Below are 72,089 nucleotides of genomic sequence, written 5' to 3'. Positions count from 1 at the left end.
CTCATGAATGAACTTCTTCATCCATACGGCTTCTTTGGCAGCTTCACTTGCGGCAATGTACTCGGCCTCAGTCGGGGAGTCTGCAGTGGACCCCTATTTGCTGCATTTCCAGCAAACAGCACACAATCCTATCGTGAAAACATATCCAGATGTAGACTTTCTATCATCTGGGTCTGACTGGAAATCGGCATATGTATACCCTTGGATTTGTAGTGAGCTACCGTCGAATACTAGACAAAACTCTTTTGTCCTTCGAAGGTACTTAAGTATGTTTTTCACAGCAGTCCAATGCTCCTACCCTGGGTTGGCCTGAAATCTGCTTACTACACTCACTGCCTGAGCTATGTCAGGACGAGTGCACAGCATGGCATACATGATCCTCCTTACGGCAGAGGCATAGGGATCGTCTTTCATGCCATCAATCTCCTCAGAAGTCTTGGGAGACATCTTCTTGGAGAGAGTGACTCCGTGCCTGAAAGGAACATTTCCTTTCTTGGAGTTTTCCATCCTATATCTTTTGACTATTTTGTCAATGTAGGCAAATTGGGATAATCCAATTATCCATTTTGATCTATCTCTATAGAGTCGAAGACCCAGTATATAGGAGGCTTCTCCAAGATCTTTCATGGAGAATTGCTGTGATAACCATACTTTCACCGTAGTTAACATACCTACATCATTTCCAATGAGTAGAATGTCATCTACATACAGAACCAAGAAGGTAACCTTATCTCCACTGTACTTCCTGTAGACACAGGGTTCATCCGGATTCTGCTCGAAGTCAAACGATTTGACAACAGAGTCAAAACGGATGTTCCAACTTCTGGAAGCTTGCTTAAGTCCATAAATGGATCTATTAAGTTTACATATAATGTTTTCCTGACCTACAGCAATGAAGCCTTGCGGCTGCTGCATATAGATATCTTTAGTAAGATCTCAATTCAGGAATGCAGTTTTGACATCCATTTGCCAAATCTCATAATCATGGTATGCTGCTACAGCTAGCAGGATCCTAATGGATTTAAGCATGGCCACAGCCGAAAAGGTTTCCTCATAATCGTTGCCCTCTTTCTGAGTGTACCCTTTCGCCACCAGACGAGCCTTGAAGGTCTCAACCTTACCATCGGGGCCCTTCTTCCTCTTATAAATTCATTTGCAACCGATTGCTTTTACCCCGGAGGGCGGATCTACTAGAGTCCAGACTCCATTGGTCTCCATTGAGTCCATCTGTGCTCTCATGGCCTCCACCCACTTCTGGGAATCTATGTCCAACATAGCTTCCGTGTAAGTCACGGGATCCTCCTCACTAGTCAAGGTTTCCACCAGGTAACTATCCTGGTCATAACCATAACGGAGTGGTGGCCTGGATACCCGAGTGGATTTTCTAGGTTGGTCACTACCTGGAACTTGTGGGACATCTCCCACTGCTCTTGAGCTCTCCTCATCAAGAACAACTTCCTGACGATGGGTGTCCAGGATATAGTCAGTTTTCAAGAATTGCGCATTACGACTGCAGAACACTTTCTGCTCACTTGGGTCATAGAATAGGTAACCTACAGAGCCTTTTGGGTAGCCTACAAATAGGCAACAGCTGGTCTTGGATTCCAACTTGTCTGCACTCGTTCTCTTAACGTGTGCTGGACAAACCCAAATCTTCAAGTGTCTGACACTTAGTTTCTTTCCGGTCCAAAGTTCATATGGAGTAGTCGGAACCGATTTGGTTGTAACCCGATTCAGCACATAAATTGCAGTCTCTAATGCGTAACCCCAAAAGGATGTGGGTAACTCTGAGTGTATGAGAAGCGACCGGACCATATCCAATAAGGTCCTATTCCTCCTCTCCGAAACACCGTTAAGTTGTGGTGTAGCAGGAGGAGCTAATTGTGATACTATCCCATTGTCCTTTAAGTAGTCCCTGAATTCGTCAGAGAGATACTCGCCACCTCGATCTGATCGAAGGGCCTTAATTTCTCTCCCTAACTATTTCTCGACCTCTTGTCTAAACTCTTTGAATTTTTCAAAGGATTCAGACTTGTATCTCATTAGGTACACGTAACCGTATCGTGAAAAATCATCTGTGAAGGTGATGAAATACACGTGTTGATTTCGTGTCCTAACACTCAGGGGACCACATACATCAGTATGTATTAGGTCAAGTGTGCCCGTACATCTTTCAGGCTTACCGTTAAATGGCCGTTTTGTCATCTTGCCTTGTAGGCAAGGTTCAGAAGTGGGAAGATCTTCTACAGTTAGAAAATCCAAAGGACCATCCTTTACCAACCTTGTGATTCGGTCAACACCGATGTGGCCAAGTCGATAATGCCACAGACACGTGGGATTAACTGTATCACGAGCTCTCTTCTTAGGGATTTCAGCCGACGTAGTTTCGGTTATGTTAGTTTCTAGAGAAGGATGTAGAACATAGAGACCATTCTCCAGTTCCCCGTATGCGATGAATCTGTTGTTTCTTTTAACAGTAATCGTATTACTAAAAAAGACAAAATAACCATCTGCACACAGTTTTGAGACAGAAATCAAATTTCTCCTTCAATTTTGTACATAAAGGCAGTCTTTCAGTACAATTATTCATTCTCTAAAAATTAATTCCACGGTTCCTATGGCCGCGACTGCAACAGTTGCAGTAGTCCCCAAGAAGAGTGTGACTTCACCTTCACTCAACCTTCTACTTACCTTGAACCCCTGTAGTGAGTTACAAGCATGAGTCGAAGCCCCGGAGTCAATACACCAGGAAGCAGAAGCTACCAACAAATTGGTTTCTATAACACAAGTTTCGAAGTTACCTTTCTTGGATTCCAGGTAGGCAGGACAATTCCTTTTCCAGTGGCCGGTCTTCTTGCAGAAGTGACAGGCATCCGATGCTTTGTCTTTCTTATGCTTCTTGCTCTTAGTGGCTTTCTTCTGAGGCTTCTTTGCCTTCCTCTTTCTCTTGCCTGTCTTGCCAGCTTCAACAAGCATGGCTACAGGCTCATCCTTTCTAATCAGTTCTTTAGCTCTTTGCAACATATTGCTGAGCTCTTGTAAGCTGACATTCAGCTTGTTCATGTTATAGTTCATGATGAACGGATTAAAGGAAGGAGGCAAAGATTTAAGGATAGCATCTATCTGGGTAGCAAGGTCCAGCCCGAATCCAAGAGCCTCCAGTTCGTTGATGTATCCCATCATCCGAAGACAATGGTCGTGAACTTGTTGACCCTTGGACATTAGTGCGGTCATGAATTGTTTCAAGACCTTTTGTCGAGTAGAACGATTCTGCTCTTCATACATTGTCCTAAGACTGTCGAATATGTCTTTGGCAAGTTCGATCTGATCGAACTGCCTCCGTATCAGGTTGTCTAAGGAGGCAATGATGTAACACCGGGGAAGGGAGTTTTTCTCCTCCCATTCTTGATAGTCTCTCCTTCGGGCCTCAGAAGCCCTATCACTCGGACGCTCCGGGGCAGGATTCTTTGCCACTTTGTCTAGCTTTTCAAAAGCTAGGACCAGCATAAGGTTCCTATACCAATCAGCATAGTTTGGGCCCTTCAACTTGTTGTCATCAAGTAGTTTTGCAAAAGATCCGTTTGCCATTTTCTGATAAAAGAGCAAACATCAGTCCACAACCTAATTTGATTCATGTTCATTTCATAGATATGGATTTTAATCTATGATCCATTTCCATTTATTCATCTCTGAGATTTCCCTCCTCTCTCAGTGACGGAGACTACGGGTTGTCTCTGGAAATGTGGGAAATCACATAGGGTGCATGGAGCCAACTGTTTCAGCTGCATAACCCCACCACCTTTCTGTGAAGGATCACATCCACTCATCATATGAGTTTTCCCTTTGGCCTCTGTCAGACAATGTTCAGAGTCGTTTTCAAGTAAACCTTTCTGTCCAGTGAGTGCTTACCCATCATATTCGTGAACGCCAAGGTACCGTGAGAGAGTTCCCATTTTCTGGTGAAGCCCCTCCCACATCGGTCTATGACGCCCCTATCATCTTATGAAACACTCAGACAAGCCCAACAGCAAATGGATAGCCCATTTTCTGGTGCGTTTCCTCATTACTGAAGGACCCATCCTCATGCTAATGATGAAAGGCCTTTAGAGAGTTCATCATATGAATCTCCCTATCACACGCACTCATATTAGCTGGAGGGAACAAAATTACGCCCTAGTTTGATTTAGGTCAAACCAAAGTGGCTCCCACTGACTTTCATAAAGCCAGATTTTGGTGGGCCTTAAATCGGCTAGGGTTCCACATGCAACCTCTTGATGAGGTGTGGGGCCCACCACTGAGGGAATTCATCCAATGACCAAAAGGGACACCATGGCAATGATGTGCATTCAGCCATGGTGTGCGCAAGAGCCACTGTCGAATGAGCATGGGCCAAGTACTTATGGCCCATGTACGCAACACATCACACATCCATACATCACATGCAGGGATAAATTGATCCAATCAATTAATTATCTGTAAGGCCCATTGGAAGCCCGTTAAAATTCCATAATATTAACCATTAATTTATCTAGGTGTATGGGCTGAATTTGGGTTACCCAGTTCGGCCCATATAGCTTTATCCTTTGAAATGGGCTTTTGCAGTTTTAACTATTTAAAACTGGGCCCTTATAGGCTGGGCCGAATTAATCATTTAATTAAATATCAATCCTTAGGCCCATTAGTTGGAAATTAAGGCTGACATTCAGCCTTGATTAAACCCTAGAATTGGTCCAAACAGTTTTGAACCAATCTTGGTTTGAATGGGTCTAGTGTTTGATTTTTAATTAAATCCTTAATTCACGAAAATAATCTAAAATTAAATACTGATAAAAGGAAAAACAAGAATCAGTCAAACAGGGCTGTTCACACAATCCTTCCTGCAAAACAGAGGTTAGATCACAGAATGCAGTTTCACAAACTGCAAATCGCAGATATTATTTCTCTTATCTACGAAATCTCCTTCTCTGCGCCGCCATCTTCGATCCAAAATAAAATAAATAGAAATCCTATTTCTATTAATAATTACATCAGATCGAATACCTATACATTGAGTCTAGAAAATAAAAAAAATTATTTACAGACCCAAAATAAGTTAAGAACTGCAAAATCGCAGATTCCCTGCGCAAACCAAGAATTCGATCTCCTCTTGTACGAACAGCCCATAAATCAAGAAAATTATAAAGAATAATTCTAAATAATAATCAGATTTATTTAAAATTAATTTCAGATTATTTTCCCAACTATTTTGGGAACAAATTTCCCAAAACCAAATCTGTGCAAATTGGGTAGAACGCCTTCTCCCTAATTGCGCAGGTTCAGATCTGAAGCAGAATGGTTCAAGATTTGAACCTGTGGCTCTGATACCATTGTAGGGTTGAGAGATCCATCACATGGACGCCCAAAGATTGTGAAATAAGGGGCGAATTTCAAAAAAATTTTCTCTCCCTTCAACTGGGAATCACATTCCCTATTTAGAAAATCATATTTTCCAGGATAAATCTTGAACCTTAAACTGAACCAGATCTGAACCAAAAGGAATGGGAGAGAATGATACTTGATACGGAGAAGCAATATCTCCCAACGAAGGTGTTCACGCCCAAGGAAGGATCCAAAGACTGCTCCCACTGAAGATGGCGCAGTGCAGGATGGAGCAGAATCAGTAGTGTTCTTCCCCAAGAACTCTGTCCTTCGCAAGAAATAGCAGGATGGAACGTGAGCACAGCTCCCTTTTCAATCATTTCTCAAAGAATTGATGTCAAGATCCAATCTTGACTTCTCCCACAGCTGGAGATCAAACTGGCAAACAGGGCGGCAAGGGCAGGGAGGTGGCAAGAGAGTATTCGCAGGGTGCAGAATTCTCTCTTCTTGATTTCAGCACTAAAGAGGATCTGATGTGTTTCTTGGTCGCTCTCAAGGCTGCCGCCCCCTCCTTCCTTTTGTTAACTTGAAAAGATCAGCTCCTAATCCCATTAGGAGGTGCTTATCCAAATCATATTTGGATCAGCCTTCTCTTCTAATGATAAGGATAAACCCTTATCTTATCTGTAGATTAGATTAGCTTTATCCTAATCTTATTAGGAGGTTTCTAGATCTGAATCACATTCAAATCTGGACTCTCTGAGTTGATAGGATTAAGACCCTATCCTAACTGTTAATCCATCTCAAAATTGGCCACTTTAATTAACTAAATTAATAGCCCAGTTCAAAATGGGCTTTATGCCCATTAAGCTTATGTGCTCACTTAACCTTCCTAACTGCTGCCCAGTTGGGCTTCCTTGTATGGTGTGGGACCCAAGCATTGATCTACACATCAGCCACATGGGTTTGGCCCAGCCTTTGTTACAAGGCCTGGTCGAATACACTGTTAAAGACAGTGCACCCCTTGAAACCCATCAAATGGGCTCTATGGGCCCAACACTTACCCTAAGTGGTCCCTGTGCCAAGCCACCTTGTAACACCCAGGGACTGTGGGCAGATGCAAGATTAGCCCATCAGGAATTATCCTCAATGGTCTTACACTTAACCTCTCAGCACATAATGATCATACACTGCCCGACAATATATATACTTTTAAAACCCTTTTAGAAACCATAATATATATACTTTTATATCTCATATAAAATATATTTTGCAAAACAAATTTCAACGGTTGAAATTGGCTGCCAGCAGTCTTGGTTTCTGATGAACTTACAATTTATCTATAATTTTTTAGGACTTTAGCATGGATTTTTATGCCAGTTTTATTAATTTTTGCCTTAATTTAGCTTAATGCTAAGAATAAGTTCAGGGATAATCAATCCAAGAAAAGGAAGGAAAAAGGCAAGAAAAGAATGTTCAAAAAGACCAATTTCAGTCCAGCCCGGTCGTGGAAGCAAGAGACAGCACTTCGGCCCAAAAAGAGCAAGTGAATTCCTTGAGAAAACCCAAGAAAATAAAGCCTAGCTATGTGTAGAATTCGGCCCAGCAAGGAAGGCCCATTTTTAGCCCAAATAACAGCCTACAGTGTATCCCACATGAGCTCAAAAGCAAGTTAAGATGTAGCCCAAATAGCAGCCCAAAGGGAGCTAGGGGCGGCAACTCCTAGATGTTTCTTGAAGAGAAGGAGGGAGCACTCTAGAAGGTTCATGAGGGGTGTAATACACCCCATTCTAGAGGCTTCAAGAAGGGGCAAGAGCCCCCTTGAAAAACTATATAAGGAGGCCTCTAGGAGGGGAGAAAGTTGTTCAATTGCTTGAGAGGAAGGCTCTCCCACTCTTAGAGGTTCGGCCACCTTGAGAGAAGAGAAGAGAAGAAGGCTAGGCGCAAGGAAGAAGAAGAAGAAGGGCTGAAGGAAGTTCAAGACAAGCAAGCTAGAAGAAGAAGGTGAGTTCGAATTGAGGGATTGTGATTCATAGATTTTTTGTAATAAATCATTTGTAGTTTCATTCTCTTTTGATTTGAATTCAGTTTCTTAGTTATATGTTCTTTCTTCTTTCTCCTTGTTTCCATTCTTCCTTGATGTATTTCAGCTTGTAAAATTTCAGTTCAGCAATCTAATTCTTTTTGATTCATTCAAATGGTCATGCATTGTACTTGAAGTTTCTTGAATAAGGGTGTGATTGCAAATCAATTCGGCCAACTAACCTTCAAAACTCAGATCTGAATTCTCAGATCTGAGATTGCAAGATCTGAATTACTTGAAAGAGAATTCAGATCTGCAAATTTCAGATTGGGCGAATTAATCTACAGCTTGGAATTCCTAGAGTGCTTGAGAGAGACTCTAAGAATTCAGATCTACTATTCAAGGACTGAATTGAGTGCAAGGTTAGAGATAATTTGCACAATTCAGTTGGTGATCAATTCAGATTTGAATTGATGCCTTAGAAGTGTTTGTAGAAATGCATGCATGGGGATTAGATTCTTGCTAGAGATAGAAGAACCGTCACTCATGCATAGGATGAACATGCGCTTGAGAGAGGCTGTTCATGACCTTGGGGTTTCACCAAACCAAGGCTCAATCATGATTCATTCGAATGATCCAAATTGATAGATTGCTGAATTCTGAGATTGACATTTACTGCTTACTCTTCTAACCTGAATTGAAGGCAATTGGACCAATGATTTAGATAGATTTTAATTTAGGATTTCTTAGCTTTCATTAGAGTTTTGATTTATTTGTTGATCAGATAAGAGGTGCTCAATTTAGTATTGGTAATTGTTTCCTAAATCCTCGTGGGAACGATACTTCACTCACTACTTTATTACTTGAACGGCTAGTGCACTTGCTAGTGTCACAATGAGCCACACATCAAGTTTTTGGCGCCGTTGCCGGGGAATTAGAGAAACAATATTAGGAAACATTGAGCATTCTTAATCTGGTATCATTCAGCATTGCATTCATAGTTGGTTTAATTTGCTTAACTTTACATTTTAGTTTTGAATGCAACTACTGTACTACTGTAGTTATGTTTCTTCTTTCTTAAGTAGGTTACTTTCTTTTTCTGGTTTCAGTTTCATTTTAATAAAGGCATATTTGATTTCTATTCAATCTTGGTGTTGTTCCCTTCAAAAAGAAAAAAAAAAAAGAAAAAAATTCACATAAACATGAGTGTTGCAGATCTGAGTTGCATTCGGCACTCAGATCAGCAGATTTCAGATCTGCAGCACTCAGCCGAAAAGAGTTGCTTGTGTTTCAGATTTTATTATTCTTTTCTTTCATTACAAAAAGAAAAAAAAAACAAATGAAAAAAAAAGGGGGAGATCTTTTGAACAACCAGAGGAGCAATTGAGAATTCGGATAAGAACTCAGATCTGAGTTCAGATCTGAATTCTGCTATTGCAGATCTGCAATAGTTCAGATCTGAGTTCCTCTGAACTCAGACCTGAACTGATGAAATTTTGAGGGGAATTGGGTGTCATCACCACCCCAATTCACCCTAGGGCACTTCTGCTATTCCCCAAAAACAATTTGGTAGCAATAACTGAAAGTAAGGCAATTGAGAATTCAGATCCAAACTCAGACTTGAGTTCAGATCTGAATTCTGCTGTTACAGATCTGCTCAGTTCAGATCTGAATTCCTCTGAACTCAGATCTGAACCGATGCAAGTTTGAGGTGAATTGGGTGCCATCACTACCCCAATCCACCCTATGATACATCCAACCTGCCTCAAGGGTGAATGGATAGCAAAGAATGAGAGAAATTCAAATCTGAAATGTAGTTGATATGATGTGAGGACTGAACTGATACAGAGCATACTATGAATTCTGGGTGGACTGAATTCTTGGCTTTACCCACTTGTACCCAATCTAAATTTGCTGAGGATGTGTGTTTGGATTGAATAATTGTGATGCCTCACATATTCAATAAAAGCAGCAGTGCATTCCACTAGCATTCAGAGCTGTAGCAGGGCTGCTACAGTACAACAATTAGCATGAAACTCCACTGCTGATCTAGTTAGCTCTCTTTCTCATTGATGATCTACTTCATATTTGATTGCTGATTTAGTGTAGCTGGTAGATGTAGTTCTTCAGATGTAGTTCTTCAGCATTGCATTCATAGTTGGTTTAATTTGCTTAATTTTTCATTTTTGCTTTGAATGCAACTACTGTATTACTGTAGTTATGCTTCTTTTCTCTTTAGTAGATTACTTTATTTTCCTTATTTCAGTTTAATTTTAATAAAAGGAGACCTGTTTTGCTTTCTATCTTGAAGTTATTACCCTCTAAAAGAAAAAAATCACAAAATCATGAGTGTTGCAGATCTGAGTTGCATTCGGCACTCAGATCTGCTATAGTAGAACTGCAGCACTCAACCGAAAAAAAAAAAAATTTTAAAATGAGTTCAGATCTGAATTGCATTCATCAATCAGGCCTGCACTCATCCAAAAAGATTTTGGTTGCATTGCTGTATTTTGTTTTAGATTTATAAAAAAAAAAAGAAAAAAATAGATAAAGAAAATAAAAAGAAAACAATGAAAAAATAGCATGTGAGTTTTCAAATCTGAAACTCAGATTTGAAGTTCAAATCTGAGTTCAACCGGTTGCAGGACTGCATTCTGCTAGGTTCAGATTTGAGTTCATCTGAACTCAGACCTGAACCCACTCTATTTTGATGTGAATTCGGGTAGTGACAGCACCCAATTCATAATTTAATGCATCAAACTTGCCTCATTGATGAAAATTTAAGCCATGAATGGTAAAATCGGATCTGAAGTGCATGAGAATTTGAGGCAGTATAAGTACATGATCTGAAATTTTTGTGAACTTGATGTTTTGTTATCTTTTAAATCACTTGCACCCGATCTGAATTGGCTGTGGATTGATGTTTGGATTGGATTAAGACTGATGTTTGTGAGGCCTGAAAAGTCCAAAAAGAGCTTCATATTTTTGATGTAATGGGACTTGAAAGAGAAGTCTTAAGCTCTTGGGATCAAACTTATTTCAGACCTAACTGCAACAGATTTTAGACCTACTTATTGATATTAGGTTTGGAGTTTTTGTAAGTGACTGTTCTCAAAAGTCAAGTTCTAACCAAAAAAAAAAAAAAAAAATCAAATAACTTTGGTAGTGTGCTGATTTCAAGAACTCTTAGACTTCTAGGCTAGTTTCAATTTTGTAAATCACTTGTTTATCACTTGCATATCAGATTCCAAGAGATATTTATATTGGCTTTTGATCTTGTTTTTTTTTAAATTTATTTATTTATTTATTTTGTTAGATAGAATTCAAACTTCTTGGCCTTGTAAGTTTCTGTTGTGTATTACAGACTGGTTAAATTATTTACATTGTTTGGAATTTTGTATAGTAGTCTTTTTATTATTTGGTTTAAATTATTTTTAGTTAGAACAAAGCTCTTGATCTCTCTTGCAAGTAAATTCTAGCAGAAGAGGCTCCCACCAAAAGAACTCTTGCATATCTGGAAATTAATCTTCAGGAAGTCCTCTATACACCCTTCTCTTTACTTGGAATTTCTCTTGTTGGTTTTATTGTCACTCCCTAACACTAGGAACATTGAGGACAATGTTCATCTTAAGTGTGGGGGAGTGAGCCTGAGACTAGGGTATGGGGGCTGAAACCATGCACCTCATTCACCCCAACACACATATGCAGGCAATGACATCACCAAAAAAAAAAAAAGACTGGAACCCCTCAAGTTCATTACTATTTATTTGATGATTTTTAAGAAGGAATTCAATGAGTTGAGGGAGACTGATGTACTTGTTAAGTTTTTATTCTTGTGAATGACCCAATTTGATATATGCATGAGAAAAGGGGAGCTGAATATGCTTTTCAGCATGACTAGCCCTAACTATCTTCATGTGTATGGAAGCCCTTGATTTTATGGTTAATGGTCAAGAGAGCTAGTGCACATCTGAAGTGCTAATTCTTGAGGTTCAATAATTGCAAAGAAGGACAAAATCCCAAATTGACTCCGCTATTTTGAGTTGAATAGTAAAACTAGCAGCTCAGAACATGAGTCCTACCTCAAGTAAGTGACCAGTGTGAGATGGAGCATAAGATGCACTCACACCAAAAAAAAAATAAATAAATAAATAAATAAATAAATAAAAGAAGAAAAGAAAAGAGAGAGACAAGTGCGTGAGATGGAGCATAAAATGCACTCACACCGAAAAAAAAAAAAAAAAAAAAAAGGGTGAGATGGAGCATAAGATGCACTCACCCTTAGAAATAAGTAATTGTGGTGACAACCGAGGTTCAAAGGGGCACTCTAAAGTTGAACTCTCATTGAGATTTAGTTACAGATGTGAAACTTAGTGAAATTTGATTATTAACCTTGACAATTAAGGAGCTGATTTATATATGAATTAAGAGTGAAGGCTAGACTATGATGAAATTCATATTCTCCTTTCCTCGGATCTGATACATATCTTAAATGGTAATTTACAAGAATAAGAGTTGAGCACTTACAAAAGTTCCCCGACTACTCAATGCATTTCTATCTTAAAAAGTTCACCAGGTAAAAATGGTGAGAACAGAAGGGGAGAATGTTAAGTTTATGGCTGATGTCTTTGCTTGAGGACAAGCAAAAGCTTAAGTGTGGGGGTATTTGATGAACTTACAATTTATCTATAATTTTTGAGGACTTTAGCATGGATTTTTATGCCGGTTTTATTAATTTTTGCCTTGATTTAGCTTAATGCTAAGAATAAGTTCAGGGATAATCAATCCAAGAAAAGGAAGGAAAAAGGCAAGAAAAGAATGTTCAAAAAGACCAATTTCAGTCCAGCCCGGTCGTGGAAGCAAGAGACAGCACTTCGGCCCAAAAAGAGCAAGTGAATTCCTTGAGAAAACCCAAGAAAATAAAGCCTAGCTATGAGTAGAATTCGGCGCAGCAAGGAAGGCCCATTTTTAGCCCAAATAACAGCCTAGAGTGTAGCCCACATGAGCTCAAAAGCAAGTTAAGATGTAGCCCAAATAGCAGCCCAAAGGGAGCTAGGGGCGGCAACTCCTAGATGTTTCTTGAAGAGAAGGAGGGAGCACTCTAGAAGGTTCATGAGGGGTGTAATACACCCCATTCTAGAGGCTTCAAGAAGGGGCAAGAGCCCCCTTGAAAAACTATATAAGGAGGCCTCTAGGAGGGGAGAAAGTTGTTCAATTGCTTGAGAGGAAGGCTCTCCCACTCTTAGAGGTTCGGCCACCTTGAGAGAAGAGAAGAGAAGAAGGCTAGGCGCAAGGAAGAAGAAGAAGAAGGGCTGAAGGAAGTTCAAGACAAGCAAGCTAGAAGAAGAAGGTGAGTTCGAATTGAGGGATTGTGATTCAAAGATTTTTTGTAATAAATCATTTGTAGTTTCATTCTCTTTTGATTTGAATTCAGTTTCTTAATTATATGTTCTTTCTTCTTTCTCCTTGTTTCCATTCTTCCTTGATGTATTTCAGCTTGTAAAATTTCAGTTCAGCAATCTAATTCTTTTTGATTCATTCAAATGGTCATGCATTGTACTTGAAGTTTCTTGAATAAGGGTGTGATTGCAGATCAATTTGGCCAACTAACCTTCAAAACTCAGATCTGAATTCTCAGATCTATCAATTTGGTTTCCAACAGTGAGAGTGCATCCCCGATCAATACCTTTGTCCGACAAAGGGGCTGATCCTATCACTATGATCACCCACTCAGATGAATTCTCGGATTGTCCCAACATACCCAGGTTTTGACCCCCGTTAAGGATCTCACTGATTGGTACATCAAAGATAGCTCGATCCAACACCTAGTGCAGTATCATAATCGAGTCTAGGGGTCGGGTGTAACTTTCCAGTTTTGCCCATCAATCTCCAAGGTCCAGGGCAATACTGGAAATCTGGTCCAGTTCAAAGATTTAATTAATTCCACACTGTATGTGCCTAGGGTCTCACCCCGGTAGCTGAGACAAGCCACCCCAGCCGACTTGGTGGCACCACAGTGTCAGCTTTGTCAGGATAAGTCTCCCCAGACCGACCCACTAGCTATGAACATTCAAAACTAACACGAGTCTCAATAAGTGTCCAATTTAAGGGTAATACACAGAAACATACGAAGGGAACATGAATCAAATATGTACTTTTATTCATTTACAATAAACTCATAAAGTACATCAATTTTGATTGAAGCTAAGGTTATACAAAACTGTCTAACATGCTCTTTGTGAGATCGGGCATAACCGCCACTGGGCCCCCTGCCACAGTCGTTACTTGCCAGGGCTGCGCAGGTAGCTATTGCGACGTACTCCTTACCCGGGCGAGTGACACGTCCCCAAAGTGACAGACACAGCTCCGCCTACTGAGAGACGTGGGCACAGACTGTCGAAAGGACAGGGATTGTGCCGTCTGTAAAGGATGTGGCACAGTCTAACTAGTACGGCTTGTCAAATAGAAGCTTCCAGTGGAACGCTCGTGCGGTTCACTCGCGAGCTACTTTGTAGCGAGCTCGGAATACTCCAGGAGTTCCCTTAGTAGAATTAGTCCTCGAAGTAACTTGTCTGCTTGGGAGCCCGGGCGAGCTAGTTTTCTTGGCTTGCAAACTAAAGTTGCCTCGAAATATCCCCTTGGAGGTAGCTCGGGGAACCCAGAGCTTGCGTCGTGACGAGCTCCTCTTTTCACGCAATATGATGTGGTGAGCTGCTTTATGGGCCCATTACTTAGCTGTACTGGGCCGCAATGCTGAGTTGTCGCTTACATTGGGTCAGTGTCCACGTGTCGCCGTTTCATAGGTCGGGTCAAATCATCCTTCATCAGTAAAACTAAATGAAGAATGTTCAGCAATTCTTCAAAATAGATTGCCCCCAAAGCTTAAGGATCCAGAGAGTTTTTCTATACCTTGCACCATAGGGAATACTGAATTTGAAAAAGCTTTATGTGATTTAGGTGCTAGTATAAATTTAATGCCTTATTCTATTTTTGAAAAACTTGGACTGCATGAACTAACATCTACAACTATTATCCTGCAATTAGCTGAAAGAAGCATTAAATATCCTAAGGGAATAGTAGAAGATGTTTTGGTCAAAGTGGGCAATTTTATTATTCCTATTGATTTTGTTGTGTTGGATATGGAGGAAGATAGGACAATGCTGTTGATTCTAGGGAGACCTTTTCTTGCTACTGGTGATGCTTTAATTGATGTGCGAAAAGGTCTACTTACCCTTAGAATCAATGGTGAAGAAGTGGTGTTCAATGTATTTAAAACCATGGAACATTCCAACACAATTGAATATGAAATTTATGCAATCGATAGTATTGATGTTGGTGTAGCCAAAGTAAACACATCTAAATCAGAACACGCTGAAAGTTGTACTTAACAATAGTCCTAATCAATTGCAACAAGCAGAGCATAAGTTTGTACTGAAATCAGAATTGCGAAATTTGACTTCTGAGCCAGATTCTTTTGAAATTACAATTCATAATTTATCTTTACCTCCATCTCACACAAAATCCCTCCCATCTATTGTGGAGGTCCCTATTCCAAGTTTAAACCCACCTATGAAGGATGAAAGGGGGAAACATCCTAACTTTAAAACCAAGTGGGGTGGATCCTTTAAAGGGGATAAAGTATTCCCTCATGGAGCGATTGAAATACATAATGATGATGGGAGTACATTCAAGGTAAATGGACAGCGGTGGAAGCATTACATCGAAGGAGAACAACCCAACCACCATGGGTCCGTTCTTTCCTTGAAACCGCCATGAAGGAAAGGTGAAAGTCAAGCTCATGGCTTAAAACGAGCGCTTATGGGAGGCCACCCATTAAGTTTAGTTGTTTGTTTTGTTCAGTTTTCTTTTTTTGAGTGTGTTTTTTTTTCATATCTCACATCTGCAGGATCTCAACAAGGCATTCAGGGAAGTCTTCTTAAATCTTTCTCTCCTTGTTCTTGTTATGTATATTCTATACATTGAGGACAATGTATATCTTAAGTGTGGGAGAGGATTAAGGAGTTGATAATTTTTTTTCGGACTCTAGCATGTTTTAATCATCTTATTAACCCTTCTTTTTGAAATTTATTCTCCTTGGAGACTTGTTTTTGAATGATTGCAAACCACCTTGAATCATGTGTTCAGGTGGGATAGATAGGAAAGTGATGCAAGCAAATCTAGCTTAAATTTCTAGCTATGGAAGGCATCTCAGTGTGAGCATTTAGTTTCTAACGGACAAACATGGGTTGTTATTCTAGAACTTGTTTTGTTAGGCATGTTAAGACCACGATAATGAGTTCATGTAATGGAACGTGTTATAAAAAAAAAAAAACCTCATGTGAGATGATAGAGCATAAAATGCACTCACACTAAAAAAATAAAAGGGTGAGATGGAGCATAAAATGCACTCATCCATAGATCCCAAACCCTAATTCACCTTTTGATGCATTGTACTCATGATAAGTGGTGGAATGTGATACTTAAGCAAGCTTATGGTAATAACATCGCTTGTTTTGTTCTAAAGAATCATGAGAGGGTATTTTTTGAATCTTGCTACATGTGATTATGAAAACAAAGAGGGCTTATTCTAGCCCTAAATTGCTCATGCAAAGAGATGCCTGCTTCCCTTGATTGTCAATCTCACTTGGGGACATGAGGATTGGCGAGTTAAGATTATTCTTTGACAAATTAAAGAGGAAAAAAAATGGACGAATGAAAGGACCATTAATACTAGATCAAGACATGCGGGAGAACCAATACCCTGTTGAGAAAAATCCAAGACCATCTTTTAGTTAGTTTGTTCTTGTTTTAATTTTGTTTTGAATTTTATCTTGCCCGATGATGGGCAAGAGTTAAAGTGTGGGGGATTTGGTGAGAGGAGAATTTATCATATTTTTATCCCCAATTACTCTGTCTTTTACACTGAATTAGCACCTAATTGGACTCATATTTCTATTCAATGCATGAAAGAAGGCATCAAGAGCAAAGAAAGACAAATCGGATGATTTTTCATAGTTTCAACATTGTTCAGTGATCTGAGCCTAACTCGCGTCTCCAAACTCTGAATGGGTTGATTCAAGACCCACTGGAAAGATAAGAGAAAAATCCACAACTTTCATATTTTGGACATTCGCTAATTCGGCATGCATCGAAGTCAAATCTGGGCCCGAAGTTGGGGAAATTTCATAGGAAGGCCTAATTCGCAGCTGAAGCCCAACTCGCAGAAAAGTTTGGCTAAAGCCCAATTCACAGAGGAGGTCTATTACGAATCCAAGAACAAGAAACTAAGAAGAATCCTTCCAGATCTAAATTTTTGATGTAATCTTAGAGAGATAAAGGAATTGAGTTCATTAGATAAAGAGAAAATATTAGAACTAGGATAGGACTTTCTATTTTTGTAAGATAAACTTCAAGAGGAAGTAGGAGACTACCCCTCTCCCCTTCAATCTATATAAAGGAGGGGGCAGACCAGCTAAGGACATCACTCAATCTCTAGAGGGGATCACGAATTGCATTGAGCTATCAGTCAAGAGAGGAGAAAAGAAGTCAAGAAAGAGAGGAAAGGAGATCAAGAATTCAAGAAATCTCAAGAAGAAGGTGGCGACAAGAAGAGGAGATCTCAATTTTGCAAGGAACAGTGCCGCACTCTCTACTCACATGGATCCCGGGAATTAAAACCATTTGCAAAAATTTTGAAACCGTACATATACATATATATATTAATTTTGCAAAACAAAATTCCGATGATTGAAATCAACTACCGGCAGTTTGGTTTCCATCAGAGAGAGTGACTTTCCCAATCATTACCCTTGTCCGACAAAGGGGCTGATCCTGTCACTATGATCACCCACTCAAATGAATTCTCGGACTGTCCCAATGTACCCAGGTTTTGATCCCCGCTAAGGATCTCATTGATTGACACATCAAAGACAGCCCGATCCAACACCTAGTGATGTGTCATAATCAAGTCCAGGGGTCAAGTGTAATTTTCTAGTTTTGCCCATCCGTCTCCAAGGTCTAGGGCAATACTGGAAATCTGGTCCGGTTCAAGGGTTCAAGCAATTTCATACTGCATGTGCCTTGGGTGTTACCCTAATGGCCGAAACAAGCCATCCCAACACTTGGTAGCACATTAGTATCAGCCTTGGCAGGATAAATCTCCCCAGACTTATCCAATGGCTGTGAACATTTAAAACTAACACAAGTTTCTATAAGTGTCTAGTTTTAGGGTCTTACACAGAATTATACCAAACAACATGAATCAAACATGTACTTTATTTATTTACACTAAATGTCAAAAGTACATCAAAATGGATTGAAGCTAAGGCCATACAAAACTATCTAACATTCAGCACTAGAGAGGATGTGAATATGTGTCTTCTAAAGGCTGTCGCCCCTTCCTTCTTTTGTAGCCCTAAAGGATTAGCTCCCAATCCAATTAAGAGTTGTTGATCCAAATCATATTTGGATCAGACATCCCTTTAGGTGATAAGGATAAGCCCTTATCTTATCTACAGATTAGATCAGCCTTCTCCTAATCTTATTAGGAGGTCCAAATCACATCTAGATCTGGACTCTCTGAGTGGATAGGGTTAAGACCCAATCCTATTTGCTAATCCACCTCAAAATTCACCCCATATTTAACTAATTAAATAGCCCATTAAGGTCCAGTGCTCACTTAGCCTTCCTAACTGCTGCCCGGTTGGGCTTCCTTGTATGGCGTGGGACCCAAGCATTGATCTACACATCCGCCACATGGGTTCAGTCGAACCTTTGTTACAAGGCCTGGCCGAATACACTGATATGGACAGTGCACCCCCTGAAACCCATCAAATGGGCTCTATGGACCCAACACTTACCCTAAGTGGTCCCTGGGCCTAGCCACTTTGTAACACCCAGGGACTATGGGCAGATGCAAGATTAGCCCATCAGGTATTATCGTCAATGGTCTTACACTCAACATCTCAGCCCATAATGATCATACACTACCCGACAAGAGAGGACCTCTGCCTCGGCTGCAAGGAACAGTGCTACACTCTCTGCTTATATGGATCTCGGGAATTAAAACCTTTTGCAAACATTTTAGAAACCATAATATATATACTTTTATATCTCATATAAAATATATTTTGCAAAACAAATCTCAATAATTGAAATCGGCTACCGGTAGCCTAGGTTTTCATCAAAGAGAGGGCATCCCTGATCATTACCTTTGTCCGACAAAGGGGCTGATCCTGTCAGTATGATCATCCACTCAGATGAATTCTCAAACTATGCCAACATACCCAGGTTTTAACACCCGCTAAGGATCTCACTAAAGAGTACATCAAGAACAGCCCAATCTGACACCTAGTGCAGTATCATAATCGAGTCTAGGGGTTGGGTGTAACTTTCCAATTTTGCCTGTTAATCTCCAAGGTCCAGGGCAATATTGGAAATCTAGTTTGGTTCAAAGATTCAATTGATCCTACATTGCATGTGCCTAGGGTCTCACCCTGATTGCTGAGACAGGCCACCCCAACCGACTTGGTGGCACATCAGTGTCAGCCTTATCAAGATAGGTCTCCCTAGACCAACCCACTGGTTGTGAACATTCTAAACTAACACAAGTCTCATTAAGTATCTTGTTTAAGGGTATTACACAGAAACATACCAAGGGAACATGAATCAAATATGTACTTTTATTCATTTACAATAAACTCATAATGTACATCATTCTAATTGAAGCTAAGGGCATACAAAACTGTCCAACACATTTTGCACTTTGCTTATACCACCGAAGTGGCCAAGTCTTTCTTGATGCCAAGTTTTAGTTAGCTCGGTGCCTTAGCCCTTAGGCTGAGGGGGTGGCTTGTAGACTATCCTTGAATTTTATCCATGCTACAGAGTCGACTGGGTCTTATTGAGTCGAGATCATGCTAGCTTGGCATTTTGGCCCTTAGTCCCTAGGAGTTACTCATGGTCTTCTCAGTAGTTCACCCATGCCATAGAGGCGACTGGGTCTTACTGTGCCAAGATCCTGTTAGCTCGACATTTTGGCCCTTAGGCTCTGTTTGTGACTCGTGGTCTACTTAGTTGTTATAAGTAATATTGTCTTAAGTTGACAACATTCCATGCCCGAGGTACTTGTTTCCCTTTGAGGGTCTCGATCTCATATGTTCCTTCCTCGAGGACTTTTTTCACTCGGTAAGGCCCTTCCCAAGTCGGTCCGAGCTTGCCAATGCTAGGTTCAGGTACCATAACTTTCTGAAGGACCAGGTCGCCAACACGGAGGTTCCACTTCTTGACCCTGGCATTATAGTATCGGGCTACTCTTTGTTGGTAGGCTGCAGTCCTGATATATGTGAGTAGTTCGAGGTTGGCACGTAGCTCGTCTTCATTTGCCTTGTTGTCGTATGCTTCTAGTCGTAATGAGGAAATTTCAATCTCAATTGGGAGGACTGCTTTGGTGCCATAGGTGAGGTTGAAGGGAGTCTCTCTTGTGGCAGTTTTCTTAGTGGTTTGGTAAGCCCATAGAACATTGGGTAGATTGTCTGCCCGCAACCCTTTAGCTCGGTCCAAACGTGCCTTCAGTCCGCAGAGGATAGCTCTGTTCATGACTTCTGCTTGACCGTTTGCTTGAGGGTGTGTGGCTGAAGTGAAATTCTGTCGGATCCCCATGTCTTGGCACCAGTTTTGGAATTTGATGTCCTCAAACTGCTTGCCATTGTCAAAAATTAGTACCTGAGGTAACCCGAAGCAGCACACAATGTTCTTCCAAAATAAGTTTTGGATGTTCCGGGCTGTGATTGTTACGAGAGGTTCAGCTTCTACCCACTTTGTGAAGTAATCAACTACTACTACTACGAACTTCCTCTGGCCTGTCACTGGCGGGAATGGTCCAAGTATGTTGATGCCCCATTGTGCGAAAGGCCACGGGCTGGTGAGATACTTGAGGTCAGCAGCGGGCTGATGGTGGATACTGGCATGCTTCTGGCATTTGTCACACTTTTTGATGAGCTCAACAATGTCTGCTTTCATCGTTGGCCAGTAGTACCCCTATTGTAGAGCTTTTTGGGCAAGGGCTCTGCCCAGCAAGTGTCCGCCACACCGACCCTCATGAAAGTCATGGAGTACAAGCTCGGCTTCGAAAGGCCGCAAGCAGTGCAAGTAGGGGAGCGTGTAGGATCTTTGGTACAACCGTCTATCTATTATGACGTATTTGGCTGCCTGGCGCTCTACCCTTCTGGCCTCATTGTGATCAGTGGGGAGGGTCCAGTGCAGCAAGAAGCTCGCAAGCGGGTCCAGCTCAGCTCTAATTGAACGATGGGAGCGACCTCCTCTGCCCCCCTCGAAAATGCTAGGTCGAGGTAGGTCCTCTATGTACACAATTCTCATGGTGATATCGCTGGTGCTGGCTAATCGGGACAAAGCGTTGGCCTCAGCGTTCTTTGACCTCAGGATTTTCCTGATGAAGTGTGACTAGAAGTTGAGCAAAGCCTCTTTTACTTTGGCTAAGAAGGCAATCATGGTTGGTTCGCAAGCTTCGTAATCTCCTGTGACTTGGTTGACTACGAGCTGGGAATCGCTGTAGATGACGATATGATTCTCTTTTACTTCTGTGGCTAAAGCTAGCCCGACTATCAACACTTCGTACTCCGCTTAATTGTTGGATGCTGCGAACTCGAAGTGTAGTGCGTACTCCAGTTTTGTGCCATTTGGGCCGTGCAGAACTATTCTAGCTCCGCTGCCCTACTGGTTCGATGAGCCATCTACGTGAAGGATTCAGGGCTCTGTTAAACAATTTTTGTATGCCCTTAGCTTCAATTAGAATGATGTACATTATGAGTTTATTGTAAATGAATAAAGTACATATTTGATTCATGTTCCTTTGGTATGTTTCTATGTAATACCATTAAACTGGACACTTAATCAGACTCATGTTAGTTTAGAATGTTCACAGCCAGTGGGTTGGTCTGGGGAGACCTATCCTGATAAGGCTGACACTGATGTGCCACCAAGTCGGTTGGGGTGGCCTATCTCAGCCGTCAGGGTGGGACCCAAGGCACATACAGTGTAGGATTAATTGAACCTTTGAACCAGACCAAATTTCTAGTATTGCCCTGGACCATGAGATTAATGGGCAAAACTGGAAAGTTACACCTAACCCCTAGACTCGATTATGATACTAAACTTGGTGTTGGATTGGGCTGTCTTTGATGTACCAATCAGTGAGATCCTTAGTGGGGGTCAAAAGCTGAGTATGTTGGGGCAGTCTGAGAATTCATCTGAGTGGGTGATAATAGTGACAAGATCAGCCCCTTTGTCAGAGAAAGGTATTGATCGGGGATGCACTCTCACTGATGGAAACCAAGACTACTGGCAGTCGATTTCAATCGTTGAGATTTGTTTTGCAAAAAATATTTTATATCAGATATAAAATATATATATATATATATATATATATATATATATTATGGTTTCCAAAATGTTTGCAAAAGGTTTTAATTCTCGAGATTCATATAAGCAGAGAGTGCAAAACTGTTCCTTGCAGCCAAGGGAGAGGTCCTCTCTTGTCGGGGCAGTGTTTGATCATTATGGGGTAAGAGTTGAGTGTAAGACCATAGAGGGTAATGCCTGATGGGCTAATCTTGCATCTGCCCACAGTCCCTAGGTGTTACAAGGTGGCTTGGCCCAGGGACCCCTTAGATGAGTCTTGGGCCCATAGATCCTATGTGATGGGCTTTAGGGGGTGCACTGTCCATAATAGTGTATTCGGCCAAGCCTTGTAACAAAGGCTGGGCTGAACCCATGTGGCTGATGTGTAGATCATTGTTTGGGTCCCATGCCATTCAAGGAAGTCCAACTGGGCATCAGTTAGGAAGGCTAAGTGAGCACATAACCTTAATGGGCCTAAAGCCCATTTTTAAATAGGCTAATTTAAGTGGTTAAATATGGGGCAAATTTTGGAATGGATTAGCAAATAGGATAGGGTCTTAACATGATCCACTCAGAGAGTCCATAACTGAATGTGATTCAGATCTAGAAACCTCCTAATGAGATTAGGAGAAGGCAGATCTAATCTACAGATAAGATAAGGGTTTATCATTATCACATAAAGGGATGTCTGATCCAAATAAGATTTGGATCAGTAACTCCTAATAGGATTAGGAGCTGATTCTTTAAGGTTACAAAAGAAGGAAGGGGCGGCAGCCTTTAGATCATCACAAGATCATCACATCACTACAAGTCTTTAGAGCTGAAATCGCAGGAGAGAGAATTCAGCATACCTGTGAAAATTCTCTCTTGCCACCTCCTTGCCGCCACCTCACTTGCCAGTTCAACCTCATTTTTAGTGGGAGAAATCAAGATTCAATCTTGATATCAGTTCCTTGTGAAGGGACTGAAAGGAAGCTGTGCTCATGTGCCATCCTGCTATTTCTTGTGAAGGACTCAATTCTTGGAGAAGAACACCATTGATTCTACTTCATCCTACACTGTGCCATTTTCATTGGGAGTAGTCTTTGGATCCTTCCTTGGGCGTGAACACCTTCGTTGGGAGATATTATTTCTTTATATCAGGTATAATCCTCTCCTACTACTTTTTTTCAGATCTGGTTCAGTTTATGGTTCAAGATTGATCCTTGAAAATATGATTTTCTAATTAGGGAATGCGATTCCCAGTTGAAGGGAGAGAAGATTTTTTGAAATTTGCCCACCTAATTCCGCAATATTTGGGTGTCCATATGATGGATCTCTCATCCCTTCAGGGGTATCAGAGCCAGGTTCAAATCTTGAACCAATTCTTTTTAGATCTGACCCAACATAAATCGATAGAAGGCGTTCTACTCGATTTGTGTAGATAAGGGTTTTGGGAAATTGTTCTCAAAATTATAGGCGAATAATCTGAAATTAATTTTTATATAAATCTGGTTATTGTTTAGAATTGTTCTTTATGATTTTCTGGATTTATGGGCTGCTCATACAAAAGGAGATTGAAATCTTGATTTGCGTAGGGAACCTGTGATTTTGTAGTTTCTGGATTATTTTATTACATTTGGTCTATAAAATAATTTTTTTTTAATTTTTATATTGATTGTATAGGTATTCAATCTGATGTAATAATAATAGAAATTAGGATTTCTATTTATTTTAATTTTGTATCGAAGATGGCGGCGCAAGGAAGGAGATTTCACAGATGGGATAATCGCAATCTGTGATTTGCAGTATATGAAACTGCAAACCGTGATCTAACCTCTATTTTGCAGGATTGATTGTGCGAACAACCCTGTTTGACTTATTCTTGATTTTCTTTTATTAGTATTTAATTTCAGATTATTTTCTTGAATTAAATATTTAATTAAAGATCAAACCCTAGACCCATTCGAACTAAGATTGGTTCAAATTGTTTGGACCGAATCTAGGGTTCAATCAAGGTTGAATGTCAGCCCTAATTTTTCCCAAAATGGGCCTAAGGATTGATAATTAATTGAATTCTTAATTCGGCCCAACCTGTAAAGGCCCAGTTTTAAATAGTTAAAACTACTAAAAGCCCACTTAACAGATAAAGCTATATGGGCCGAACCCTTCAACCCTAATTCGGCCCATATACCTAGATAATATTAATGGTTAATATTATGGATTAAAATGGGCTTCTAATGGGCTTTACAGACATTTAATTGATTGGATCAATTTATCCTTGCATGTGATGTATGGATGTGTGATGTGCTACGTAATGGGCCATAAGTACTTGGCCCATGCTCAATCGATAGGGAGATTCATATGATGAACTCTCTAAAGGCCTTCCATCATTAGCATGAGGATGGGTCCTTCAGTAATGAGGAAACGCACCAGAAAATGGGCTATCCGTTTGTTGTTGGGCTTGTCTAAGTATTTCATAAGATGATAGGGGTGTCATAGACCGATGTGGGAGGGGCTTCACCAGAAAATGGGAACTCTCTCACGGTACCTTGGCGTTCATGAATATGATGGGTAAGCACTCACTGGATAGAAAGGTTTACCTGAAAACAACTCTGAATTGCTTTGCTTCAGTAATCTCCATGCTTTGCTTCTCTATGGCCGAACTGATCTTTTTGAGTTGCTTGGTCTTCTTGATGATCTCTTGGATCTTGGAATGAGTGATTGCTAGAGCTGGTTCGCCCCCCTCTTTATATAGCCAAAGGAGAGGGCTGTTATCCAACTCCTTCTAGGAGATCATCTTATCCTTAAGGAGTTTTGATCTTATCTTGAACTAATCCTATCCTATATCTTATCTAATGCTCTAATCTCAATCTTCTTATCTCTCTAGGATTACATTCAAGACTTTAGATCTGATAAAACTCTCTCCTTGGAGATTACATTCGAAATTCGGACTCTTAACTCTTGAATTCGAGTTGAGCTGCTTCAAGGTACTTCTGCGAGTTGGGCTTAAGTTGTGAAATGGGCCTGGCTACGAACTTGCTCCGAATTTGGGGTCATTTTCGTACTCGATGCGGGCCGAATCTGTCAAAACCCAAAACATAAAAGTTGTGGGCATTCCTTTCATCTTTCTAATGCTTCTTGAATTGTCCAATTCGGTGTCCGGAATTGAGAGTTAGGCTCAGATTACTGACTGTCGCCGAAACTGTGAAAAATCACCCGATTTGCCTTGTTTTCTTCCAATTGCATTCTTTATTGCCCTAGATCGAAAGACAATAGTAATGAATCCATTTAAGTGCTAAATAAATGTAAAAGAGTGAATATTAGGGGATAAAATTAGGGTTCGTTTTGGTCTCATCAAATCCCCCCACACTTAAACTTTGCCCGTCCTCGGGCAAGGCAAAAACTCAAGTAACACAAGAGAGACTAACTATTGATTTTCAATCTTTCTTTTTCTCTACATGAGGCCTGGTTCATTTCATGCTTTAGTTCAGACTTGGTAACCTTTCCCTTTTCATCTCTCTCTCCCCATTTTCTTGTCCAAGAGTGATCGCAAATCACCATTCCTCATGGTCCCAAGTTAAATCGATAGTCAAGGAGACAAGCCTTTTAGGGCTGAAACTCCTTGGACTGCACGGGTGCTCATTGCTTTTAACAAACCAATTCAGCCAGATGCAATTACTTTCCTTTGAATCAAAACAAGGTGTGCTTATTGCCATAAGCTTGCTATGTATCACATCTTCACCACTTAGTGTGAATTCCTAGGATCTGAAGGTGAGAATGGGGTTGGGGCTCTAGGGTGAGTGCATTTTATGCTCCATCTCACACATGCCCTTTTTTTTTTTTTTCAAGATGTGAGTGCATTTTATGCTCCATCTCACACTTGCTTTCATTTCTAGATGTGAGTGCATTTTATGCTCCATCTCACACTTGTTTTTGTTTCTAGATGTGAGTGCATTTTATGTTCCATCTCACATTAGTTACGATTTTATTTTCAAACTCCCTCCTTTTTTTTTTCACAAGAATCACAGGGTTTCACCGCCTGATCCATGAATTCATTGATCGTGGTCTTATATGCCTAACACAGCTAGTTCTAGAATAATCAACCCATGTTTGACAGATAATTATGTGAAAATCAATCAAACCCTTATGCATCTTGCCTATTGATCGATTAAAAACATGAGGTACCATATGTAGCCAAGAAAGATTCAGTTAGTCATGCTTGCATCCTATCTTATCTATTCAGCCTAAGCACATGATTCCTGATAAGTTGAAATCGTTCAAGGATAAGTTTCTAGGGAGCAGAAATTTCAAAATGGTAAGGTATCTCAAATTTCCATCAGATTTCCCTAATCCCCCCGCACTTAAGTTATATATTGTCCCCAATGTATGTGATTATGCATAAAGTAGAAGGATTTGGGGGTACTTCCCTGTTTGTCTTGTTGGGTTCCTGCTAAACACAAAAATCAAAACCAAACAAAATAACAAAATTAACTACACACAATGGGTTGCCTCCCACAAGCGCAATTGTTTAACATCGTTATGCTCGACGTCCTCCTTTGCTACTTTAGCTCTCGTGGTTTCAGCTTTCGGTGTGCTCCCCTTCCATCCATCATGGGCGGGTTCAAATCTGGAATAGTGGCCTTCGTATCTAATTGTGCACTCGATTCTAGCTCCTCATTCATATCTTTTTCAAAAAATTCCTGCACAGTTGGATCAATAGTATCAACCGAATGGTCTTTATTTGGATACTTCATAGCTTCAAAAATATTAAATTTAATAGTCTCTCCGTCACATTCGACGAAGAGGGTACCCTCATCCACATCTATTTTGGTCTTGGCCATTTTCATAAATGGCCTGCCTAATAGAAGTGGGGCTGAACTTTCGATCGTGTCCTCCTCCATCTTCAGAATGTAAAAATCAGCTGGGAAAATTAAATCGTTAACCTGCACCATTACATTCTCAACAATCCCTTCTGGGAAGGCGTTAGAACGATCAACTAATTGGATAACAGCTTTAGTTTCCCTTAAAGGACCTAATCTCAAAGCATAGTAAATCGAGTATGGCATGACATTGATAGATGCACCTAAGTCTAGCATGGCATACTCGATTTGCTTATTGCCAATCGCACAAGGTAGGGTGAACATACCTAGATCAGCATGTTTTTCTGGTAAGGTCCTCTTGATCATGGCTGAAACGTTCTCTCTAACTCTTGAGTCCTGAACCTTGTCTTCTTCTTGTCTTTTATCCACCTTCCTTGGTGAGGTAGGTTCTAGCTGCACTTCCTTCCCGCTTCGTAGCACTACTGCACTTACATTCTCCTTGGGGTTGACTACCATTTGTGATGGTAGTTTCCCGGAGCTCTGCACCTCCAACTTGCTAACGGCAGTGGCAAGTTGGCTGATTTGGTTCCCCAAATTCTGAATGCTGGCTCTTGTTTCCTATTGAAATTGCTGAGTATTAGTAGCTAGAGCCTTAACTATATCTTCTAATGACATACCTGAATTCAAGGGTTGGCCTTGCGCTGTGATGGGTGTTGAAAACTGGGGCTGTCGACTGAAAAAATGGGGCTGGTATTGCTGCTGTCCTCCTTGGTTCCCGTAGCTTAGGTTTGGGTGATCTCTCCACCCCGGATTGTAATAATTGGAGTAGGGATCATACTTTCGTTGGGGCTGGCCCGGGAATCCTCCTACGGCATTGACTTGCTGCATCGAACCATCTTGCAATGATGGACACATGTCCATAGGATGGCCAGGAATCAAACAGATACAACACACCCTGGCAGTTTGTACTTGTCCTGCAGCGAGTTGTCTTACCAAAGCAGTTAGGTCAGAAATCTGATTTTCTAAATTTACATGGCTTACCTCATTAACCCATCTAATGGTACCGTCTGTCCTAGCACCGAACTGTTGTGAATTTTTGGCCATGTTGGAGATTAACTCCCTGGCTGCTTCGGGTGTTTTGTTCACCAAGGCTCCTCCACTGGCTGCGTCGACCATACTTTCTATCCATGGGCTGCAGCCCTTCATAGAAGTATTGGATTAACAGTTGTTCGGGTATTTGGTGATGTGGACAGCTAGCAACAAGTTGTTTAAATCTTTCCCAATAATCGTATAGTGTCTCACCACCAAATTGCCAAACTCCACATATTTCTTTTTTAAAAATATCCTGTTCATCTCGTCCCATGTGCGTACAGAACCGGGAGGGAGAATATACAACCAATCCTTTGCTTTATCTCTTAAAGTAAATGGAAAGGCTATGAGTTTTACCTGGTCCTCGATCATACCATGGGGTTTCATGCTTGAACAGATGACATGAAATTCCTTTAGATGTTTGTGAGGGTCCTCACTTGGGAAACCATGAAACAGAGGTAATAATTGAATCAAACCAGATTTGAGTTCAAAGGCTACCTCAAGAGTGGGGTACGTGATGCATGAAGGTTGTTGGTTCATAATTGGTGCAGCCAACTCCGTTAATGTCCTTTCTTTGTCATCCATTCTTTCTACTTCTTCAAAGATGGGAAGATCACAATCTGAATTCACCTTCTTTGGTGAATGATCCTTCCTTTGCTTCACCTCCTTTCTTAAACGACAGGTGGTCCTCTCAATTTCGGGATTGTACTCGAGTTCACCTCGTTGAGAAGCACGAGTAATAAAACAAAAGAGGTTAACAAGAGGAAGGTAATAGATAATAAATTAAAAGAACAAGTGCGGACAAGTTGGAATCTAAAACCAGCCGTTGCCTATTTATAGGCTACCCAAGGGATTCGGTGGGTTATCTATTCTATGACCCGAGTGAGCAGAAAGCGTTCTGCAGTCGAAACACCCAATTCTTAGAATCCGATTACATCCTGGACACCCATCGTCAGGAAATAGTTCTTGATGAGGAGAGCTCAGGAGCAGAGAGAGATGTCCCACAAATTCCAGGTAATGACCAACCTAGAAGAACCACCCGGGTATCCCGACCACCAGTCCGATATGGTTATGACCAGGATAGTTACCTGGTGGAAACCTTGACTAGTGAAGAGGATCCCGTGACTTACACGGAAGCTATGTTAGACATAGACTCCCAGAAGTGGGTGGAGGCCATGAGAGCTGAAATGGACTCAATGGAGACCAATGGAGTCTGGATTCTAGTGGATCTGCCCTCTGGGGTAAAAGCAATTGGTTGCAAATGGATATACAAGAGGAAGAAGGGCCCCGATGGCAGGATTGAGACCCTTAAAGCTCGTTTGGTGGCGAAAGGGTATACTCAGAAAGAAGGCATCGACTATGAGGAAACCTTTTCGCCCGTGGCCATGCTTAAATCCATTAGGATTCTGCTAGCTGTAGCAGCGTACCATGACTACGAGATTTGGCAAATGGATGTCATAACCACGTTCCTGAATGGAGATCTTAGTGAAGATATCTACATGCAGCAGCCGCAAGGCTTCATTGCTGCTGGTCAGGAACACAAGGTATGTAAACTTAATAGATCCATATATGGACTTAAGCAGGCTTCTAGGAGTTGGAACATCCATTTTGATTCTGCAGTCAAAACGTTTGACTTTGAGAAGAATCCGGATGAGCCCTGTGTTTACAAGAAGTCCAATGGGGATAAGATCACCTTTTTGGTGTTGTACGTGGACGATATCCTACTCAATGGGAATGATGTAGGAATGTTGACTTCGGTCAAGGTATGGCTATCATAGCAGTTCTCCGTGAAAGATCTTGGAGAAGCTTCATACATACTGGGTCTTTGACTCTATAGAGATAGATCGAAGCGGATAATTGGATTATCCCAGGCTGTTTATATTGACAAAATTGTCAAGAGGTACAGCATGGAGAACTCCAAGAAAGGAAACGTTCCTTTCAGGCACGAAGTCACTCTCTCCAAGAAGATGTCTCCCAAGACTTCTGAGGAGATTGAGAGCATGAGAGACGTTCCCTATGCCTCAGCCGTAGGGAGCATCATGTATGCCATGCTGTGCACTCGCCCGGACATTGCTCAGGCGGTGAGTGTGGTAAGCAGATTACAGGCAAACCCAGGGCAGGAGCATTGGACTACTGTGAAGAACATACTCAAATACCTTCGAAGGACAAAAGAGTTTTGTCTGGTATTCGATGGTAGTTCACTGCAAGTTCTAGGGTATACCGATGCCGATTTCCAGTCGGATCCAGATGATAGAAAGTCTACATCTCGGTATGTTTTCACGATAGGATCGTGTGCTGTTTGCTGAAAAAGCAGCAAATAGGGGTCCACTGCAGACTCCATAACCGAGGCCAAGTACAATGCCACAAGTGAAGCTGCCAAGGAAGCCGTGTGGATGAAGAAGTTCATACACGAATTGGGAGCGATTCCATCTAGCACATCTCCCATCCCGTTGTTGTGTGACAACAATGGAGCGATCGCCCAGGCTAAAGAGCCTCGGGCTCACTCGAAGTTAAAGCACATCGAGAGAAAGTACCATGTACTGCAGGAGATCGTTGGTAGAGGGGACGTCCAGATTCAGAAGGTAGCATCAGCGGATAATGTGGCAGACCCATTGACTAAGCCACTGACACGAAAAGTGTTTGAGAAACATGTGGAAAGTATGGGACTCCGGCTTGTACCAGATTGGACCTAAGTGCAAGTGGGAGCTGTTAGACAGTTTATGTATGCCCTTAGCTTCAATCTGATTTGATGTACTTTTGTTATTTAGTGGAAATAAATAAAGTGCATGTTTGATTCATTTTGTTTGGTTTAATTCTGTGTAAAACCCTAAAACTGGACATTTATAGAGACTCGTGTTAGTTTTAAATGTTCACAGCCGTTGGATAAGTCTGGGGAGATTTATCCTGCCAAGGCTGATACTGGTGTGCCACCAAGTGTTGGGATGGCCTGTCTCAGCCACCAGGGTAAGACCCGAGGCACATGCAGTATGGGATTACTTGAATCCTTGAATTGAACCAGATTTCCAGTTTTGCCCGGGACCTTGGAGATAGATGGGCAAAAACTGGAAAGTTACACCTGACCCCTAGACTCGATTATGACACTTCACTAGGTGTTGGATCAGGCTGCCTTTGATATGCCAATCAGTGAGATTCTTAGCGGGGATCAAAACCTGGGTATGTTGGGGCAGTTTGAGAATTCATCTGAGTGGGTGGTCATAGTGACAGAATCAACCACTTTGTCGGACAAAGGGTAATGATCGGGAATGCACTCTCTTTGATGGAAACCAAACTGCCGGCAGTTGATTTCAATCGTTGGAATTTTGTTTAGCAAAATTAATATATTTATATATATATATATATATATATATATATATATATATATATATAGTACGGTTTCAAATTGTTTGCAAATGGTTTTAATTCACGGGATCAAATTGTTTGCAAATGGCTTGGCCCAGGGACCACTTAATGTAAGTGTTGGGCCCATAGGGTCCATATGATGGACTCAAGGGGTTCATTGAGTTTTTCAGTGAATTCGGCTGGGCCTTGTATTAAAGGCTGGGCCGAACCCATGTGGCTGGTGTGTAGATCAATGCTTGGGTCCCATGCCATACAAAGAAGCCCAACTGGGCAGCAGATTGGAAAGTAATTAGACACTGAACACTTAATGGGCCAGAAGCCCATTTCGAGGTGGGCTGATATGATCACCCATCCTTGGGGCGAATCTGAGATTAATGTTAGTAAAAGGATTGGGCCTTTAGCCTTATCCACTCTTGGAGACCAAATTCAAATTAGATTTGAATCTGGTAACCTCCTGATAAGATCAGGAGTAAGCTAACTTTATCTGCAGATAGGATTAAGATTATCCCCTATCCAATTACTGATTTGGATTGGGATAACTCCTAATTAGGAGGATTCTTAATCAAGAAGAAAGGAGGAGAAACCCTAACCAAGAAAAAAGAGAAACTGCAAGAAAGGTTCTTGCGAATTGAGATCAGATCTCATACTCCAGAAAAAGAAAGAAGAAACAGTTCTGCTTTTTCGCCTTTGGAGTTCTTCTCCTGCCGCCGCCATCTGTTTTTGCAAGATTAGATCTTTGTAGAAAAAGAAAGTCAAGAAATCTGTTCTTGACATTAGTCTTGCAACAAAGATTAAAAGGATTCAGTGTTTAGTGTTTCCAGAGGATTCTTGTGAAGGATCCAGTGTGTAGGACGCACCCTGCTGGTTCTGTTCCATCCACAGCTGTGCCATCTTCAGCAGGAACGGATCTTGGAAGACTCTTTGGGCATGAACACCAACTTTGGGAGATAGTGCTTCTCCGGATCAGGTATATTCCTCCCATTTGTCTTTTGGTACAGATCTGATTTGATTATGGTTCAAATAGGATCCTTGAATATTGTATTCTAAATTTAGGGAATATGATTCCTAGTTGGGAGAATGTAGGAAATTTTTGAAATTCGCCCACCCATTCCGCAACCTTTATGGCGTCCATTAGATGGATCCTACCATTCTTTCACCTTTGGTAATTGTTGTCCCGAGCTGTCTTTTGATGTTTTAAGGCATCCCCATGGTGCCATGCATACCTGAGCTATGTGTTTTTCGGATGTTCCTTAGTCCAACTAATGCACTAAGACGAGCCGTGCTTCATAGAATTTGAACCCTGCTTACGCCTCTACCATTTTGAAGGGATGAGAGATCCATCGTATAGATGCCCATATCTTGTGGAATAAGGTGGGCAAATTTCAAAAATTTTTTTCTCCCTTTCAATTGGGAATCGAATTCCCTGTTTAGAAAAATATTATTTTCAATGATCAATCTTGAACCATAAACTGAACCAGATCTGAACAAAAGCAGTAGGAGAGAATTATACCTGATACGGAGAAGTTATATCTCCCAATGGAGGTGTTCATGCCCAAGGAAGGATCCAAAGACTGCTCCCACTGAAGATGGCATAGTGCAGGATGGAGCAGAATCAGCAGAGTTCTTCTCCAAGAACCTAGTCCTTCGATGGAAATAGCAGGATGGCATGTGAGTACAGCTTCCTATCAATCCTTTCACAAAAAATTGATATCAAGATCAAATCTTTACTTCTCCCACTTCACTGGAGATCGAACTGGCAAGGTAGGCGGCTAGAAGAAGGTAGCAATAAAGAATTCTGCATGGTTGCTTGATTCTCTCTTCTGTGATTTCAGCACTAGAGAGGATGTGAATATGTGTCTTCTAAAGGCTGCCCCCATCCTTCTTTTGAAACCCTAAAGGATCAGCTCCCAATCGAATTAGGAGTTGCTGATCCAAATCATATTTGGATCATAGATCCCTTTAGGTGATAAGGATAAGCCATTATCTTATCTGCAAATTAGATTAGCCTTCTCCTCATCTTATTAGGAGGTTTTCAGATCCAAATCACATTAAGATCTGGACTCTCTGAGTGAATAGGGTTAAGACACTATCCTATCTGCTAATCCATCTCAAAATTTGCCCCATATTTAACTAATTAAATAGTCTAGTTTGAAATGGGCTTTAGGCCCATTAAGGTCCATTGCTCACTTAGCTTCCTAACTGCTGCCCATTTGGGCTTCCTTATATGGCATGGGACCAAGCATTGATCTACACATCAGCCACATGGGTTCAGCCCAGCCTTTGTTACAAGGCCTGGCTGAATACACTGTTATGGATAGTGCACCCCCTGAAACCCATCAAATGGGCTCTGTGGGCCCAACACTTACCCTAAGTGGTCCCTGGGCCAAGCCACCTTGTAACACCCAGGGACTGTGGGCAGATGCAAGATTAGATCATCAAGTATTAACTTCGATGGTCTTACACTCAACCTCTCAGCCCATAATGATCATACACTGCTAGACAAGAGAGGACCTCTCCCTCAGCTGCAAGGAACAGTGTTGCACTCTCTACTCATTTGGATCCCGGGAATTAAAATCTTTTGCAAACATTTTAGAAACCATAATGTATATATACTTTTATATCTCATATAAAATATATTTTGCAAAACAAATCTCAACGATTGAAATCGGCTGCCGGCAGTCTAGGTTTCCATTAGAGAGAGTGCATGCTCGATCATTACCTTTGTCCGACAAAGGGGTTGATCCTGTCACTATGATCACCCACTCAGATGAATTCTCAGACTACCCCAACATACCCAGGTTTTCACCCCCAGTAAGGATTTCACTGATTGGTACATCAAAGACAGCCCAATCTGACACCTAGTGCAGTACCATAATCGAGTCTAGGGGTCGGGTGTAACTTTCTTGTTTTGCCCATTAATCTCCAAGGTCCAAGGCAATACTAGAAATCTGGTCCAGTTCAAAGATTCAATTGATCCTACACTACATGTGCCTAGGGTCTCACCTCGGTAGCTGAGACAGGCCACCCTAACCAACTCGGTGGCACATCAGTGTCAGCATTATCAGGATAGGTCTCCCTAGACCGACCCACTGGCTGTGAACATTCTAAACTAACACGAGTCACATTATGTGTCCAGTTTAAGGGTATTACACTGAAAACATACCAAGGGAACATGAATCAAATATGTACTTTTATTCATTTACAATAAACTCATAATGTACATCATTCTGAATGAAGCTAAGGGCATACAAAACTGTCCAACAACTCCTACTTGGACTTAGGTCCAATCAGGTACAAGCCGGAGTCCCATGCTTTCCACATGTTTCTCAAACACTTTCTATGATAGTGGCTTCGTCAATGAGTCTGCTACATTTTCCGCCGATGCTACCTTCTGAATCAAGACATCCCCTCTACCAACAATCTTCCACAGTACGTGGTACTTCCTCTTGATGTGCTTTGACTTCTAGTGGGATCGTGGCTCCTTAGCCTGAGCAATGGCTCCATTGTTGTCACACAACAACGGGATGGGTGATGTGCTGGACGGAACTACTCCCAACTCGTGAATGAACTTCTTCATCCACACGGCTACTTTAACAGCCTCGCTTGTAGCAACGTACTCGGCCTCGGTCATGGAGTCTGTAGTGGACCCCTATTTGCTGCTTTTCCCGCAAACAGCACACGAACTTATCATGAAAATACATCCAGATATAGACTTTCTATCATCTGGATCCGACTAGAAATTGGCATCGGTATACCCTTAGATCTGTAGTGAGCTACAATCGAATACCAAACAAAACTCTTTTTATCCTTCAAAGGTACTTAAGTACATTTTTTATAGCAGTCCAGTGCTCCAGCCCTGGGTTGGCATAGAATCTGCTTACCACACTCACTGCCTAAGCAATGTTAGGACGAGTGCACAACATGGCATACATGATGCTCCCTACGGCAGAGGCATAGGGAACATCTTTCATGCCCTCAATCTCCTCAGAGGTCTTGGGAGACATCTTCTTGGAGAGTGACTCTGTGCCTAAAAGGAACATTTCCTTTCTTGGAGTTCTCCATGCTGTATCTTTTGACTATTTTGTCAATGTAAGCAGATAAGGATAATCTTATTATCCGTTTTGATCTATCTCTATAGAGTCGAAGACCCAGTATATAGGAGGCTTCTCCAAGATCTCTCATGGAGAATTACTGTGAAAGCCATACTTTCACCATGTTCAACATTCCAACATCATTCCCAATGAGTAGAATGTCATTTACATACAGAACCAAGAAGGTAATCTTATCCCCATTGTACTTCTTATAGAAACAGGGTTCATCTAGATTCTATTTGAAGTCAAACGAATTGACAGCAGATTCAAAATGGATGTACCAACTTCTAGAAGCTTGCTTAAGTCCATAAATGGATCTATTTACATACCATGTATTTCTGACCTGCAGCAATGAAGCCTTGCGGCTACTGCATATAGATATCTTCAGTAAGATATCCATTCAGAAAAGTAGTTTTGACATCCTTTTTCCAAATATCATAATCCTGGTATGTTGCTACAGCTAACGGGGTCCTAATGGATTTAAGCATGGCCACAGGCAAAAAGGTTTCCTCATAATCGATGCCCTCTTTCTGAGTGTACCCTTTCACCACTAGATGAGCTTTGAAGGTCTCAACTCTACCATCGGGGCCATTCTTCCTCTTGTAAATCCATTTGCAACCGATTGCTTTTACCCCGGAGGGTGGATCTACTACAGTGCAGACTTCATTGGTCTCCATTGAGTCCATCTCAGCTCTCATGACCTCCACCCACTTCTGGGAATCTATGTCCAACATATCTTCTGCGTAAGTCACGAGATCCTCTTCACTAGTCAAGGTTTCCACCAGGTAACTATCCTGGTCATAACCATAACGGACTGGTGGCCCGGAAACCCGAGTGGATCTTCTAGGTTTGTCACTACCTGAAACTTGTGGGACATCTCCCACTACTCCTGAGCTATCCTCATCAAGAACTAATTCCTGACGATGGGTGTCCAGGATGTAATCTGTTTCCAAGAATTGTGCATTTCGGCTGCAGAACACCTTCTGCTCACTTGCGTCATAGAATAGGTAACATGTAGAGCCTTTTGGGTAGCCTACAAATAGACAACGACTGGTCTTGGATTCCAACTTGTCTGCACTCGTTCTTTTAACGTGTGCTGGACAATCCCAAATCTTCAAGTGTCTGACACTTGGTTTCTTTCTGGTCCCAAGTTCATATGGAGTATTCGGAACCCATTTGGTTGGAACTTGATTCAGCACATAAATCGCAGTCTCTAATGTGTAACCCCAAAAGGATGTGGGTAACTCTGAGCATATAAGAAGCAACCGAACCATATCCAATAAGGTCCTATTCCTCCTCTCTGAAACCCCGTTAAGTTGTGGTGTAGCAGGAGGAGCCAATTGTGATACTATCCCATTGTCCTTTAAGTAGTCCCTGAATTCATCAGGGAGATACTCACCACCTCAATATGATCGAAGGGCTTTAATTTCTCTCCCTAACTATTTCTCAACCTCTTGTTTGAACTCTTTGAACTTTTCAAAGGATTCAGACTTGTGTCTCATTAGGTACACGTAACCATATCGTGAAAAATCATCTGTAAAGGTGGTGAAATACACGTGTTGATTCCATGTCCTAACACTCAGGGGACCACATACATCAATATGTATAAGCTCAAGTGTGCCTGTACATCTTTCAGGCTTACCGTTAAATGGCCATTTGGTCATCTTACCTTGTCGGCAAGGCTCACAAGTGGGAAGATTTTCTACTGTTAGAAAATCCAAAGGACCAACCTTTACCAACTTTGTGATTCGGTCAACACCGATATGGCCAAGTCGGTAATGCCACAGGCATGTGGGATTAATTGTATCACTTACTCTTTTCTTGGGGATTCCAGCCAATGTAGTTTTGGTTATGTTAGCCTCTAGAGAAGGATGTAGAACATATAGACCATTCTCCAGTTCCCTGTATGTGATGAATCTGTTATTTCTTTTAATAGTAATCATATTACTAAAGAAGACAAAATACCCATCTGCACACAGTTTTGAGACAGAAATCAAAATTCTCCTTAAATTTTGTACATAGAGACAATCTTTTAGTACAAAAATTCATTCTCTAAAATTTAACTCCACGGTTCCTATGGCCGCGGCTGCAACAGTTGTAGTAGTCTCCAAGTAGAGCATAACTTCTCCTTCATTCAGCCTTCTGCTTACCTTGAACCCCCTGTAGTGAGTTACACGCATGAGTTGAAGCCCTAGAGTCAATACGCCTTGACGCAGAAGCTACCAACATATTGGTTTCTATAACACAAGTTTCGAAATTACCTTTCTTGGATTCCAGGTATGCAGGACAGTTCTTTTTCCAGTGGTTGGTCTTCTTGCAGAAGTGACAGGCATCCGATGCTTTGTCTTTCTTCTGCTTCTTGGGTTTGGAAGCCTTCTTCTGGGGATTTCTCTTGCCTTTCTTTTCTTGCCTGGTTTCCCAACTTCAACAAGCATGGCAATGGGCTCATCCTTTTTAATCAATTCTTCGGCCCTCTGCAACATATTGCTGAGTTCCTGCAAGTTGGCGTTTAGCTTGTTCATGTTGTAATTCATGATGAATGGATTAAAGGGTGGAGGTAGAGAGTTGAGAATAGCATCAATCTATGTTACCAGATCCAGGCCGGACCCAAGAGCCTCTAGTTCGTTGATATAACCCATCATCCAAAGACAATGGTCGTGAACTTGTTGGCCCTTGGACATCTGCGCGGTCATTAAATGTTTCAAGACCTTCTGCCAAGTAGAACGATTCTGCTATTTGTACATTGTCTTGAGACTATCCAATACATCCTTAGCAAGTTCGATCTTATCAAACTGCCTCTGAATTGGGTTGTCCAAGGAGGCAATGATATAGCAGTGGGCAAGCGAGATTTTCTCCTCCCATTCTTGGTATTCTCTTCTCCGAGCCTTAGAAGCCCTATCTCCCACACGATCCGGGGCAGGATTCTTGGCTACCTTATCAAAATTTTCAGAGGATAAGACCAACATAAGGTTCCTATACCAGTCGGCATAGTTTGGACCCTTCAACTTGTTGTCATCAAGCAGCTTTGCAAATTGTTCGTTTGCCATTTTTTGATAAAAGAGCAAACATTGGTCCACAACCTAATTTGATTTGAGTTCATTACATAGATATGGATTTTAATCAATGTTCCATTTCCATTTATTCATCTTTGAGATTTCCCTCATTTCTTAGTGACGGAGACTACGGGTTGTCTCTATAAATGTAGGAAATTACATAGGGTGCATGGAGCCTACTGTTTCAGCTACATAACCCCATCACCTTTCTGTGAACAATCACATCCACTCATCATATGAGCTTTCCCTTTGGCCTCTGTCAGACAAGGTTCAGAGCCATTTTCAGGTAAACCTTTCTATCCAGTGAGTGCTTACCCATCATATTCGTGAAGGCCAAGGTACTGTGAGAGAGTCTCCATTTTCTGGTGAAGCCCCTCCTACATCGGTCTATGGCGCCTCTATTATCACATAAAACACTCAGATAAGCCCAACAGCAAATGGATAGCCCAGTTTCTGGTGCGTTTCCTCATTACTGAAGGACCCATCCTCATGCTAATGATGGAAGTGTTAGACAGTTTTGTATGCCCTTAGCTTCAATCAAAATGTACTTTATGAGTTTATTGTAAATGAATAAAAGTGCATATTTGATTCATGTTTCCTTGGTATGTTTCTATGTAATACCCATAAACTAGACACTTAATGAGACTCATGTTAGTTTAGAATGTTCACAGCCAGTGAGTCGGTCTAGGGAGACCTATCCTGACAAGGCTGACACTGTGGTGCCACCAAGTTGGTTGGGGTGGCTTGTCTCAACCACCGGGGTGAGACCCTAGGCATTTACAATGTAGGACTAATTGTATCTTTGAACTGGACCAGATTTCCAGTATTGCCCTGGACCTTGGAGATTGATGGGCAAAACTGGAAAGTTACACCCGACCCATAGACTCGATTATGATACAGCACTAGGTGTTGGATTGTGCTGTCTTTGATGTACCAATCAGTGAGATCCTTAGCGGGGGTCAAAACCTGGGTATGTTGGGACAGTCTGAGAATTCATCTGAGTGGGTGATCATAGTGACAGGATCAGCCCCTTTGTCGAACAAAGGTAATGAACGGGGATGCACTCTCACTAATGGAAACCAAAACTGCCGGCAACCAATTTCAATCATTGAGATATGTTTTGCAAAATATATTTTATATGAGATATAGAAGTATATATATTATGGTTTCAAAATGATTTGCAAAAGGTTTTAATTCCCGAGATCCATATAAGCAGAGAGTGCAACACTGTTCCTTACAGCCGAGGGAGAGGTCCTCTCTTGTCGGGCAGTGTATGATCATTATGGGCTGAGATGTTAAGTGTAAGACCACTGAGGATAATACCTTATGGGCTAATCTTGCATCTGCCCACAGTCCCTGGGTGTTACAAGGTGGCTTGGCCCAGGGACCACTTAGGGTAAGTGTTGGGCCCATAGAGCCCATCTGATGGGTTTTATGGGGTGCACTGTCTATAATAGTGTATTCGGCCAGGCCTTGTAACAAAGGCTCGGCTGAACCCATGTGGCTGATGTGTAGATCAAGGTTTGGGTCCCATGCCATACAAGGAAGCCCAACTGGGCAGTAGTTTGGAAGGCTAAATGAATACATAACCACCATAAATGGGCCTTAAGCCCATTTCAAACTGGGCTAATTTGATTAGTCAATTAAGGGGCAAATTCTGAGATGGATCAGCTGATAGGATTGGGCCCACACCTTATCCACTTAGAGAGTCCAAGATCTAAATAAGATTTAGATCTAGAAACTTCCTAATTAGATTAGGAGATGGCTGATCTAATCTGCAAATGATATAAGGATTATCCCTTATCACTTAAAGGGACTTCTAATCCAAAGGAAGGGAGAGAAAAATTTTTGAAATTCGCCCCCCTTATTCTGCAATCTTTGGGCGTCCATGTGATGGATTTCCTATCCCTTCAGGAAGGCCTTTAGAGAGTTCATCATATGAATCTCCCTATCACTTGCACTCATATTAGTTGGAAGGAATAGTAAATTATGCCCTAGTTTGATCTATGCCAAACCAAAGTGGCTCCCACTGACTTTCATAAAGCCAGATTTCGGTGGGTCCAATTGGGCTAGGGTCCCACACGTAATCTCTCCATGAGGTGTGGGGCCCACCACTGAGGGAGGTCATTCAATGACCAAAAGGGACACCATGGCAATGATGTGCATTCAGCCATGGTGTGCGCAAGAGCCACTATCGATTCAGCATGGGCCAAGCACTTATGGCCCATGTATGTATCACATCAGACATCCATACATCACATGCAAGGATAAATTGATTCAATCAATTAATTATCTGTAAAGCCCTTTTGAAGCCCATATTTAATCCATAATATTATCTAGGTATATGGGCTGAAATAGGGTTGATGAGTTCGGCCCATATAGCTTTATCTGCAGGTAACTATCTTGGTCATAACCGTAATGGACTGGTAGCCAGGATACCCGAGTCGATCTTCTAAGTTGGTCACTACTTGGAACTTGTAGTGTTAGACAGTTTTTGTATTCCCTTAGCTTCAATCTGATTTGATGTACTTTTGTTATTTAGTGGAAATAAATAAAGTGCATGTTTGATTCATGTTGTTTGGTTTAATTCTGTGTAAAACCCTAAAACTGTACATTTATAGAGACTCGTGTTAGTTTTAAATGTTCACAGCCGTTGGATAACTATGGGGAGATTTATCCTGCCAAGGCTGATACTGGTGTGCCACCAAGTGTTGGGATGGCCTGTCTCAGCCACTAGGGTAAGACCCGAGGCACATGCAGTATGGGATTACTTGAATCCTTGAACCGGACCAGATTTCCAGTATTGCCCTGGACCTTGGAGATAAATGGGAAAAACTGGAAAGTTACACCTGACCCCTAGACTCGATTATGACACTTCACTAGGTGTTGGATCAGGCTGCCTTTGATATGCCAATCAGTGAGATCCTTAGCGGGGATCAAAACCTAGGTATGTTGGGGAAGTTTGAGAATTCATCTGAGTGGGTGATCATAGTGACAGAATCAGCCACTTTATCGGACAAAGGGTAATGATCGGGAATGCACTCTCTCTGATGGAAACCAAACTACCGGCAGCTGATTTCAATCGTTGGAATTTTGTTTTGCAAAATTAATATATTTATATATATATGTACGGTTTCAAATTGTTTGCAAATAGTTTTAATTCACGGGATCCATGTGAGAGGAGAGTGCGGCACTGTTCCTTGCAGCCAAGGGAGAGGTCCTCTCTTGTCGGGCAGTGCTTGATCATTAAGGGCTGAGAGGTTAAGTGTAAGACCATTGAGGATAATACCTGATGGGCTAATCTTGCACCTGCCCACAGTCCCTGGGTTTTTATAAGATGGCTTGGCCCAGGGACCACTTAATGTAAGTGTTGGGCCCGTAGGGTCCATATGATGGACTCAAGGGGTTCATTGAGTTTTTCAGTGAATTCGGCTGGGCCTTGTATTAAAGGCTGGGCCGAACCCATGTGGCTGGTGTGTAGATCAATGGTTGGGTCCCACGCCATACAAAGAAGCCCAACTGGGCAGCAGATTGGAAAGTAATTAGAAACTGAACACTTAATGGGCCAGAAGCCCATTTCGAGGTGGGCTGATATGATCACCCATCCTTGGGGCGAATCTGAGATTAATGTTAGTAAAAGGATTGGGCCTTTAGCCTTATCCACTCTTGGAGACCAAATTCAAATTAGATTTGAATCTGGTAACCTCCTGATAAGATCAGGAGTAAGCTAACTTTATCTGCAGATAGGATTAAGATTATCCCCTATCCAAATACTGATTTGGATTGGGATAACTCCTAATTAGGAGGATTCTTAATCAAGAAGAAAGGAGGAGAAATCCTAACCAAGAAAGAAAAATATCAGTTTTCGAACCACCTTGAAGAGATATAGGATATCTCCTGCGAATTGGGATAGGATCTTATTCATACTCCAGAAAAGAGAAAGGCAGTTCAGCCTTTTTGCCTTTAGAGTTCTCCTCCTGCCGCCGCCATCTTTTTTGCAAGATTAGATCTTTGCAGAAAAAGAAAGTCAAGAAATCTGTTCTTGACATTAGTCTTGCAACAAAGACTAAAAGGATTCAGTGTTTAGTTTTTCCAGAGGATTCTTGTGAAGGATCTAGTGTGTAGGACGCACCCTGCTTGTTCTGTTCCATCCACAGCTGTGTCATCTTCAGCAGGAACGGATCTTGGAGCATTCTTTGGGCGTGAACACCAACTTTGGGACATACTGTTTCTCCGGATCAGGTATATTCCTCCCATTTATCTTTTGGTACAGATTTGGTTTGATTATGGTTCAAGTAGGATCCTTGAATATTGTATTCTAAACTTAGGGAATATGATTCCCAGTTGGGAGAAGGTAGAAAATTTTTTGAAATTCGCCCACCCATTCCGCAACCTTTATGGTGTCCATTAGATGGATCCTACCATTCTTTCAGTGGTATCAGAGCCACAGGTTCGAATCTTGAACCAAAAGAAAATCAGATCTGACCCTGCGCAGATGGATAGAAGTTGTTCTTTCAAGATTTGCGAAGATTGTTTTCTTTATTTCAAGAAACTGTTTCTTGTTAAGGGCGATTGATCTGAAATTAATTTTTATTAAATCCAAAATTTATTTAGAATTGTTTTTTATTTATTTTGATTTAATGGACTGTTCGAACCTGGAGATCGCAGTGCAGATTTGGCGCAGATAGTCTGTGCACCCTTTTTCTTTCTATTTATTTATATTCGGTTTGTAAATATTTTTTTTATTTTTAGACTGAATGTATAGGATTTGATCAAGAATATAATTAATAGAAATAGGATTTCTGTTATTTTTCTTGATTAAAGAAGAAGGAAGAAGAAGGCGGCGCTGGAGACTGTTTTTCTTGAATTGAAAATCAGTTTTGGATCCTCTCGGACTAGATTGGACCAAAACTGTTTGGACCGAATCTGGGGTTCGATAGGGACTGTTTTTCAGTCTGTATTTCTCACACTTGCTGTTCCAAATCTGATGTTCAATTACAAGGATTAATTCAGCCCACCTGTAAAGCCCAGTTTTAAAGGGTTAAAACTGCAAAAGGCCCATTACTGTGAGATAAGCTGTATGGGTCGAACTGCTATCTGCGATTCAGCCCATACACCTAGTAGTCATTAATTGTTAATGACTTAGATTTTAAATGGGCTATTCAATGGGCCTTACAGCAGTTAATTGATTGGATCAATTCCTCCTTTACATGTGATGTTTGGATGTTTGATGTGCTGCGACCATGGGCCATAAGTACTTGGCCCAGGAAAACTCGTTAGTGGCTCTTGTGCACACCATGGCTAAATGCACATCATTGCCATAGTGTCCTTCAAGGTCATTGGATGACCCCTCTTTGCTTGGTGGGCCCCACAACCCTGAAAAGGGATGCGTACGGAACCCCTAGCCAATTAAGGCCCACCAGAAATCTGACTTTAGGAAAGTCAGTGGGAGCCACTCTGGTTTGAGCTAAATTAAAACTAGGGAATTTTTTTGTTCCCTCCAGCAAATATGAATGCATGTGATAGGGAGACCCATATGATGGACTCTCTAAAGGCCTTCCGTCATTAGCACAATGATGGGTCCTTCAGTAATTAGGAAACGCACCATAAAATTGGGCTATCCATTTGCTGTTGGATCTATTAGAGTGTTTCATAAGATGATAGGGGCGTCATAGACCGATGTGGGAGGGGCTTCACCAGAAAATGGGAACTCTCTCACGGTACCTTGGCGTAACCTGAATATGATGGGTGTGCACTCACTGGACAGAAAGGTTTACCTGAAAATGGCTCTGAACCTTGTCTGACAGAGGCCAAAAGGAAACTCATTTGATGAGTGGATATGATCCGTCACAGAAAGGTGGTGGGGTTATGCAGCTGAAATAGTTGGTTTCACGCACCCCATGTGATGTCCCACATTTCTAGAGACATTTCGTCGTCTCCGTCACTAAGAAAGGAGGGAAATCTCAGAGATGAACAAATGGGAATGGAACATAGATTAAAAGCCATATCTATGTAGGTAACATGAATCAAACTAAGGTTGTGGACTAATGATTTTGCTATTTTATCAGAAAATGGCAAACGGTCAATTTGCAAAGCTTCTAGACGATAACAAGCTTAAGGGCCCAAACTATGCCGACTGGTACAGAAATCTTATGCTGGTCCTAACTTCCGAAAGTTAGACAAGGTAGTGAAAAATCCTGCCCCAGAACGTCCGGGTGATAGGGCTTCTGAGGCCCGTAGGAGGGACTACCAAGAGTGGGAGGATAAGAACTCCCTAGCCCGCTGGTTTGTCATTGCCTCATTAGAGAACTCTATACAAAGGCAGTTCGATCAGATCGAACTAGCCAAGGACATATTGAACAGTCTAAGAACAATGTATGAAGAGCAGAACCGTTCTACTTGGTAGAAGGTCCTGAAATTGTTCATGACCGCGCAGATGACCAAAGGACAGAATGTTCATGACCATCGTCTAGGGTATACCGATGCCGATTTCCAGTCGGATCCATATGATAGAAAGTCTACATCTGGGTATGTTTTCACGATAGGATCGTGTGCTGTTTGCTGAAAAAGCAGCAAACAGGGGTCCACTACAGACTCCACAACCGAGGCTCAGTACATTGCCGCAAATGAAGCTTCGAAGGAAGCCGTGTGGATGAAGAAGTTCATACACGAATTGGGAGCAATTCCATCCAGCACATCTCCCATCCCGTTGTTGTGTGACAACAATGGAGCGATCGCCCAGGCTAAAGAGCCTCGGGCTCACTTGAAGTCGAAGCACATCGAGAGAAAGTACCATGTACTACGGGAGATCGTTGGTAGAGGGGACGTCCTGATTCAGAAGGTAGCATCAACGGATAATGTGGCAGACCCATTGACTAAGCCACTGACACAGAAGGTGTTTGAGAAACACGTGGAAAGTATGGGACTCCGGCTTGTACCAGATTGGACCTAAGTGCAAGTGGGAGCTATTAGACAGTTTTTGTATGCCCTTAGCTTGAATCTGATTTGATGTACTTTTGTTATTTAGTGGAAATAAATAAAGTGCATTTTTGATTCATGTTGTTTGGTTTAATTCTGTGTAAAACCCTAAAACTGGACATTTATAGAAACTCGTGTTAGTTTAAATGTTCACAGCCATTGGATAAGTCTGGGGAGATTTATGCTACCAAAGCTGATACTGGTGTGCCACCAAATGTTAGGATGGCCTGTCTCAGCCACCAGGGTAAGACCCGGGGCACATGCAGTATGGGATTATTTGAATCCTTGAACCGGACTAGATTTCCAGTATTGCCCTGGACCTTGGAGGTAGATGGGCAAAACTGGAAAGTTACACCTGACCCCTAGACTCAATTATGACACTTCACTAGGTGTTGGATCAGGCTGCCTTTGATATGCCAATCAGTGAGATCCTTAGCGGGGATCAAAACCTGGGTATGTTGGGGCAGTTTGAGAATTTATCTGAGTGGGTGATCATAGTGATAGAATCAGCCACTTTGTCGGACAAAGGGTAATGATCGGGAATGCACTCCCTCTGATGGAAACCAAACTGCCGGCAGTTGATTTCAATCGTTGGAATTTTGTTTTGCAAAATTAATATATTTATATATATATATATGTACGGTTTCAAATTGTTTGCAAATGGTTTTAATTCCCGAGATCCATGTGAGAGGAGAGTGCGACACTGTTCCTTGCAGCCAAGGGATAGGTCCTCTCTTGTCGGGCAGTGCTTGATCACTAAGGGCTGAGAGGTTAAGTGTAAGACCATTGAGGATAATACCTGATGGGCTAATCTTGCACCTGCCCACAGTCCCTGGGTTTTTATAAGATGGCTTGGCCCAGGGACCACTTAATGTAAGTGTTGGGCCCATAGGGTCCAAATGATGGACTCAAGGGGTTCATTGAGTTTTTCAATGAATTCGGCTGGGCCTTGTATTAAAGGATGGGCCGAACCCATGTGGCTGGTGTGTAGATCAATGCTTGGGTCCCATGCCATACAAAGAAGCCCAACTTGGCAGCAGATTGAAAAGTAATTAGACATTTAACACTTAATGGGCCAGAAGCCCATTTCGAGGTGGGCTGATATGATCACCCATCCTTGCGGCGAATCTGAGATTAATGTTAGTAAAAGGATTGGGCCTTTAGGCTTATCCAATCTTGGAGACCAAATTCAAATTAGATTTGAATCTGGTAACCTCCTGATAAGATCAGGAGTAAGCTAATTTTATCTGCAGATAGGATTAAGATTATCCCCTATCCAAATACTGATTTGGATTGGGATAACTCCTAATTAGGAGGATTCTTAATCAAGAAGAAAGGAGGAGAAACCCTAACCAAGAAAGAAAAATATCAGTTTTTGAACCACCTTGAAGAGATATAGGATATCTCCTGCGAATTGAGATAGGATCTCATTCATACTCCAGAAAAGAGAAAGGCGGTTCAGCCTTTTCGTCTTTAGAGTTCTCCTCCTGCCGCTGCCATCTTTTTTGCAAGATTAGATCTTTGTAGAAAAAGAAAGTCAAGAAATCTGTTCTTGACATTAGTCTTGCAGCAAAGACTAAAAGGATTCAGTGTTTAGTGTTTCCAGAGGATTCTTGTGAAGGATCCAGTGTGTAGGACGCACCCTGCTGGTTCTGTTCCATCCACAGCTGTGTCATCTTCAGCAGGAACGGATCTTGGAGCATTCTTTGGGCGTGAACACCAACTTTGGGACATACTGCTTCTCCGGATCAGGTATATTCCTCCCATTTATCTTTTGGTACAGATCTGGTTTGATTATGGTTCAAGTAGGATCCTTGAATATTGTATTCTAAACTTAGGGAATATGATTCCCAGTTGGGAGAAGGTAGGAAATTTTTTGAAATTCGCCTACCCATTCCGCAACCTTTATGGCATCCATTAGATGGATCCTACCATTCTTTCAGTGGTATCAGAGCCACAGGTTCGAATCTTGAACCAAAAGAAAATCAGATCTGACCCTGCGCAGATGGATAGAAGGTGTTCTTTCAAGATTTGCGCAGATTGTCTTTATTTCAAGAAACTGTTTCTTGTTAAGGGCGATTGATCTGAAATTAATTTTTATTAAATCCAAAATTTAATTAGAATTGTTCTTTATTTATTTTGATTTAATGGACTGTTCGAACCTGGAGATCGCAGTGCAGATTTGGCGTAGATTCAAGACCCAATGGAAAGATAAGGGAAAAAACCACGACTTTAGTATTTTAGGCTTTCACTAATTCGGAATGCATCAAAGTTAAATTTGGGCCCGAAGTTAGGGCAATTTTGTAGGAAGGCCCAATCCGCAGCTGAAGCCCAACTCGTAGAAAAGCCTGGCTGAAGCCCAATTCGCACAGGAGGTCTATTACGAATCCAAGAAGAATCCTTTCAGATCTAAATTCTTGATGTAATCTTAAAGAGATAAAGGGATTGAGTTCATGAGATAAAGAGATAAGATTAGAATTAGGATAAGACTTTCTATTCTTGTAAGATAAACTTCAAGAGGAAGTAGGAGACCCCCCCCCCTCCCCTTCAATCTATATAAAGGGGGCAGACCAGCTAAGGGCATCATTCAATCTCTAGAGGGGATCACGAATTGCAATGAGCTATCAGTCAAGAGAGGAGAAAAAAGGTCAAGAAAAAGAGGAAAGGAGATCAAGAATTCAAGAAATCTCAAGAAGAAGGTGGCGACAAGAAGAGGAGATCTCAACACCGTGGACGAATTCAATAGTTCTTTCTTTCCCTTTGTTTGCTTTAATTCTCTTATCATGAACTGGTTTGTTTCTTGCTAGGGCTGAGGAAAGCCTAATTATGTTAATGAATATATTTTTATCTTTATGATTTATCCAAGATTGTGATTTTCATATAGTCTATGAATTATTGTGCTTAATGCAATTAAGAGCTTGGCCACCTCTTAATTGATTTGAGTTATGTGAATGAATCGAGAGAGGAATTCACATAATCAACTAAATAATTCGTAGTGTGAATTGAATGGTATATTGAGATATATATACATGATTCATCTGAATTTCATGGTTTTCTTGGACTTAATGCACTTCCATCTTGAAAGTTATACTCAAGAGGTCGAAGGGCTACCTGATGGCCGTAGGTTTAGTATATCTTGAGAGAGAATATTAAATAAAATTGGAAAGACTTCAACTTATGAGAATGACAACTAACCTTGGTAAATCGAACCCATAAATATTCATTGCATTGGTTAGGTGGACCAAAAGCCCTAGCGATTCCATCCTTTGCAGAATCGATTAGTGATCACCTTCGCTTTTATTTTCTTATGCTAATTTTTATTCTCAATAGTCCTTGCTCAATTCTGAATTTCGGTTGTCTAGATAATTAGGAAAGATTGTGGTTCTAATACTTATTTTGTTAAATCCCTGTGGGAACGATATTTTATACTACTTGATAACTAGTGCACTTGCTAGGGTTATATATTTATAGCTATCAAGTTTTTGGCGCTGTTGCCGGGGATTTAATCCTAAAATAATATTAGAATTTGTTAACCTTGATTAATTTGGACCTTTTAATTTTGTTATTATTTGTTCGATGTTGTTAACCTTTAAAGGACCCTTCGCTTGTTGCAAAGGGCCAACAAAGGAAAAGCAAGAGAAGAGGTTGTTATTTACGAACCAGCCATAGAGATAGAAGGAGAGATGGTAGAAGGAAATCGCACCCTCTTGGACTATGCTTGTCCAAACATTGATGGGGCAACATCCAGCAATTGCAAGCCTACCATCCATGCCAATAATTTTGAAATAAAGCCTGCAATAATTCAAATGATCCAAACTAGTATTCAATTTAGTGGGTTACCAAGTGATGACCCTATTGCACATATTGTTAACTTCTTAGAAATATGTGATACATTTAAACATAATGGAGTTAGTGATGATGCTATTAGGCTTAGATTATTTCCTTTTTCATCGCGTGATAGAGCTAAAGATTGACTAAACTCACTCCCTGCAGGAAGTATCACCACTTGGAATGATCTAACCCAAAAATTTTTGGAATGCTCAATTTGAGAGGGAATCCTTGTATGAAGCATGGGAAAGATTCAAGGAGATTCTTAGAAAGTGTCCCCACCATGGGATACCAATTTGGCGATAAATACAAACTTTTTATAATGGTATTACCCCCTCTAATCGGTCCATTATTGATGCAGATGCAGGTGGTACAATCATGAGAAAAACTCCAGAGGAAGCATATGACTTAGTGGAGGAGATGGCATCAAACAGCTACCAGTGGAGCAATGATCGAACCAATCAAAGGGGAGTACACCGCATAGATTCCTTTGCATCCCTATTTGCACAAATAACCAATCTAAATAAGAGACTGGATAATTTTAGTATTGCAGCCATTAGTACACCATCTAGCATCTCATGCGATTTATGTGGTCAAATAGGACATGCCAATTCTGATTGTCAAATAAATAATCTTTTTATTTCCCATGAGAATGCTAATTTTATCTCTCATACTGACAGGACAAACTACAACCCAGGGTGAAGGAATCACCCAAACTTCTCATGGAGTAACAATCAGCAAAAGGCACCTATGGGTTTCCAACCACAGCTGCCCCCACAAGAAAAAAAGAACAGTCTGGAGGAAACGATCTCTAAGTTCATCAATGCCACAAGAAGGGTTCAAGAAAGGTTCAAAAATTCAAGAAACTTCAAGAAGAAGGTGGCGGCAAGAAGAGATCTCAGCACCATGGGCGAATTCAAGAGTTCTTTCTTCCCCTTTGTTTGCTTTAATTCTTCCATCATGAACTGATTTGTTTTCTTTCTAGGGCTATGGAAAGCCTAACCATGTTACTGAATATATTTTTATCTTCTTGATTTATCCAAGATTGTGATTTCCATATAATATATGAATTATTGTGCTTATTGCAATTAAGAGCTTGGCCACCTCTTAATTGATTTGGGTTATGTGAATGAACTGAGAGAGGAATTCACATAATTGACAGAATAATTCATAGTGTGAATTGAATGGTATATAGAGATATATATACATGATTCACCTGAATTTAATGGTTTTCTTGGACTTAATGCACTTCCATCTTGAGAGCTCTACTCGAGAGATCGAAGGGTTACCTGATGGGCATTGGTTTAGTATATCTCGAGAGAGAATATTAAATAAATTTGGGAAAATCTCAGCTTATGGGACTGACAATTAGTCTTGGATAATCGGACCCATCAATATTCAGTACATTGGTTAGGTGGACCTAAAGTCCTAGCGATTTCATCATTTGCATATTCGATTAGTGATCACCTTCGCTTTTACTTTCTCATGCTAATTTTTATTTTCAATAGTTCTTGCTCAATTCTGATTTTCGGTTGTCCAGATAATTAGGGAAGATTGTGGTTCTAATACTTATTTTGTTAAATCCCCGTGGGAACGATATTATTATACTATTTGATAACTAGTGCACTTGCTAGGGTTATATATTTATAGCTATCAAGTTTTTGGCGCCACTGAAGCAAGGTTCCAAGAGCAAGAAGCATCGATTAAAAACTTAGAGGTTCAAGTGGGGCAGATTATAAGCATGTTATCAGAAAGGAAAGAGGGAAGGCTACCTAGCATCATAGAAAGGAACCCTAGAGAGCAAGTAAGCACCATAACTTTAAGAAGTGGGAAAATAGTTGGCGAAATTCAAAGAAAGAACAAGGAAGCTAAAGTGGTCGATCTACAAAAGGAGAATGAGGGAAGTACCCCTAAACTGAATTTACATGAAATTAAACTTCCTATTCCCTACCCAAGAAGAGTCTTGAAGGCTTAATTAGATAAGCAATTTGAAAAATTTTTAGAAGTTTTCAAAATGATTCATATTAACCTTCCTCTTCTTGATGTTTTGTCACAGATGCCGAAGTATGCCAAATTCCTTAAAGAGGTAATGTCCAAAAAAAGAAAGTGGGAGGATGGTGAGATGGTAAATGATGTAGCATGATTCAGGCACTCCTAGTTGACTACTGACTGGCTCCTTGTTGGCAACGAACGGCACCTGAGAAGATGAAAGGAAAGGCTCCCGGGGATTTACCCGGTGGGAATACTCCGATGCTTAAGTTTGTACTGTGTATAGGAAGTAAAGGGAAAAACAAAAGCTAAGAGTGGAGGTCGCGCTTTTTTTTCTATACTCGAGAGATTGGAGGTCTCAAGAAGAAGTTTCTCCTCTGCCCTGAGGGCTTTTATAGGGGTGCTCTTTGTGAGATCGGGCACAACCGCCACTGGGCCCCCAGCCACAATCGTTACCTGCCAGGGCTGTGTAGGTGGCCATTGCGACGTACTCCTTACCTGGGTGAGTGACATGTCCCCAAAGTGACAAGCACGCCTCTGCCTATTGAGAGACATGGGCGCAAACATTCGAAAGGACAAGGACTGCACTGTCCGTAAGGGATGTGGCACAGTCTGACTGGTACGGCCTGTCAGATAGAAGCTTCCTGTGGAACGCTCGTGCGGCCCACTCGCGAGCTACTTTGCAGCGAGCTCGGAATACTCCAGGAGTTCCCTTAGTAGAATTAGTCCTCGGAGTAACTTGTCTGCTTGGGAGCTCGGGCGAGCTGGTTTTCTTAGCCTGCGAGCTGAAGTTGCCTCGGAATATCCCCTTGGGGGTAGCTCGAGGAACCTGGAGCTTGCATCATGACGAGCTGCTTTATGGGCCCATTACTTAGCTATACTGGGCCGCATTGCTGAGCTGTTGCTTACATCAGGTCTGTGTCCATGTGTCGCCATTTCATAGGTCGAGTCAAATCATCCTTCATCAATTGCTCCCCACTCCTCGGGCTAAGAATATTGCCTTAGTGCGGGGAGTTTATGATGCACGATGGACTGATTTGACCAAAATTCAAACTTGATTGACTGCTCTCATTAAATGCATTCGTAGGAATCAAGAGATCTTCTGACTTCCCTGACTTTTCGAATTCTGAAAATGTGTTGAGGTAGCCTTTAATTTCGAACATCGTGCGGCTGCGACTACCTTGGTCGTGGAAGATGTGCCGCCAATCGCCTTTGGTTTTCAGAAGGCGTGCAATCAGGATATCTGTGGACCGTTGGATCTGCTTTGATCTGGGCCGTTAGTTTGAAGGGATGGGGGCTATAAATAATGGCCCCCCCTCGGGCCCTATCTTCCTCCACGCCATCTTTTGGATTCTGAGGTCGCGTAGTTCACCTAGCTTACTCGAGTTCCTCAGTCTACTCCATTCCGTCTTGCTTTTGTGAGTCCCAATCGCCATCAGCCATATTTGGGTACCCATGCCATACCTATCACAGGGGTGATAGCCAAGATCATGATGTTCCCTCGAGCTCGGGAGGAGCCTAGGAGCATATCCCGGAGGCTCGGGAAGCCTCTGGCGACATGGCGTCTACTTCTAGGGGGAGGGAGTCTGATACCTTTGGCCCTTCTTTAATGACAGCGGAGAGACTCAGGTCTCTGATCCGCTACTTTCACCTCCCTGGGGACCTGGTTTATAGCCTCCCTACTGGCAACTTCCCCTAGGAGCATGGTACCAATGATATACTGATCTTTCGAACAGCTCAAGGCTGGCTTGCGACTCCCCATGCACCCCTTGATAGTGGAGGTGCTGAATCATTTTAATGTCACTATTGACCAGCTTCATCCCAATGTTGTTCGGAACATGGTTGGTGAAGGGATAGGAAATCCATCATATGGACGCCCAAGATTGCAGAATAAAGGGGGGGCGAATTTCAAAAATTTTTCTTTCCCTTCAACTGGGAATCGAATTACCTATTTAGAAAATCATATTTTCAATGATCACTCTTGAACCATAAACTGAACCAGATCTGAACCAAAAGGAGGAGAGAGAGATAATACCTGATACAAAGAAATAGTATCTCTCAATGGAGGTGTTCACGCCCAAGGTAGAAACCAAAATCTGCTCCCACTGAAGATGGCGCAGTGCAAGGTGGAGCAGAATCAGCAATGTCCTTCCTAAGAACTTGGTTCTTCCCAAGAATCACCTGTATGGCTTGTGAATACAACTCCTACCAATCTTTTCTCCAAAAGATTGGAATCAAGATCCAATCTTGATTTCTCCTAAGCAATGGAGATCGAATTGCTATAGGCGGCGGTTGTAGGAAGGAGGCGGCTAGAAAGAATTTGTAGGGTGCAGAATTCTCTCCTCTGTGATCTCAACTCTTAAGACAAGACTTGAGTTTGTTGTGTTGGATGTCTAAAGGCTGCCGCCCCCTCTTCCTTTTATAGACTTAAAGGGATCAGCTCCTAATCCCATTAGGAGCTGCTAACCCAAATCATATCTGGATTAGAAGTCCCTTTAAGATAAAGGATAATCCTTATCTTATCTGCAGATAAGATCAGCCAGCTCCTAATCTAATTAGGAAGTTTCCAAATCTAAATCTCATTTAGATCTTGGACTCTCTGAGTGGATAGGGTGTGGGCCCAATCCTATCAGCTGATCTTATCTTAGAATTCGCCCCTTAAAGACTAATCAAATTAGCACAGTTCAAAATGGGCTTAAGGCCCATTTAGGATTATGTATTCATTAAGCCTTCCAAACTGCAGCCTAATTGGGCTTCCTTGTATGGCGTGGGACCCAAACATTGATCTACACATCAGCCACATGGGTTCAGCCCAGCCTTTGTTAAAAGGCCTGGCAGAATACACTGTTATGGACAGTGCACCCCATGAAACCCATCAGATGGGCTCCATGGGCCCAACACTTACTCTAAGTGGTCCCTGGGCCAAGCCACCTTGTAACACCCAGGGACTATGGGCAGATGCAAGATTAGCCCATCAAGTATTATCCTCAATGGCCTTACACTTAACCTCTCAGCCCATAATGATCATATACACTGCCCGACAAGAGAGGGCCTCTCCCTCGGCTGCAAGGAACTTGCACTCTCTCAATTATGGATCCCGGGAATTAAAACCTATTTGCAAATCATTTTGAAACCATAATATATATACTTTTATATCTCACATAAAATATATTTTGCAAAAACAAATTTCAACGATTGAAATCGGCTGCTGACAATCTTGGTTTCCATCAATGAGAGTGCATCCCCGATCATTACCTTTGTTCGACAAAGAGGCTGATCCTGTCACTATGATCACCCACTCAGATGAATTTTCAGACTGTCCCAACATACCCAGGTTTTGACCCCCGTTAAGGATCTCTATTTTTGGTACATCAAAGACAGCCCAATCCGACACCTAGTGTAGTATCATAATCGAGTCTAGGGGTCGGGTGTAACTTTCCAGTTTTGCCCATCAATCTCCATGGTCCAGGGCAATACTAGAAATCTGGTCCAGTTCAAAGATTCAATTAATCTCACACTATATGTGCCTAGGGTCTCACCCTGGAAGCTGAGACAAGCCACCCCAACCGACTTGGTGGCTCCACAGTGTCAGCCTTGTCAGGATAGGTCTCCCCAGACCGACCCACTGGTTGTGAACATTCTAAACGAACATGAGTCTCATCAAGTGTCCAGTTTAAGGGTATTACACAGAAACATACCAAGGGAACATGAATCACATATGCACTTTTATTCATTTACAATAAACTCATAAAGTACATCATTTTGATTGAAGCTAAGGGCATACAAAAACTGTCTAACAGCTCCCACTTGCACTTAGGTCCAATCAGGTTCTAGCCAGAGTCCCATGCTTTCCAAGTGTTGCTCAAACACTTTCTGTGATAGTGGCTTAGTCAATGGGTCTACCACATTCTCGGCTGATGCTACCTCTTACTATCATCCTCCCGTAGGTCCAGTGTTGTCATACAACAATGGAATGGGTGATGTGCTGAATTCCAAATTAGGAATGAACACCTTCATTCAAAAGGCAGCCTCACTTACGGCAATGCGCTCGACTTGGGTTGTGGACTATTAATTTGCTACTTAGGACCGCTGTTTGCTGACATTCAGGAAACAACACACGATCCTATCGTGAAAAAATATCCAGATGTAGACTTTCTATCATCTAGATCCGACTGGAAATCGGCATTTGTATACCCTTGGATCTGTAGTGATCTACCATCGAATACTAGACAAAACTCTTTTCTCCTTCGAAGGTACTTAAGTATGTTTTTCACAGCAGTCCAGTGCTCCTGCCCTGGGTTGGCTTGAAATCTGCTTACTACACTCACTGCCTGAGCAATGTCGAGGCGAGTGCACAGCAAGGCATACATGATGCTCCCTACGGCAGAGGCATAGGGAACGTCTTTCATGCCATCAATCTCCTCAGAAGTCTTGGGAGACATCTTCTTGGAGAGAGTGACTCCGTGCCTGAAAGGAACATTTACTTTCTTGGAGTTTTCCATGCTGTATCTTTTGACTATTTTGTCAATGTAGGCAGATTGGGATAATCCTATTATCCACTTCGATCTATCTCTATAGAGTCGAATGCCCAGTATATAGGAGGTCTCTCCAAGATCTTTCATGGAGAATTGCTGTGAAAGCCATACTTTCACGGTAGTCAACATTCCTACATCATTCCCAATGAGTAGAATGTCATCTTGATACAGAACCAAGAAGGTAACCTTATCTCCACTGTACTTCCTGTAAACACAGAGTTCATCCGGATTCTGCTTGAAGTCAAACGATTTGACAGCAGAGTCAAAATGGATGTTCCAACTTCTAGAACCTTGCTTAAGTCCATAAATGGATCTATTAAGTTTACATACCATGTTTTCCTGACCCGAAACTATGAAGCCTTGCGGCTGCTGCATATAGATATCTTCAGTAAGATCTCAATTCAGGAATGCAGTTTTGACATCCATTTCCCAAATCTCATAATAATGGTACGCTGCTACAGCTACCAGGATCATAATGGATTTAAGCATGGCCACAGGCGAAAAGGTTTCCCCATAGTCGATGCCCTCTTTCTGAGTCTACCCTTTCTCCACCAGACAAGCTTTGAAGGTCTCAACTCTACCATCGGGGCCCTTCTTCCTCTTGTAAATCCATTTGCAACCGATTGCTTTTACCCCGAAGGGCAGATCTACTAGAGTCCAGACTCCATTGGTATCCATTGAGTCCATCTCTGCTCTCATGGCCTCCACCCACTTCTGGGAATCTATTTCCAACATAGCTTCTGCGTAAGTCATGGGATCCTCCTCACTAGTCAAGGTTTCCACCAAGTAACTACTCTGGTAATAACCATAACGGACTCGTGGCCTGGATACCTGAGTGGATCTTCTAGGATGGTCACTACCTGGAACTTGTGGGACATCTCCCACTGCTCCTGAGCTCTCCTCATCAAGAACAACTTCCTGACGATGGGTGTCCAGGATATAATCGGTCTCCAAGAACTGGGCATTTCGACTGCAGAACACTTTCTACTCACTTGGGTCATAGAAAAGGTAACCTACAGAGCCTTTTGGGTAGCCTACAAATAGGCAACGACTGGTATTCGATTCCAACTTGTTTGCACTCATTCTTTTAACGTGTGCTGGACAACACCAAATCTTCAAGTGTCTGACACTTGGTTTCTTTCCGGTCCAAAATTCATATGGACTGTTCGGAACTGATTTGGTTGGAACCCGCTTCAGCACGTAGATCGCAGTCTCTAATGCGTAACCCCAAAAGGATGTGGGTAACTCCGAGTGTATGAGAAGTGATCGGACCATATCCAATAAGGTCCTATTCCTCCTCTCTGAAACACCGTTAAGTTGTGGTGTAGCAGGAGGAGATAATTGTGATACTATCCCATTGTCCTTTAAGTAGTCCCTGAATTCGTCCAAGAGATACTCACCACCTCGATCAGATTGAAGGGCTTTAATTTCTCTCTCCAACTGTTTCTTGACCTCTTGTCTAAACTCTTTGAACTTTTCAAAGGATTCAGACTTGTGTCTCATTAGGTACACGTAACCATATCGTGAGAAATCATCTGTGAAGGTGATGAAATACACGTGTTGGTTTCGTGTCCTAACACTTAGGGGACCACATACATCAGTATGTATTAGGTCAAGTGTGCCTGTACATCTTTCAGGCTTACCGTCAAATGACCGTTTCGTCATCTTGCCTTGTAGGGAAGGCTCACAAGTGGGAAGATCTTCTACATTTAGAAAATCCAAAGGACCATCCTTTACCAACCTTGTGATTTGGTCAACACCGATGTGGCCAAGTCGGTAGTGCCATAGACACGTGGCATTATCATGGGCTCTCTTCTTGGGGATTTCAGCCGACTTAGTTTTGGTTATGATAGTTTCTAGAGAAGGATGTTGAACATAGAGACCGTTCTCCAGTTCCATGAAATTGAATGTATATGGAGTAGTTTTGATGAAAGCATCAATCCTTGATATATGTTGGAGGGTCATAGGATTTGGACCACATCGATCCTAAAATTACCCCGGCCCGAAGAAAAAAAAAATCAAGAATCCTGACTCCACCCTAGCTACCTAAAATTCTGATCATGTATTGAAATTTAGATCAGAATATAATCTCCCCTTGGAACCAATGAGGATATATATATATAGGAGGGCATGCTGAAAAACTTAATGTATGGGTCATTCAATATACTGGGCATTCAACTAGCTGGCTTGCATTGATTAAAAGTAAAATATATAGTCTCCAAACTCAATCGATCACATTAATATTTCCTTTTTAACGAATCCAATATTCAGATCTATAGAAGTTCAATTCAGTATCTTGTTCAAGTTTTGAACCAACCAGGATGTGAAGGTTTGATTCTACAGGTGCAATATATTCAAAGAAAATATATTAGGCAATCCAGCGCACCCTGAATAGTTCACATATATACTTAGATTAATTTGGGTGCCATTTCCGATAGGCTCCAAGTAGTCAAAACAAAAAAAAAAAAGAAAAAAAAAGTAGTTTGTTACAACTCTTTTTTCTCCGCAAGATTCAAGTTGGGCTTCCAATTTTATAGTAATAAATAGGCATCATCTGAAACAATTAATGCATTATATGATAATGCCTATTGTAAGGTCAAATTCCCATTCGATCGAATAGGTTCTCACGAACTTGCATTCCTCGGTTTTGTTAGGAGGTTTACTCACTATTCATGGCTTACTTTTTAAGCCTATTGTGCTTTTATTTTCTATGGGAGTGGAAATGAGACATAATAGAGCCATTGTGCATCTTCCTTCAGTCCTGCCCTCTCCTTCGCCCGAGGTTCCGATGCTCCCTCCTGTGGGGACTAGTGGGACTAACCCTGGGGGAAGCGAGCTCCCTCAACCAACTAAGGTACCCTTTAACCCCCTTCAGCCCTGTCCTTACCCCCAATTCCCAGTGGGAAACTGGGAAGGGGTAAATGATTATCAGGTAGCTCACCGGAGGAGTCAGAAGGCAATCACCAATGATGAAATCGCTTAGTGGGGAAACATGGAGCCCGGAGATCTCTTCGCATTCGCCTCTGCTCACTGCATGGTGGTAAGTGACCCTTTTCCCTCTTCCTCTCTTGTTTTGCCCTTTTCTGCTGTCTTCTGATCTTTCTTTTTGGCTGATAGGTAAATTCTGCCATCCATGCCATGGCTCTCTAGATGCGCATCCATCGCATCGATGCCCTCGACTAGTGCGCTGCCAATCAAAAGCTCCAAGTCAAGCTCGATCGGATCTGGGGCGAACTCCACCACAGCCACAAGGGGAGCGAGTCTCAGGAGCTGCTTGTCCATGACCAGGAGGCTCAAATCACTCGGTTTACTGAAGAGAGCACACACTATAGGGAGGAATCATCGAGGATGGTGGGGGATAGGGATCTTCTCAGGCAGCAGGTGCGGGACTTGGAGTCCACTCTTCTGAATTAGACCCAAAACTTTGATCAGATGGTGGAGGCTGAGCGAGAGAAAGCGGTCCGGGATTTTAAGGACTCCCAGGAATTTCATGACCTCCAGGCGGAGTATGGTTCAGGTTCATACCGCTCAGGGTTTAAGCTCTGCCGATGGCTGGTTCGAAAGAAGTTCTCCGGGCTCAACCTCGACGGCATTACTATGAAGGGTCTGTCTCCTGAGATAGCGGACCAAGCAGATGCAGAGGAGCCTGATTCTCCGGAGGATGAGGAGGCAGTTTCTTGAGGTGGTGTTTCTCTGGGCGTCTGTGGCTTTCGGGTGCCATAAACCCGGTCTTTCACAAGTTTTTGGTTGGGTAGTTGTGCCCTATGATGATCAAACCTTTCCCCGAGCTATTTAGCTCGGTTACTGCACTTGTTATTTTCTTTGTTGTTGTTTTTTTTTTTGTCAATGAAAGTTTCTTCCTTCTTCTGAGTACAATGAACTCCCTTTGTTTTTACTAAAGCAATTTCATCATTTGAGCTGTTAAAGTTACATACTTGAAGTAGGGCTCTTCGGTAGGCATTATCCCGATTTGCCACGCTTAAGGCCCCTGTGGTATACCACGGATTGATTACAATGTATGTCCGAGCTAAGCCTTGGTTGGCTATTCAATTCTACCAACGTATCAGGACGAGCTATGTTTCACCGGGTTTAAACCCGAGCTGCTTATGCTTTTGATATTTCATACCTTGCCTTGACCATTGAAGTGTCTTTCTTTACACCGAAGTCTTTGTTAGCTCGGTGTTTTGGCCCTTGGGCTGAGGGAGTGACTCGTGGCCCACTCGCGGAGTTTGCCCATGCCATAGAGGCAACTGGGTCCTGTTGTGCTGAGGTCATATTAGCTCGGTATTCTAGCCCTTAGGCTTTGGGAGGGACCCGTAGTCCACTCCTGGATGTCTCCTAGGCCGAAGTGGCAGCTGGGGTCTTCTTGTGTCGATGTCATGTTAGCTCAGTATTATGGCCCTTAGGCTTTGGGAGGGACCCGTAGTCCGCTTGATTTTTATAGATAATATTGTCTCAGGTTGACAATATTCCATGCTCGAGGCACTTGTTTCCCTTTGAGGGTCTCGAGCTCATATGTTCCTTCCCCGAGCACTCGCTTCACTCGATAAGGACCTTCCTAGTTGGACCCAAGCTTGCCAGCACCGGGCTCAAGCACCATAACTTTACGAAGGGCTAGGTCACCAACATGAAGGTTTCGCCTCTTGACCCTCGCGTTATAGTACCAAGCTACTCTCTTCTAGTAGGCTGCGGTTCTAATGTACGCGAGGTCCCTTACTTCATTCAGTAGGTCAAGGTTGGTACGTAGCTCATCTTTGTTTGTTTGATCGTTCTATGCTTCTAGGCACAGCATAGGTACTTCGATCTCTGTGGGAATCACTGCTTCGGTGTTGTAGGTGAGATTGAAGGGTGTTTCTCCCGTGGCGGTCTTCTCCGTGGTTCGGTAGGCCCATAGGACACTGGGTAGTCCGAAGGATGGCTCTGTTCGTGACTTCTGCCTAACCGTTTGCTTGAGGGTGCGTGACTGAAGTAAAGTTCTGTTGGATCTCCATGTCTCGACACCAATCTTGAAATTTGATGTCCTCGAATTGTTTGCCATTGTCGGAAATCAACACTCGAGGTAGTCCGAAGCGGCATACGATGTTCTTCCAAAAGAAGTTTTGGACATTTTGGGTTGTGATGGTCATGAGGGGCTCGGCTTCTACCCACTTGGTAAAATAGTTCATTGCCACTACTAAGAACTTTCTTCCACCCGTTGCTGGCGGGAATGGCCCAAGTAGATCGATGCCCCACTGCACAAAGGGCCACAGGTTGGTGAGATACTTGTGGTTGGTAGCGGGTTGGTGGTAAATATTGGCATGTCTGTGACATTTGTCACATTTTCTAACGAGTTCAATGGCGTCTGCCTTCATTGTTGGCCATTAATATCCTTGTTGAAGCACTTTCTGGGCAAGGGCCCTGCCTCCCAAGTGTCCACCACACAGACCCTCATGAGTGTCACGAAGTACAAGCTCGACTTCGGTAGATCGCAAGCAACGCAGGTATGGGAGTGTGTAGGATCTTCTGTATAGCCGCTCGTCTATCATAACATATTTAGCTGCCTAGCATTGCACCCTTCTGGCTGCATTGTGATCTGTAGGGAGGGTCCCGTGTAACAAGAAGCTCATGAGTGGGTCAATCCAGCTTGGCTCTACTCGAACGACGGGAGCGACCTCCTCTGCCCCCCCGAGAATGCTAGGCCGAGACAGGTCCTCTATGTACACGGTTCTAATGGTGATGTCACTGGTGTTGGCTAACCTGGACAGGGCATCGACCTCGGCGTTCTTCGACCTAGGGATCCGTCTGATGAAGTGTGACTGGAAGTTGAGTAGGGCCTCTCTAACTTTGGCTAAGTTGGCGACCAAGGTCGGCTCGCAAGCTTCATATTCGCCCATGACCTGGTTAACTACGAGCTGGGAGTTGCTGCAGATAACGATGTGCTTGGCTTTTACTTTTCTGGCTAAGGCTAATCTGACTATTAGCGCCTCATATTCTACTTCATTGTTGGATGTCTCAAACTCGAAGCGTACCGCGTATTCCAGTTTCATGCCGCTTAGACCGTGTAGAACTACTCCGGCATCGCTGCCCTGCTGGTTCAAGGAGCCATCTACGTGAAGGATCCTGGGCTCCTCATCCCAGCTCGCAGTTGGCCAAGCTAGGAGAGGTGCCACACTAGCTACTACTTCACGGGGTTCGGACTCGACCGATCCGGAAGCTTCGGGCTCACCTGAGGTGGGAGCCTCGCGCTCAACTAGACTGGGAACTTCGGAGCCGAATGTGCATTCGGCTATGAAATCTGCTAAGGCTTGGTTCTTAATGGCAGTTCACGGCTTGTACTGGAGGTCATACTCACTGAGCTCAATGGCCCACTTCGTCAATCGACCAGAGACCTCAGGCTTAAGCAATACTTGCCTCAGAGGTTTGTCGGTAAGGACGATAACAGTATGAGCTTGGAAGTATGGGCGGAGCTTCCGAGCTGCAATTATCAATGCGTATTTTAGCTTTTCCATCTCCAGGTATCTCATTTCTGCTCCCTGCAATACTTTACTAACATAATAGATGGGTTGTTGGACCTGATCTACTTCCTTAATTAGTACCGAACTGACCACCTTGTCGCTCGCCGAGAGGTAGAGTTCTAAAACATTGCCCTTGTCAGGCCGAGTTAAGGTCGGCACACTAGTAAGGTATTCTTTGAGCTCGTCGAACACGAGTTTGCAATCTTGGGTCCATTAAAACCCTTTGCTCTTTATTGCTTTAAAGAACGGCAGACAACGGTCCACCGATTTAGACAAGAAATGGCTTAGGGTGGCTATGCGGCCATTCAACCTTTGAACATGCTTCAGCTTTCGGGGTGGTTTCATGTCCAAGATGGCCTTAACCTGTTAGACAGTTTTGTATGCCCTTAGCTTTAATCAAAATTGATATACTTTATGAGTTTATAGTAAATGAATAAAAGTACATATTTGATTCATGTTCCCTTGGTATGCTTCTGTGTATTACCTTTAAACTGGACACTTATTGAGACTCGTGTTAGTTTTGAATGTTCACAGCCAGTGGGTCGGTCATGGGAGACCTATCCTGACAAGGCTGACACTGTGGTGCCACCAAGTCGGTTGGGGTGGCTTGTCTCAGCTACCGGGGTGAGACCCTAGGCACATACAGTGTGGGATTAATTGAATCGTTGAACTGGACCAGATTTCCAATATTGCCCTTGACCTTGGAGATTGATGGGCAAAACTGGAAAGTTACACCCGACCCCTAGACTCGATTATGATACTGCACTAGGTGTCGGATCGGGCTGTCTTTGATGTACCAATCAGTGAGATCCTTAGCGGGGGTCAAATGAAAGAATGGTAGGATCCATCTAATGGATGCCATAAAGGTTGCGGAATGGGTGGGTGCATTTAAAAAATTTCCTACTTTCTCCCAACTAGGAATCATATTCCCTAAATTTAGAATACAATATTCAAGGATCCTACTTTAACCATAATCAAACCAGATCTGTACCAAAAGACAAATGGGAGGAATATACCTGATCCGGAGAAGCACTATCTCCCAAAGTTGGTGTTCACGCCCAAAGAATGCTCCAAGATCTGTTCCTGCTGAAGATGACACAGCTGTGGATGGAACAGAACTAGCAGAGTGCGTCCTACACACTGGATCCTTCACAAGAATCCTCTGGAAGTACTAAACACTGAATCTTTTTCAGTCTTTCCTGCAAGACTGATGTCAAGAACAGATTTCTTGACTTTCTTTTCTGCAAAGATCTAATCTTGAAAAGGAGATGGTGGCGGCAGGAGGAGAACTCCAAAAGCGAAAAAGCTGACAATTTTGTCAATATAAGCAGCCTGGGTTAATCCAATTATCCGCTTCGATCTATCTCTATAGAGTCGAAGACCCAGTATGTATGAAGCTTCTCCAAGATCTTTCATGGAGAACTGCTGTGATAGCCTTACCTTGACCGAAGTCAACATTCCTTCATCATTCCCAATGAGTAGGATATTGTCCACGTACAACACCAAAAAGGTGATCTTATCCCCACTGGACTTCCTATAAACATAGGGCTCATCTGGATTTTGCTCAAAGTCAAACGTTTTGACTGCAGAATCAAAACGGATGTTCCAACTCCTAGAAGCCTTCTTAAGTCCATATATGGATCTATTAAGTTTACATACCATGCATTCCTGACCAGCAGCAATGAAGCCTTGCGGCTGCTGCATGTAGATATCTTCACTAAGATCTCCATTCAGGAACGCGGTTTTGACATCCATTTGCAAATCTCGTAGTCATGGTACGCTGCTACAGCTAGCAGGATCCTAATGGATTTAAGCATGGCCACGGGCGAAAAGGTTTCCTCATAGTCGATGCCTTCTTTCTGAGTATACCCTTTCGCCACCAAACGAGCTTTAAAGGTCTCAATCCTGCCATCGGGGCCCTTCTTCCTCTTGTAGATCCATTTGCAACCAATTGCTTTTACCCCGGAGGGCGAATCCACTAGAGTCCAGACTCCAATGGTCTCCATTGAGTCCATTTCAGCTCTCATGGCCTCCACCCACTTCTGGGAGTCTATGTCTAACATAGCTTCCGCGTAAGTCACGGGATCCTCTTCACTAGTCAAGGTTTCCACCAGGTAACTATCCTGGTCATAACCATATCGGACTGGTGGTCTGGATACCCGGTGGTTCTTCTAGGTTGGTTATTACCTAGAATTTGTGGGACATCTTCCACTGCTCCTGAGCTCTCCTCATCAAGAACTATTTCCTGACGATGGGTGTCCAGGATGTAATCGGATTCTAAGAATTGGGCGTTTCGACTGCAGAACACTTTCTGCTCATTTGGGTCATAGAATAGATAACCCACCGAATCCTTTGAGTAGCCTATAAACAGGCAATGGCTGGTTTTAGATTCCAAGTTGTCCGCACTTGTTCTTTTAACGTGTGCAGGACAACCCCAAATCTTTAAGTGGCTTACACTTGGCTTCCTTCCGGTCCAAAGTACATATGGAGTTTTCGGAACTGATTTGGTTGGAACCCGATGCAACATGTAGATAGCAGTCTCTAATGTGTATCCCCAAAAGGATGTGGGTAATTGTGAGCATACGAGAAGCGACCGGACCATGTCCAACAAGGTCCTATTCCTCCTCTCTGAAACACCGTTGAGTTGAGGTGTAGTAGGAGGAGCTAGTTGTGACACTATCCCATTGTCCTTTAAGTAGTCCCTGAATTCGTCAGAGAGATACTCGCCACCTCGATCTGATCGAAGGGTCTTAATTTCTCTCCCTAACTGTTTCTCGACTTCCTGTTTGAACTCTTTGAACTTTTCAAATGATTCAGACTTATATCTCATTAGGTACACGTAACCATATCATGAAAAATCATCTGTAAAGGTGATGAAGTACACGTGTTGATTCCGTGTCCTAACACTCAGAGGACCACATACATCAGTATGTATCAGGTCAAGTGTGCCTTCAGATCTTTCAGGCTTACCGTCAAATGGCCGCTTAGACATCTTACCTTGAAGGCAAGGTTCACAAGTGGGAAGATTTTCTACGGTTAGAAAATCTAAAGGACCATCCTTTACCAGCCTTGTGATTCAGTCAATACCGATATGGCCAAGTCGGTAATGCTAGAGGCACGTGGGACTTACTGTATCACGATTCCTTTTCTTGTGATTTTCGATCGACGTAGTTTCGGTTAAGTTAGTTTCCAGAGAAGGATGTAGAACATAGAGACCGTTCTCTAGTTCCCCGCATGCGATGAATTTATTATTCCGTTTAACAGTAATCATATTACTAAAATAAACAGTATATCCATCAGCACACAGTTTTGAAACAGAAATTAAATTTCTTCTCAAGTTCTGTACATAAAAACAATCTTTAAGTACAAGTATTCCTTCTTTAAAAACTAATTCTACGGTTCCTATTGCCGCCGCTGCAACACTTGCAGTTGTTCCCAAGAATAGTGTCACTTCACCTTCACTCAACCTTCTGCTAACTTTGAACCCCTGCAGTGAGTTACACGCATGAGTTGAAGCCCCGGAGTCAACACACCAGGACACAGAAGTAACTAACATGTCAGTTTCTATGACACAAGTTTCGATGTTACCTTTCTTAGATTCTAGGTAGGCAAGACAATTCCTCTTCCAGTGGCCGGTCTGCTTGCAGAAGTGACAGACATCAGATGCCTTGTTCTTCTTCTGCTTCTTAGGTTTGGCAGCCTTCTTCTGAGGCTTCTTCGCCTTTCTCTTTTTCTCACCCGATTTGTTAGCTTCAGCAAGCATAACCACAGGCTCATCCTTCTTAAGTAGATTCTCGGCTCTCTGCAACATATTGCTGAGTTCCTGGACGCTGACATTCAGCTTATTCATATTGTAGTTCATTGTGAACGCATTGAAGGAAAAGGGCAAAGAATTGAGGATGGCATCCACTTGCGTGCCAAGATCTAGCCCAGATCCAAGAGCTTCAAGTTCGTTAAGGTATCCCATCATCCGAAGACAATGGTCATGAACTTTCTGCCCTTTGGTCATCTGCGCGGTCATGAACAATTTCAGGACCTTCTGTCGAGTTGAACGGTTCTGCGCTTCATACATTGTTCTTAGACTGTCCAATATGTCCTTGGCTAGTTCGATTTGATCGAACTGCCTCTGTATTGAGTTGTCTAATGAGGCAATGACAAAGCAACAGGCTAGGGAGTTCTTATCCTCCCACTCTTGGTAGTCCCTCCTACGGGCCTCAGAAGCCCTATCACTCGGACGTTCCGGGGTAGGATTTTTCACCACCTTGTCTAACTTTTCGGAAGTTAGGACCAGCATAAGATTTCTGTACCAGTCAGCATAGTTTGGGCCCTTAAGCTTGTTATCATCCAGAAGCTTTGCAAATTGACCGTTTGCCATTTTCTGATAAAATAGCAAAATCATTAGTCCACAACCTTAGTTTGATTCATGTTACCTACATAGATATGGCTTTTAATCTATGTTTCATTCCAATTTGTTCATCTCTGATATTTCCCTCCTTTCTCAGTGACGGAGACGACGAAATGTCTCTGGAAATGTGGGAAATCACATGGGGTACATGAAGCCAACTGTTTCAGTTGCATAACCCCACCACCTTTCTGTGACGGATCATATCCACTCATCAAATGAGTTTCCTTTTGGCCTCTGTCAGACAAGGTTCAGAGCCATTTTCAGGTAAACCTTTCTGTCCAATGAGTGCACACCCATCATATTCAGGTTACACCAAGGTACCGTGAGAGAGTTCCCATTTTCTGGTGAAGCCCCTCCCACATCGGTCTATGACGCCCCTATCATCTTATGAAACACTCTAATAGATCCAACAGCAAATGGATAGCCCAATTTTATGGTGCGTTTTCTCATTACTGAAGGACCCATCATTGTGCTAATGACGGAAGGCCTTTAGAGAGTCCATCATATGGGTCTCCCTATCACATGCATTCATATTTGCTGGATGGAACAAAAATACGCCCTAATTTTAATTTAGGTCAAACCAGAGTGGCTCCCACTGACTTTCATAAAGTCAGATTTCTGGTGGGCCTTAATCGGCTAGGGGTTCCGTGGTTGTGGGGCCCACCAAGCAAAGAGGGGTCATCCAATGACCTTGAAGGACACCATGGCAATGATGTGCATTCAGCCATGGTGTGCGCAAGAGCCACTAACGAGTCTTCATGGGCCAAGTACTTATGGCCCATGGTCGCAGCACATCAAACATCCAAACATCACATGTAAAGGAGGAATTGATCCAATCAATTAACTACTGTAAAGCCCATTGAATAGCCCATTGAAATCTAAGTCATTAACAATTAATGTCTACTAGGTGTATGGGCTGAATCGCAGATAGCAGTTCGGCCCATACAGCTTATCTCACAGTAATGGGCCTTTTGTAGTTTTAACCCCTTAAAACTGGGCTTTACAGGTGGGCCGAATTAATCCCTGTAATTGAACATCAGATTTGAAACAGCAAGTGTGAGAAATACAGACTGAAAAACAGTCCCTATCGAATCCTAGATTCGGTCCAAACAGTTTTGGTCCAATCTAGTCCGAGAGGATCCAAAACTGATTTTCAATTCAAGAATTAATTCATGAAAGATCTGAAATTAATAATTTTGATTTCAAACAATCACAAATCAAACTATGGACTGTTCGCACCACCTGCAAAACAGAGGTTAATCACAAGGGTTGCAGTTTCACAAACTGCAAATCGCATAAAATGATTTCTCCAACTGCAAATTTCCAGTGCCGCCTTCTTTTTCCTTCTTCTTTAATCAAGAAAAATAATAGAAATCCTATTTCTATTAATTACATTCTTGATCAAATCCTATACATTCAGTCTAAAAAAAAAAAAAATATTTACAAATCAAATTAAATAAATAGAAAGAAAAAGGGTGCGCAGACTATCTGCGCCAAATCTGCACTGCGATCTCCAGGTTCGAACAGTCCATTAAATCAAAATAAATAAAGAACAATTCTTAATAAATTTTGGATTTAATAAAATTAATTTCAGATCAATCACCCTTAACAAGAAACAGTTTCTTGAAAAAAAAGAAAACAATCTGCGCAAATCTTGAAAGAACACCTTCTATCCATCTGCGTAGGGTCAGATCTGATTTTCTTTTGGTTCAAGATTCGAACCTGTGGCTCTGATACCACTGAAAGAATGGAAGGATCCATCTAATGGATGCCATAAAGGTTGCGGAATGGGTGGGTGCATTTCAAAAATTTCCTACCTTCTCCCAACTGGGAATCATATTCCCTAAATTTAGAATACAATATTCAAAGATCCTACTTGAACCATAATCAAACCAAATCTGTACCAAAAGACAAATGGGAGGAATATACCTGATCCAGAGAAGCACTATCTCCCAAAGTTGGTGTTCACGCCCAAAGAATGCTCCAAGATCCGTTCCTGCTGAAGATGACACAACTGTGGATGGAACAGAACCAGCAGAGTGCATCCTACACACTGGATCCTTCACAAGAATCCTCTGGAAGTACTAAACACTGAATCTTTTTCAGTCTTTCTTGCAAGACTGATGTCAAGAACAGTTTTCTTGACTTTCTTTTCTGCAAAGATCTAATCTTGCAAAGGAGATGGTGGCGGCAGGAGGAGAACTCCAAAAGCGAAAAGGCTGAACTGCTTCTTCTTTCTTTTTCTGGAGTATGAGATCTGATTTCAATTTGTAGGAACCTTTCTTGCGATTTTTCTTGATTCGAAATCTGTTGAATTTCACTCTTTCTTTTGTTTTTTTTTTGGTATTTTGGTTTCTCCTCCTTTCTTCTTGATTAAGAAACCTCCTTTTTAGGAGTTATCCCAATCCAAATCAGTATTTGGATAGGGGATAATCTTAATCCTATCTGCAGATAAAGTTAGCTTACTCCTGATCTTATCAGGAGGTTACCAGATTCAAATCTAATTTGAATTTGGTCTCCAAGAGTGGATAAGGCTAAAGGCCCAATCCTTTTACTAACATTAATCTCAGATTCACCCCAAGGATGGGTGATCATATCAGCCCACCTTGAAATGGGCTTCTGGCCCATTAAGTGTTCAGTGTCTAATTACTTTCCAATCTGCTACCCAGTTGGGCTTCTTTGTATGGCGTGGGACCCAAGCATTGATCTACACACCAGCCACATGGGTTCGGCCCAACCTTTAATACAAGGCCCAGCCGAATTCACTGAAAAACTCAATGAACCCCTTGAGTCCATTATATGGACCCTATGGGCCCAACACTTACATTAAGTGGTCCCTGGGCCAAGCCATCTTATAAAAACCCAGGGACTGTGGGCAGGTGCAAGATTAGCCCATCAGGTATTATCATCAAAGAACACTTAACCTCTCAGCCCTTAATGATCAAGCACTGCCCGACAAGAGAGGACCTCTCCCTCGGCTGCAAGGAACAGTGCCGCACTCTCCTCTCACATGGCTCCCAGGAATTAAAACCATTTGCAAACAATTTGAAACCGTACATATATATATAAATATATTAATTTTGCAAAACAAAATTCCAACAATTGAAATCAACTGCCGGCAGTTTGGTTTCCATCAGAGAGAGTGCATTCCCGATCATTACCCTTTGTCCGACAAAGTGGCTGATTCTGTCACTATGATCACCCACTCAGATGAATTCTCAAACTGCCCCAACATACCCAAGTTTTGATCCCCGCTAAGGATCTCACTGATTGGCATATCAAAGGCAGCCTGATCCAACACCTAGTGAAGTGTCATAATCGAGTGTACTGGTCAGGTGTAACTTTCCAGTTTTGCCCATATATCTCCAAGGTCTAGGGCAATATTAGAAATCTGGTCCGGTTCAAGGATTCATGTAATCCCATACTGCATGTGCCTCGGGTCTTACCCTGGTGGCTGAGATAGGCCATCCCAACACTTGGTGGCACACCAGTATCAGCCTTGGCAGGATAAATCTCCCCAGACTTATCCAACGGCTTTGAACATTTAAAACTAACACGAGTCTCTATAAATGTCCAGTTTTAGGGTTTTACACAGAATTAAACCAAACAACATAAATCAAACATGCACTTTATTTATTTCCACTAAATAACAAAAGTACATCAAATCAGATTGAAGCTAAGGGCATACAAAAACTGTCTTACATCAAAACCTGGGTATGTTGGGACAATCCGAAAATTCATCTGAGTGGGTGATCATAGTGACAGGATCAGCCCCTTTGTTGGACAAAGGTAATGATCGGGGATGCACTCTCACTATTGGAAACTAAGACTGCCGGCAGCCAATTTCAACCGTTGAATTTTTTTTTGCAAAATATATTTTATATGAGATATAAAAGTATATATATTATGGTTTCTAAAATGTTTGCAAAAGGGTTTTAATTCCCAGGATCCATATAAGTGGAGAGTGCAACACTGTTCCTTGTAACCGAGGGAGAGGTCCTCTCTTGTCGGGCAGTGTATGATCATTATGGGCTGAGAGGTTAAGTGTATGATCATTGAGGATAATACCTGATGGGCTAATCTTGCATCTGCCCATAGTCCCTGGGTGTTACAAGGTGGCTTGGCCCAGGGGCCACTTAGGGTAAGTGTTGGGCCCATAGAGCCCATTCGATGGGTTTCAGGGGGTGCACTGTCTTTAACAGTGTATTCGACTAGGCCTTGTAACAAAGGCTGGGCCGAACCCATGTGGCTGAGGTGTAAATCAATGCTAGGGTCCCACGCCATACAAGGAACCCCAACTGGGCAGCAGTTAGGAAGGTTAAGTGAGCACATAAGCTTAATGGGCCTAAAGCCCATTTCGAACTGGGCTATTAATTTAGTTAATTAAGGGGGCGAATTCTGAGATGGATTAGCAGTTAGGATAGGGTCTTAATCCTATCCACTAAGAGAGTCCAGATCTGAATGTGATTCAGATCTAGAAACCTCCTAATAAGATTAGGATAAAGCTAATCTAATCTGTAGATAAGATAAGGGTTTATCCTTATCATTAGAAGAGAAGGCTGATCCAAATATGATTTGGATAAGCACCTCCTAATGGGATTAAGAGCTAATCTTTTCAAGTTAACAAAAGCAAGGAGGGGGCGGCAGCCTTGAGAGAGAGACCAAGAAACACTTCAGATCCTCTTTAGTGCTGAAATCAAGAAGAGAGAATTCTGCACCCTGCGAATACTCTCTTGCCGCCTCCCTACTTTTTCCGCCCTGTTTGCCAGTTCGATCTCCAGCTGTGGGAGAAGTCAAGATTGGATCTTGACATCAATTCTTTGAGAAAGGATTGAAAAGAGAGCTGTGCTCACGTTCCATCCTGTTGTTTCTTGCGAAGGACAGAGTTCTTGGGGAAGAACACTGCTGATTCTGCTCCATCCTGCACTGCGCCATCTTCAGCGGGAGCAGTCTTTGGATCCTTCCTTGAGCGTGAACACCTTCGTTGGGAGATATTGCTTCTCCGTATCAGGTATCATTCTCTCCCATTCCTTTTGGTTCAGATCTGGTTCAGTTTAAGGTTCAAGATTTATCCTTGAAAATATGATTTTCTAAATAGGGAATGTGATTCCCAGTTGAAGGGAGAGAAAAATTTTTGAAATTCACCCCTTATTCCGCAATCTTTGGGCATCCATGGGATGGATCTCTCAACCCTTTAGTGGTATCAGAGCCACAGGTTCAAATCTTGAACCATTCTGTTTCAGATCTGAACCTGCACAATTAGGGAGAAGGCGTTCTACCCAATTTGCGCAGATTTGGTTTTGGGAAATTTGTTCCCAAAACAGATGGGCAAATAATCTGAAATTAATTTTAAATAAATCTGATTATTATTTAGAATTGTTCTTTATAATTTTCTTGATTTATGGGCTGTTCATACAAGAGGAGATTGAATTCTTGGTTTGCGCAGGGAATCTGCGATTTTGCAGTTCTTGATTTATTTTGGGTCTGTAAATATTTTTTTTATTTTCTAGACTCAATGTATAGGTATTCGATCTGATGTAATTATTAATAGAAATAGGATTTCTATTTATTTTATTTTGGATCGAAGATGGCGGCGTAGAGAAGGAGATTTCACAGATAAGAGAAATGCTATATGCGATTTGCAGTTTGTGAAACTGCATTCTGTG

The 72,089-nt window shown here is 42.1% G+C and overlaps 1 pseudogene; it reads right to left on the bottom strand.

The window, feature by feature from the left end:
• Positions 1-49,190: 49,190 nt before the first annotated feature.
• LOC148846177 (small nucleolar RNA R71) lies at positions 49,191-49,290 on the bottom strand (annotated as a pseudogene).
• Positions 49,291-72,089: the final 22,799 nt, after the last annotated feature.

This window comes from Nelumbo lutea, chromosome 7 (genome assembly GCF_056320005.1).
Source record: "Nelumbo lutea isolate HS-2025 chromosome 7, American lotus-T2T, whole genome shotgun sequence".
Lineage (NCBI taxonomy): Eukaryota > Viridiplantae > Streptophyta > Magnoliopsida > Proteales > Nelumbonaceae > Nelumbo > Nelumbo lutea.
The sequence above is the reverse complement of the archived record's forward strand: the minus strand, read 5'-3'. Positions and strand labels throughout refer to the sequence as shown.